This window comes from Lepisosteus oculatus, unplaced genomic scaffold, assembly GCF_040954835.1.
Source record: "Lepisosteus oculatus isolate fLepOcu1 unplaced genomic scaffold, fLepOcu1.hap2 HAP2_SCAFFOLD_37, whole genome shotgun sequence".
Taxonomy (NCBI): domain Eukaryota; kingdom Metazoa; phylum Chordata; class Actinopteri; order Semionotiformes; family Lepisosteidae; genus Lepisosteus; species Lepisosteus oculatus.
This window is the reverse complement of record NW_027167902.1, coordinates 2,314,739-2,386,827: the sequence shown is the minus strand read 5'-3', so window position 1 is coordinate 2,386,827 and position 72,089 is coordinate 2,314,739.

Below are 72,089 nucleotides of genomic sequence, written 5' to 3'. Positions count from 1 at the left end.
TCCGACTGGAGTCTCAGTCCGTCGTCGCGATGAATTAGGAGCTCAGATGTAGGCTAAGTGATTGCAATTTACTTATTTAAAAGAACCACTTCAAATCAAAAGGGAGACATTTTGTAATGGTAGTTATCGTATTATAGTATACGATAACTGTATACGTAGTATACGTAATTGTAGATATACAGTACATAAAGGGTATGAATAGGTGTGAGCTTTTACTGTATATTTAATATTTTATCTGACCCACTTGTAGAAACCGCCTACTCAGATTTATTTAAGTGGTCTGCCACCATAAAGACAGAAAAATATAATGACACCCTGTTACATTAACTGTAAAATAAACGCCGTAACTGCGGCCATATGAAAATTTGGATAAAGATTATACAAACATCCTAAGGAGCTCTATGACATATGAGCGTCGTAATAATGGTTGGTGACCTGACGTAACAGTGCTCCCTGAATTACGTGATCTGTATATACCCAAATACAGATATATCACATAGGGAGATGCAGTCAAACATTGCATTGCTATCGTCGTGGTGAACTATTTCTCCGCTGTTTAAAACTTGTTTGGTAAGTGTCATCAAATATGCTTGTCAATTTGTAGCGAAATCGATATACTGTATCATAATCCTTCAGCTATCTATAATGTAGTGAAACGGCTAATTAATATTGATAAATTCCCTTATTCACAGTGACTTTTGCTCAAACCCCTGTTGCATAATGGGTTAATTTTATATAAAAAAACATTTATATCATAGATATAATACAAGCTTTGAAATGAAATAGCACATTTCCAGGTTTCAGTTAAACATTTTTAAAAAAGCTCATGACTTTAAGCATTCTGAACATTGAGAATGTTATTTGGGAAACAAATGTTTATTATAATGTTTATGTTTAGGATCTGTCTCCTACTGAGTCAGCATGCAGCATTCAACACCATTAGGTTTAATATTAAAAAGTTGTGTATTTCCCGAATTGTTTTTTTTTATTCTTTTCTATTAGACCATACTAGACTGTGCAGGATATCATTTATTTGCCATTTTTGCCTTTTCCAGATACCTGGGAAACAAAGCTCATATCTCATTTGCCAATGGAGCCCAGTCCTAAGCCTGGTGCTCTGTCCCCCTCCCCGAAGGACACAGACTCGAATCGACCCGCGCCCTCAAGGCAACAGGATCTGATCTCCACGTACTGCCCGCCTCCCAAGATACAGCTTTTGAAGGACACCTTCCAAGAGAAACTGATGCAGGAAAAGGAGAAAAAAATGATCGCCATGTACAATCGGCGGCAGGAGGCAGCTCTACAGAAGATGAGAAAATGTTTCCAATATGTCAAATACGCTGCGGAGAAGAAGATGGGGAACAGCTATCGCTTCCAAGCCCAACAGGGCCCCGAGAAGAACATTGTGGGGTATGATCGGTCTTACCCCCTGAAGCCTATGGGTAACAGGAAAGTCTCCGGCCCTGGTGAGGTTCGGGCTGTGGACCGCCCGGACGCACAGAGTGATTCCTTGTTTGCCCCCACCCCGCCTCAGGATGGTCATGAGAGGCCCTGCGAGAGGCCGGGCAGGAGGGGCTCAAGAGTACGCAAACCTAAGGACAGGACTGTCCTCCCCATGGTGGCGACCCCTCCAGGGCAATGCCCTTCTCATGCCAATGGAAGGGAGCACTTTCAGTTGCAAGAGGAGCTACGAAAAGTGGCCGAGGCAGAGGCCGCGCTGAAGGAGGAGCATCGCCGGAGGGAGGCCAGCCTGCAGGATGAGATGCGCCGGAAGGAGGCCATGATGAAGGACGAGATTCGCCAGAAGGAGGCCATGATGCAGGCGAAGCTCTTCAGAGCTCAGGAGGAGCTGAGGATGGTTCCGAGAGAGATGGAAGACTCCAGAGAGGTGGCCGGAAGGGAAAATAGAGGTGAGGCAGAGCGAGCTTTGCCCCAGAGGACCATGGGCCAACCACCGCTCTAAGGCCGTGCCTCTTCTGACCTGCAGAATGGAGAAGCAAAAAGCCTTCACTCCAAGGAAAGCCCTTCCTATCAGAGGAGACAACCTTGATTATGGTTCTCCAATGGAAGATGGCGGATGCGCAGAATCGCGCTTTCCCATCAGGAGAGACGTCAAGTGAGCCCTTGCAGCCGTGGGCTAGAAGACGTCCCCTGTGGAAGGAGAAAGTATCTCAAGAAAGCAAGGCTCCCTGAAAGCGACGTGTCAGCGGCACAGGCCGCGCAGGGCCACTTCAGAAATAACACCACATGTCTGGATGAACAAACTCTGTCAGTGGAAAACAGATATTTGTCCCCTACAAGTCTGATCTGCCCTACCGCTGAGCAATTTCCATATGAGAATAGCCAGAGTGGAAACCCTCAGCTGGTGCCCTGTGAACTGTGTCACGGGAAGTTTGCTGTAGAGAGGCTGGAGAAACACAGCAAGATCTGCAAGAAGCTTCAGAATTCAAAGAGGAAGGTTTTTGACTCTTTCAAGCACAGGGCCAAGGGAACAGAACTGGAGACATACATCCATAAGAAGAAGGTTAAACCGCCAATCGTGGTAAGGGCTATCCTTAAACTCTTTCCAAGCTTCCCTTTTTTTCTCCTAGAGTCAGACTCAGCTTATAAATCAATGTAAACAATAAATAAGTGTTTTATGAAGTACTCTTCTGAAAAACTGCCGCAAAGGCACATTTGCCAGACAGAATAAATGTGTCTTAGTGACTTCTGAATTCTGTTGTAAAAATCTACATATCAAGCAAATAGCACTCACAGGAAACAAAACCATAACTACGTAAATTGTACTCTCTACCCAATGACCTGAAAGGTAGCCCCAGAAAGCTACGTTATTACTGTATTGATATTTTCTTGCCTTGTGAATGGTTTGCGACCAGACTGTGTACGCAGTGCTAGTCTGGACTTTTTCTGGAAGCTGTTTTATTGGTTTCATTTCCTGTTCCCAGCTGAGAAAGAACAACTGGAGGCAGAAGCACGAGGATTTCATTCGGAGCATCAAACAGGCCAGGGAGGTGCAGCAGGTGATCACGCAAGGAGGGAAAGTTGTGAACCTGCCCCAGCCCCCCGCGAATCCAAACCCCGACTACGTGCCCTGCCCTCACTGCGGCCGGCGCTTTGCCCCCAGGCCGGCACAGAGGCACTTCCCCAAGTGTCAGCACATCAGGAGCCGCCCTCCTCCTCCTCCTCGCAGATGAAAACTGATGTGAAGAAGAGCAAAAGAGTCATGATCTTGGCTCACGACTCACGTCCTGCTTTTTCTTTTTAGAAACACATTTAGCACAGTTCATCCGTATGATGATGAAAAAAAAATGTTACCTTATTTTAATTAAATGATTTTTTTTTGGTGGACTGGTGTTTGCGTAGCTGTGGTTATTTCAGTTTTTCTCTTATCATTCATACACCTTGACCTCCTAAAAATAATTTTTCAACCTGGAACGTACAATTAGCAGGCAATAGAACAGGTCACATTGGTCTTGGAACCATCAAAAAGCAGTATTCACACATTCTCGGCATCAATTTTCCTTAAAAACAACTGAAAAAGCAAGGTAAAGAGTGATTGATTTTTTTAATGAAAGTTATTTGATTTAATTTATTTAATTTTCATAATATTTGAAATATGTTGGGATTAATGTGACTCAATATTATCTGCAGCTCTTACACTCCAGGCACCTGATAAAGTGGAACGCAGTGTCTTTGCCTTACATGGCGCTCAGCTCTTCCTCAATCCCAGCAGAAGCACCAGCAGAAGCAGCAGCCTCCGGGTCCTGCCTCATGCACAGCTTAAAATGCAACACCAAGTAATACAACAAGCAACAGGGAAAACCATTCACGATCAGACACATCCGTTGATTGCTGGCTCTCAGTAAAGGGACATTGCATCATTACATCACAAAATAGACTACATTTCAAGGTTAAAGAATTACCATGTTCTGCGATTCAGAACGAGGCAGCAAAACTTCCTATAATCTGTTGTGGCCCTATGACATTGTAAAGGAGCAGGCTTGTGAATACATCTCGTTTAATCCAATGGAAATATAAAATTCATGATTTTGTGCTCAATTTTGAGTTTGTAAAGTTTTTCTATAATGTCAATGATTTTATTTTGTGACTGAAATTAAATAATTTTGTGTCTGCAAAATTGGGACTGTAGTTCCACCTTAACCTACTAGTACTGTATGTCTTTGGACTGTGGGAAGAAACTGGAGCACCTGGAAGAAATCCACACAAATGAAGGGAGAACATACAATTCCATCCAGACTGCACCCCAGGAATTGAACCCAGGACCCCAGCTCTGTGAACCACAGTGCCACCTCATTGCTATAGTCACTATAATTAATGTCAAAACTCATTTGCAAATGAGCAGCCTGGGATCCAAAAGGATCAAGACAAGGATCCAAACAAAGCACTATCCCAAAGCTTGGCTTTGTACCGTATATAATACAGGGCTTGATGCAGAAGGCAGATAATCAAAGTCCATGCAATAATTGCTAAGGGAAAGTGACTTTGTGTTCTTGGAGGGAAGTCACTCAACACGGAGCTGTGTTAGTGAAATGATTGTTCTGATGTACGGCTGATGTCCAAACACTGAAAACATGATTGTGTATGCAATCGCACTCCTGAGCTCCATTGGGTATGGTTAAAATAACTTTTTATAGTTCATCACATTCAAAGTGTGTGTACTTGATGAAAGTGTAACACGCATTTGGAGGAGTTATTCAGGATTTTCTTTCATTCAACTATTTCAAGACCCATTATTTTCAGATGTTGTAGTATACGTGAATAATGAAAGGCCTTCATATTACACAATGTAGGAATGACTTCGCAGGTGTGAAGAATGAAAGATTAATTCAGCTCACTTTGGGGAGTTTCACAATGGCCCTCCTTATAGAAATGTGGGTTTGATTAAAGGAGTGAAGAAAAAGCACTGAATAATATTTGCTTCTGTAAACGTAATCATCTCAAAATATGGTTGAAGAAATTGAAGAAGGTTAAACATAATCCAAAACGTATAAGGTCAATTTAAGTACAACCAGAATTCTAGTGTTTATGCAATGCATCTGTGGGTTGATATGAAATATGGCCGTACTTAAACTAAACGAGGTTATCGAGAGCATATTCCGAATACGGCTTTGGCCAGTTGTACTGTGAACTGCGAGGACCGTATCTTATCCTGAACTGGCTGTGCGAATACCGTCCTCTGCTGGCAGAAGGAATAGATTACAACGGCACTGTATTGGCGATTAGTCCTATTGCTAGAATATTGAAACAACAAGGAGTCCGCGGAGTCAAGCAATGCTGAATAAACAAGTACCTGAAATTCAATAGGATTTTGTGTATTGATTACAAATAGGTGTGGAATTCTCATGTACAGTGGTATTCATGGATTCCTTACACAAGCAGCAGTTGTTATGATGCTTTCGTAATCTGAATATAAATCTGTTATCTACTTAAAACTGTAATTATTGAATAGATTAATGTCTTTGAAATGCTTCATTAACTGGGCAGTTTCCATGTTTGGAAATGTTTTTATTTTGATTGCTGATTGCTAGATACTGTATGTTTAATAGGCATGCTGTTAATATTTTCTACAAGAGCCAAATAAGACAGTTATGCTGTAGTAAGTTCTATATAAGTTATATAACATAAGTTATATTTTGTTCTGAGGTCAATTTGAATCTCATACTAAATAACTGGTGTCCTTTTATCTGAGAAACACTACCTGATTGATCACCTGATGCCTAGAAATTAGCATGCACAGTAGCCCAGCGTTTAGCATTGCTAGCTCACAGTGCTGAGGCCCTGGGTACACTTCTGGATCTGGGGTGCTATCTGTATGGAGCTTGTATGTTCTCCCCCTGTTTGCATGAGTTTGCTTTGAGTGCTCCGGCTTCCTCCCACAGTTCAAAGAACTACTGGTAGGTTAATTGGCTTCTGGGATAATTGGTGAGTGTCTGTGTCTTCCCTGCATTGGACTACCATCCAGTCCCAGGTATCTCCTGCTTATTACTTTCTGAGGCTCTGGCTCCCCCGTGCCCCGCGACCCCCTGACCCCCTGACCCTGAATTGGATGAAGCGGTTAGAAAATGGGTGGTTTCTGTTATGCTCTGGTCATGCTCTGCCATAGCAACAACTTGTAAAAAATGCAGATGCTAGGATTTAACTCAAAGAAGGAGCTCAGATCACTGTGTTGGCATCACTGTACAGGTGTCCGGTGTGTTTTAGAACATGTGCTAAAATCTTATTTACTAACTTCTAGACTTTTTACCCCCCATATCAGTCTGCAGGTGCACAGTGGTCTGTGGACACCCTCCTTGCTCTGTCGTAAAACAGGAAATAAAAAGCAACTGGTTTTGACTTTAATGCACTGAGACTGTGGAACTCACAGAACTCTCTTGTCAGAAAGGCAGCTTCTAACAGCTTTTAAGTGAAGACTAAGAACACTTTTCTATTTTATTAAAATAGATTATATATGTTTTGTTTAAATATATGTTATAAATGTTAAAACGACAGCTCGTATAAGCTTGTATTTTTACCTTTCGATCATTTTTAGAATTGCTTTGAGTTGCTTTTACCATGATAAACAGTACAAAATATGAGGTGTTGAACTTGTCTAAAGTTTTAAAGCGCTTTATGACGTAAAGTGTGATGACAGTCCTTGGCGGTCTATGTAACAATTCTTCTTGAAGTAGGTCATCGGGCCAACAGTATACAAACATTACAGCTCAAGTGCTTTTGTATCTGAACGCTTTTAGGTAAGTTATTTAGCAGCTGCGGTATTAATAATGATTTTAATGGCAAATTCAATTGCAGGTAAAATAAAAATGGCGGATAACTTTCTTTCTAGCTTCGTGAAGCGGTCGCGCTATATTATACATATATACCATAATAAGAAACATAATATGTACAGTAGAATTTTTCACTTTAAGCTGGCATTATCCAGAACCGGGTCAGGGAACGGACCCGGACCGTGCAGTGTGGTCCGTCGGCCTTCTAAAGATGTTTAGGAGATCGAGGCGCCCTTGGATTTGATTAGAAACTTGCATAATTTCTTAACTTGACCCCATTATCTTAAAAAAAACGGCCAGGCCAAGACCAAAGCATGAAGGCTGCGAGGATCGGGGGACTCTCATTTTTGGTCACAGCGTACAGTAGTAGATCAGTAACCTCTGTTTATCGTGATAACCTTTAATTATTTTCCAGTACTTTTTTAAATGATAAAACACATTGTCTCGCCAGTTTTGCTAAAGATACGGTTTTAGTGTTTACGCATAAATTTGTAAGCCGTAGGTTTAAATCTCGTGGTCTTATTTTCTGCATTTTCATCGTAAGGGAAGGCGCTCGTTTGCGATTTACGCGCTGAATATTGTAAGCAGAGGAGCCTTAAGGCACAGCCTCGCCTTAACACCATCGTTTGCATTGTCATTGTCATCCAGAAAAGCAGTCGTAAGAAAATGAATCTGTGGCGGCTCCGAACATTAAAAAAACTATATCTAGACTGCAAATACATCCCAATCTTACTATCAACACGTTTTAAGACCCCTCTCCTTTCCACCGGTATACAAGCTAAGAGAGAAATATTGGAAATCCCATCTGAAGTAGCCCTCGTCTCACCTTCGGAGCTGTGAGCGATGGGGATCATAATTAAAAGGGGTACAGTTACTTTGAAAATGTGTATGTGATACTTAAATTTAAATAAAATAAAAAGATAAATTATATAACACAGACTGCTATCTATGTCCATGTGTTTAAGACGTATGAATCGGTTTTAAAACAGGCACACCCCTTCTCACAAATCCGACTGGAGTCTCAGTCCGTCGTCGCGATGAATTAGGAGCTCAGATGTAGGCTAAGTGATTGCAATTTACTTATTTAAAAGAACCACTTCAAATCAAAAGGGAGACATTTTGTAATGGTAGTTATCGTTTATAGTATACGATAACTGTATACGTAGTATACGTAATTGTAGATATACAGTACATAAAGGGTATGAATAGGTGTGAGCTTTTACTGTATATTTAATATTTTATCTGACCCACTTGTAGAAACCGCCTACTCAGATTTATTTAAGTGGTCTGCCACCATAAAGACAGAAAAATATAATGACACCCTGTTACATTAACTGTAAAATAAACGCCGTAACTGCGGCCATATGAAAATTTGGATAAAGATTATACAAACATCCTAAGGAGCTCTATGACATATGAGCGTCGTAATAATGGTTGGTGACCTGACGTAACAGTGCTCCCTGAATTACGTGATCTGTATATACCCAAATACAGATATATCACGTAGGGAGATGCAGTCAAACATTGCATTGCTATCGTCGTGGTGAACTATTTCTCCGCTGTTTAAAACTTGTTTGGTAAGTGTCATCAAATATGCTTGTCAATTTGTAGCGAAATCGATATACTGTATCATAATCCTTCAGCTATCTATAATGTAGTGAAACGGCTAATTAATATTGATAAATTCCCTTATTCACAGTGACTTTTGCTCAAACCCCTGTTGCATAATGGGTTAATTTTATATAAAAAAACATTTATATCATAGATATAATACAAGCTTTGAAATGAAATAGCACATTTCCAGGTTTCAGTTAAACATTTTTAAAAAAGCTCATGACTTTAAGCATTCTGAACATTGAGAATGTTATTTGGGAAACAAATGTTTATTATAATGTTTATGTTTAGGATCTGTCTCCTACTGAGTCAGCATGCAGCATTCAACACCATTAGGTTTAATATTAAAAAGTTGTGTATTTCCTGAATTGTTTTTTTTTATTCTTTTCTATTAGACCATACTAGACTGTGCAGGATATCATTTATTTGCCATTTTTGCCTTTTCCAGATACCTGGGAAACAAAGCTCATATCTCATTTGCCAATGGAGCCCAGTCCTAAGCCTGGTGCTCTGTCCCCCTCCCCGAAGGACACAGACTCGAATCGACCCGCGCCCTCAAGGCAACAGGATCTGATCTCCACGTACTGCCCGCCTCCCAAGATACAGCTTTTGAAGGACACCTTCCAAGAGAAACTGATGCAGGAAAAGGAGAAAAAAATGATCGCCATGTACAATCGGCGGCAGGAGGCAGCTCTACAGAAGATGAGAAAATGTTTCCAATATGTCAAATACGCTGCGGAGAAGAAGATGGGGAACAGCTATCGCTTCCAAGCCCAACAGGGCCCCGAGAAGAACATTGTGGGGTATGATCGGTCTTACCCCCTGAAGCCTATGGGTAACAGGAAAGTCTCCGGCCCTGGTGAGGTTCGGGCTGTGGACCGCCCGGACGCACAGAGTGATTCCTTGTTTGCCCCCACCCCGCCTCAGGATGGTCATGAGAGGCCCTGCGAGAGGCCGGGCAGGAGGGGCTCAAGAGTACGCAAACCTAAGGACAGGACTGTCCTCCCCATGGTGGCGACCCCTCCAGGGCAATGCCCTTCTCATGCCAATGGGAAGGAGCACTTTCAGTTGCAAGAGGAGCTACGAAAAGTGGCCGAGGCAGAGGCCGCGCTGAAGGAGGAGCATCGCCGGAGGGAGGCCAGCCTGCAGGATGAGATGCGCCGGAAGGAGGCCATGATGAAGGACGAGATTCGCCAGAAGGAGGCCATGATGCAGGCGAAGCTCTTCAGAGCTCAGGAGGAGCTGAGGATGGTTCCGAGAGAGATGGAAGACTCCAGAGAGGTGGCCGGAAGGGAAAATAGAGGCGAGGCAGAGCGAGCTTTGCCCCAGAGGACCATGGGCCAACCACCGCTCTAAGGCCGTGCCTCTTCTGACCTGCAGAATGGAGAAGCAAAAAGCCTTCACTCCAAGGAAAGCCCTTCCTATCAGAGGAGACAACCTTGATTATGGTTCTCCAATGGAAGATGGCGGATGCGCAGAATCGCACTTTCCCTCTGCGCTTTCCCATCAGGAGAGACGTCAAGTGAGCCCTTGCAGCCGTGGGCTAGAAGACGTCCCCTGTGGAAGGAGAAAGTATCTCAAGAAAGCAAGGTTCCCTGAAAGCGACGTGTCAGCGGCACAGGCCGCGCAGGGCCACTTCAGAAATAACACCACATGTCTGGATGAACAAACTCTGTCAGTGGAAAACAGATATTTGTCCCCTACAAGTCTGATCTGCCCTACCGCTGAGCAATTTCCATATGAGAATAGCCAGAGTGGAAACCCTCAGCTGGTGCCCTGTCAACTGTGTCACAGGAAGTTTGCTGTAGAGAGGCTGGAGAAACACAGCAAGATCTGCAAGAAGCTTCAGAATTCAAAGAGGAAGGTTTTTGACTCTTTCAAGCACAGGGCCAAGGGAACAGAACTGGAGACATACATCCATAAGAAGAAGGTTAAACCGCCAATCGTGGTAAGGGCTATCCTTAAACTCTTTCCAAGCTTCCCTTTTTTTCTCCAAGAGTCAGACTCAGCTTATAAATCAATGTAAACAATAAATAAGTGTTTTATGAAGTACTCTTCTGAAAAACTGCCGCAAAGGCACATTTGCCAGACAGAATAAATGTGTCTTAGTGACTTCTGAATTCTGTTGTAAAAATCTACATATCAAGCAAATAGCACTCACAGGAAACAAAACCATAACTACGTAAATTGTACTCTCTACCCAATGACCTGAAAGGTGGCCCCAGAAAGCTACGTTATTACTGTATTGATATTTTCTTGCCTTGTGAATGGTTTGCGACCAGACTGTGTACGCAGTGCTAGTCTGGACTTTTTCTGGAAGCTGTTTTATTGGTTTCATTTCCTGTTCCCAGCTGAGAAAGAACAACTGGAGGCAGAAGCACGAGGATTTCATTCGGAGCATCAAACAGGCCAGGGAGGTGCAGCAGGTGATCACGCAAGGAGGGAAAGTTGTGAACCTGCCCCAGCCCCCCGCGAATCCAAACCCCGACTACGTGCCCTGCCCTCACTGCGGCCGGCGCTTTGCCCCCAGGCCGGCACAGAGGCACTTCCCCAAGTGTCAGCACATCAGGAGCCTCCCTCCTCCTCCTCCTCGCAGATGAAAACTGATGTGAAGAAGAGCAAAAGAGTCATGATCTTGGCTCACGACTCACGTCCTGCTTTTTCTTTTTAGAAACACATTTAGCACAGTTCATCCGTATGATGATGAAAAAAAAATGTTACCTTATTTTAATTAAATGATTTTTTTTTGGTGGACTGGTGTTTGCGTAGCTGTGGTTATTTCAGATTTTCTCTTATCATTCATACACCTTGACCTCCTAAAAATAATTTTTCAACCTGGAATGTACCATTAGCAGGCAATAGAACAGGTCACATTGGTCTTGGAACCATCAAAAAGCAGTATTCACACATTCTCGGCATCAATTTTCCTTAAAAACAACTGAAAAAGCAAGGTAAAGAGTGATTGTTTTTTTTAATGAAAGTTATTTGATTTAATTTATTTAATTTTCATAATATTTGAAATATGTTGGGATTAATGTGACTCAATATTATCTGCAGCTCTTACACTCCAGGCACCTGATAAAGTGGAACGCAGTGTCTTTGCCTTACATGGCGCTCAGCTCTTCCTCAATCCCAGCAGAAGCACCAGCAGAAGCAGCAGCCTCCGGGTCCTGCCTCATGCACAGCTTAAAATGCAACACCAAGTAATACAACAAACAACAGGGAAAACCATTCACGATCAGACACATCCGTTGATTGCTGGCTCTCAGTAAAGGGACATTGCATCATTACATCACAAAATAGACTACATTTCAAGGTTAAAGAATTACCATGTTCTGCGATTCAGAACGAGGCAGCAAAACTTCCTATAATCTGTTGTGGCCCTATGACATTGTAAAGGAGCAGGCTTGTGAATACATCTCGTTTAATCCAATGGAAATATAGCTCTCAACTTTTTTACGTTTTTGCCAATAAATAATACTACATTGTTAACTCTGCATAAAGAACCTTGGAATGGAACGTTTTTTGCAGTGAAATGTTTGCTGCATAACCTATACCCTTTCTCTCCTACATCACATTGCATTAGTCATTACAGTGATTAGTGAGCAGGAAGGGCTGCATCACATCGCAATTTGTGTGGAACTTGAATGCGAATTTGTTACAACATGGCGTAACTTACAGTCCTTTCACAAAATTCATGATTTTGTGCTCAATTTTGAGTTTGTAAAGTTTTTCTATAATGTCAATGATTTTATTTTGTGACTGAAATTAAATAATTTTGTGTCTGCAAAATTGGGACTGTAGTTCCACCTTAACCTACTAGTACTGTATGTCTTTGGACTGTGGGAAGAAACTGGAGCACCTGGAAGAAATCCACACAAATGAAGGGAGAACATACAATTCCATCCAGACTGCACCCCAGGAATTGAACCGAGGACCCCAGCTCTGTGAACCACAGTGCCAGCTCATTGCTATAGTCACTATAATTAATGTCAAAACTCATTTGCAAATGAGCAGCCTGGGATCCAAAAGGATCAAGACAAGGATCCAAACAAAGCACTATCCCAAAGCTTGGCTTTGTACCGTATATAATACAGGGCTTGATGCAGAAGGCAGATAATCAAAGTCCATGCAATAATTGCTAAGGGAAAGTGACTTTGTGTTCTTGGAGGGAAGTCACTCAACACGGAGCTGTGTTAGTGAAATGATTGTTCTGATGTACGGCTGATGTCCAAACACTGAAAACATGATTGTGTATGCAATCGCACTCCTGAGCTCCATTGGGTATGGTTAAAATAACTTTTTATAGTTCATCACATTCAAAGTGTGTGTACTTGATGAAAGTGTAACACGCATTTGGAGGAGTTATTCAGGATTTTCTTTCATTCAACTATTTCAAGACCCATTATTTTCAGATGTTGTAGTATACGTGAATAATGAAAGGCCTTCATATTACACAATGTAGGAATGACTTCGCAGGTGTGAAGAATAAAAGATTAATTCAGCTCACTTTGGGGAGTTTCACAATGGCCCTCCTTATAGAAATGTGGGTTTGATTAAAGGAGTGAAGAAAAAGCACTGAATAATATTTGCTTCTGTAAACGTAATCATCTCAAAATATGGTTGAAGAAATTGAAGAAGGTTAAACATAATCCAAAACGTATAAGGTCAATTTAAGTACAACCAGAATTCTAGTGTTTATGCAATGCATCTGTGGGTTGATATGAAATATGGCCGTACTTAAACTAAACGAGGTTATCGAGAGCATATTCCGAGTACGGCTTTGGCCAGTTGTACTGTGAACTGCGAGGACCGTATCTTATCCTGAACTGGCTGTGCGAATACCGTCCTCTGCTGGCAGAAGGAATAGATTACAACGGCACTGTATTGGCGATTAGTCCTATTGCTAGAATATTGAAACAACAAGGAGTCCGCGGAGTCAAGCAATGCTGAATAAACAAGTACCTGAAATTCAATAGGATTTTGTGTATTGATTACAAATAGGTGTGGAATTCTCATGTACAGTGGTATTCATGGATTCCTTACACAAGCAGCAGTTGTTATGATGCTTTCGTAATCTGAATATAAATCTGTTATCTACTTAAAACTGTAATTATTGAATAGATTAATGTCTTTGAAATGCTTCATTAACTGGGCAGTTTCCATGTTTGGAAATGTTTTTATTTTGATTGCTGATTGCTAGATACTGTATGTTTAATAGGCATGCTGTTAATATTTTCTACAAGAGCCAAATAAGACAGTTATGCTGTAGTAAGTTCTATATAAGTTATATAACATAAGTTATATTTTGTTCTGAGGTCAATTTGAATCTCATACTAAATTACTGGTGTCCTTTTATCTGAGAAACACTACCTGATTGATCACCTGATGCCTAGAAATTAGCATGCACAGTAGCCCAGCGTTTAGCATTGCTAGCTCACAGTGCTGAGGCCCTGGGTACACTTCTGGACCTGGGGTGCTATCTGTATGGAGCTTGTATGTTCTCCCCATGTTTGCATGAGTTTGCTTTGGGTGCTCCGGCTTCCTCCCACAGTTCAAAGAACTACTGGTAGGTTAATTGGCTTCTGGGATAATTGGTGAGTGTCTGTGTCTTCCCTGCATTGGACTACCATCCAGTCCCAGGTATCTCCTGCTTATTACTTTCTGAGGCTGTGGCTCCCCCGTGCCCCGCGACCCCCTGACCACCTGACCCTGAATTGGATGAAGCGGTTAGAAAATGGGTGGTTTCTGTTATGCTCTGGTCATGCTCTGCCATAGCAACAACTTGTAAAAAATGCAGATGCTAGGATTTAACTCAAAGAAGGAGCTCAGATCACTGTGTTGGCATCACTGTACAGGTGTCCGGTGTGTTTTAGAACATATGTTAAAATCTTATTTACTAACTTCTAGACTTTTTACCCCCCATATCAGCCTGCAGGTGCACAGTGGTCTGTGGACACCCTACTTGCTCTGTCGTAAAACAGGAAATAAAAAGCAACTGGTTTTGACTTTAATGCACTGAGACTGTGGAACTCACAGAACTCTCTTGTCAGAAAGGCAGCTTCTAACAGCTTTTAAGTGAAGACTAAGAACACTTTTCTATTTTATTAAAATAGATTATATATGTTTTGTTTAAATATATGTTATAAATGTTAAAACGACAGCTCGTATAAGCTTGTATTTTTACCTTTCGATCATTTTTATAATTGCTTTGAGTTGCTTTTACCATGATAAACAGTACAAAATATGAGGTGTTGAACTTGTCTAAAGTTTTAAAGCGCTTTATGACGTAAAGTGTGATGACAGTCCTTGGCGGTCTATGTAACAATTCTTCTTGAAGTAGGTCATCGGGCCAACAGTATACAAACATTACAGCTCAAGTGCTTTTGTATCTGAACGCTTTTAGGTAAGTTATTTAGCAGCTGCGGTATTAATAATGATTTTAATGGCAAATTCAATTGCAGGTAAAATAAAAATGGCGGATAACTTTCTTTCTAGCTTCGTGAAGCGGTCGCGCTATATTATACATATATACCATAATAAGAAACATAATATGTACAGTAGAATTTTTCACTTTAAGCTGGCATTATCCAGAACCGGGTCAGGGCCCGGACCCGGACCGTGCAGTGTGGTCCGCCGGCCTTCTAAAGATGTTTAGGAGATCGAGGCGCCCTTGGATTTGATTAGAAACTTGCATAATTTCTTAACTTGACCCCATTATCTTAAAAAAAACGGCCAGGCCAAGACCAAAGCATGAAGGCTGCGAGGATCGGGGGACTCTCATTTTTGGTCACAGCGTACAGTAGTAGATCAGTAACCTCTGTTTATCGTGATAACCTTTAATTATTTTCCAGTACTTTTTTAAATGATAAAACACATTGTCTCGCCAGTTTTGCTAAAGATACGGTTTTAGTGTTTACGCATAAATTTGTAAGCCGTAGGTTTAAATCTCGTGGTCTTATTTTCTGCATTTTCATCGTAAGGGAAGGCGCTCGTTTGCGATTTACGCGCTGAATATTGTAAGCAGAGGAGCCTTAAGGCACAGCCTCGCCTTAACACCATCGTTTGCATTGTCATTGTCATCCAGAAAAGCAGTCGTAAGAAAATGAATCTGTGGCGGCTCCGAACATTAAAAAAACTATCAACACGTTTTAAGACCCCTCTCCTTTCCACCGGTATACAAGCTAAGAGAGAAATATTGGAAATCCCATCTGAAGTAGCCCTCGTCTCACCTTCGGAGCTGTGAGCGATGGGGATCATAATTAAAAGGGGTACAGTTACTTTGAAAATGTGTATGTGATACTTAAATTTAAATAAAATAAAAAGATAAATTATATAACAAAGACTGCTATCTATGTCCATGTGTTTAAGACGTATGAATCGGTTTTAAAACAGGCACACCCCTTTACTTCTCACAAATCCAACTGGAGTCTCAGTCCGTCGTCGCGATGAATTAGGAGCTCAGATGTAGGCTAAGTGATTGCAATTTACTTATTTAAAAGAACCACTTCAAATCAAAAGGGATACATTTTGTAATGGTAGTTATCGTATTATAGTATACGATAACTGTATACGTAGTATACGTAATTGTAGATATACAGTACATAAAGGGTATGAATAGGTGTGAGCTTTTACTGTATATTTAATATTTTATCTGACCCACTTGTAGAAACCGCCTACTCAGATTTATTTAAGTGGTCTGCCACCATAAAGACAGAAAAATATAATGACACCCTGTTACATTAACTGTAAAATAAACGCCGTAACTGCGGCCATATGAAAATTTGGATAAAGATTATACAAACATCCTAAGGAGCTCTATGACATATGAGCGTCGTAATAATGGTTGGTGACCTGACGTAACAGTGCTCCCTGAATTACGTGATCTGTATATACCCAAATACAGATATATCACATAGGGAGATGCAGTCAAACATTGCATTGCTATCGTCGTGGTGAACTATTTCTCCGCTGTTTAAAACTTGTTTGGTAAGTGTCATCAAATATGCTTGTCAATTTGTAGCGAAATCGATATACTGTATCATAATCCTTCAGCTATCTATAATGTAGTGAAACGGCTAATTAATATTGATAAATTCCCTTATTCACAGTGACTTTTGCTCAAACCCCTGTTGCATAATGGGTTAATTTTATATAAAAAAACATTTATATCATAGATATAATACAAGCTTTGAAATGAAATAGCACATTTCCAGGTTTCAGTTAAACATTTTTAAAAAAGCTCATGACTTTAAGCATTCTGAACATTGAGAATGTTATTTGGGAAACAAATGTTTATTATAATGTTTATGTTTAGGATCTGTCTCCTACTGAGTCAGCATGCAGCATTCAACACCATTAGGTTTAATATTAAAAAGTTGTGTATTTCCTGAATTGTTTTTTTTTTATTCTTTTCTATTAGACCATACTAGACTGTGCAGGATATCATTTATTTGCCATTTTTGCCTTTTCCAGATACCTGGGAAACAAAGCTCATATCTCATTTGCCAATGGAGCCCAGTCCTAAGCCTGGTGCTCTGTCCCCCTCCCCGAAGGACACAGACTCGAATCGACCCGCGCCCTTAAGGCAACAGGATCTGATCTCCACGTACTGCCCGCCTCCCAAGATACAGCTTCTGAAGGACACCTTCCAAGAGAAACTGATGCAGGAAAAGGAGAAAAAAATGATCGCCATGTACAATCGGCGGCAGGAGGCAGCTCTACAGAAGATGAGAAAATGTTTCCAATATGTCAAATACGCTGCGGAGAAGAAGATGGGGAACAGCTATCGCTTCCAAGCCCAACAGGGCCCCGAGAAGAACATTGTGGGGTATGATCGGTCTTACCCCCTGAAGCCTATGGGTAACAGGAAAGTCTCCGGCCCTGGTGAGGTTCGGGCTGTGGACCGCCCGGACGCACAGAGTGATTCCTTGTTTGCCCCCACCCCGCCTCAGGATGGTCATGAGAGGCCCTGCGAGAGGCCGGGCAGGAGGGGCTCAAGAGTACGCAAACCTAAGGACAGGACTGTCCTCCCCATGGTGGCGACCCCTCCAGGGCAATGCCCTTCTCATGCCAATGGGAAGGAGCACTTTCAGTTGCAAGAGGAGCTACGAAAAGTGGCCGAGGCAGAGGCCGCGCTGAAGGAGGAGCATCGCCGGAGGGAGGCCAGCCTGCAGGATGAGATGCGCCGGAAGGAGGCATTGATGAAGGACGAGATTCGCCAGAAGGAGGCCATGATGCAGGCGAAGCTCTTCAGAGCTCAGGAGGAGCTGAGGATGGTTCCGAGAGAGATGGAAGACTCCAGAGAGGTGGCCGGAAGGGAAAATAGAGGCGAGGCAGAGCGAGCTTTGCCCCAGAGGACCATGGGCCAACCACCGCTCTAAGGCCGTGCCTCTTCTGACCTGCAGAATGGAGAAGCAAAAAGCCTTCACTCCAAGGAAAGCCCTTCCTATCAGAGGAGACAACCTTGATTATGGTTCTCCAATGGAAGATGGCGGATGCGCAGAATCGCACTTTCCCTCTGCGCTTTCCCATCAGGAGAGACGTCAAGTGAGCCCTTGCAGCCGTGGGCTAGAAGACGTCCCCTGTGGAAGGAGAAAGTATCTCAAGAAAGCAAGGCTCCCTGAAAGCGACGTGTCAGCGGCACAGGCCGCGCAGGGCCACTTCGGAAATAACACCACATGTCTGGATGAACAAACTCTGTCAGTGGAAAACAGATATTTGTCCCCTACAAGTCTGATGTGCCCTACCGCTGAGCAATTTCCATATGAGAATAGCCAGAGTGGAAACCCTCAGCTGGTGCCCTGTGAACTGTGTCACGGGAAGTTTGCTGTAGAGAGGCTGGAGAAACACAGCAAGATCTGCAAGAAGCTTCAGAATTCAAAGAGGAAGGTTTTTGACTCTTTCAAGCACAGGGCCAAGGGAACAGAACTGGAGACATACATCCATAAGAAGAAGGTTAGACCGCCAATCGTGGTAAGGGCTATCCTTAAACTCTTTCCAAGCTTCCCTTTTTTTTTCCTAGAGTCAGACTCAGCTTATAAATCAATGTAGACAATAAATAAGTGTTTTATGAAGTACTCTTCTGAAAAACTGCCGCAAAGGCACATTTGCCAGACAGAATAAATGTGTCTTAGTGACTTCTGAATTCTGTTGTAAAAATCTACATATCAAGCAAATAGCACTCACAGGAAACAAAACCATAACTACGTAAATTGTACTCTCTACCCAATGACCTGAAAGGTGGCCCCAGAAAGCTACGTTATTACTGTATTGATATTTTCTTGCCTTGTGAATGGTTTGCGACCAGACTGTGTACGCAGTGCTAGTCTGGACTTTTTCTGGAAGCTGTTTTTTTGGTTTCATTTCCTGTTCCCAGCTGAGAAAGAACAACTGGAGGCAGAAGCACGAGGATTTCATTCGGAGCATCAAACAGGCCAGGGAGGTGCAGCAGGTGATCACGCAAGGAGGGAAAGTTGTGAACGTACAATTAGCAGGCAATAGAACAGGTCACATTGGTCTTGGAACCATCAAAAAGCAGTATTCACACATTCTCGGCATCAATTTTCCTTAAAAACAACTGAAAAAGCAAGGTAAAGAGTGATTGATTTTTTTAATGAAAGTTATTTGATTTAATTTATTTAATTTTCATAATATTTGAAATATGTTGGGATTAATGTGACTCAATATTATCTGCAGCTCTTACACTCCAGGCACCTGATAAAGTGGAACGCAGTGTCTTTGCCTTACATGGCGCTCAGCTCTTCCTCAATCCCAGCAGAAGCACCAGCAGAAGTAGCAGCCTCCGGGTCCTGCCTCATGCACAGCTTAAAATGCAACACCAAGTAATACAACAAACAACAGGGAAAACCATTCACGATCAGAAACATCCGTTGATTGCTGGCTCTCAGTAAAGGGACATTGCATCATTACATCACAAAATAGACTACATTTCAAGGTTAAAGAATTACCATGTTCTGCGATTCAGAACGAGGCAGCAAAACTTCCTATAATCTGTTGTGGCCCTATGACATTGTAAAGGAGCAGGCTTGTGAATACATCTCGTTTAATCCAATGGAAATATAGCTCTCAACTTTTTTACGTTTTTGCCAATAAATAATACTACATTGTTAACTCTGCATAAAGAACCTTGGAATGGAACGTTTTTTGCAGTGAAATGTTTGCTGCATAACCTATACCCTTTCTCTCCTACATCACATTGCATTAGTCATTACAGTGATTAGTGAGCAGGAAGGGCTGCATCACATCGCAATTTGTGTGGAACTTGAATGCGAATTTGTTACAACATGGCGTAACTTACAGTCCTTTCACAAAATTCATGATTTTGTGCTCAATTTTGAGTTTGTAAAGTTTTTCTATAATGTCAATGATTTTATTTTGTGACTGAAATTAAATACTTTTGTGTCTGCAAAATTGGGACTGTAGTTCCACCTTAACCTACTAGTACTGTATGTCTTTGGACTGTGGGAAGAAACTGGAGCACCTGGAAGAAATCCACACAAATGAAGGGAGAACATACAATTCCATCCAGACTGCACCCCAGGAATTGAACCCAGGACCCCAGCTCTGTGAACCACAGTGCCACCTCATTGCTATAGTCACTATAATTAATGTCAAAACTCATTTGCAAATGAGCAGCCTGGGATCCAAAAGGATCAAGACAAGGATCCAAACAAAGCACTATCCCAAAGCTTGGCTTTGTACAGTATATCATACAGGGCTTGATGCAGAAGGCAGATAATCTAAGTCCATGCAATAATTGCTAAGGGAAAGTGACTTTGTGTTTTTGGAGGAAAGTCACTCAACTGTGTTAGTGAAATGATTGTTCTGATGTACGGCTGATGTCCAAACACTGAAAACATGATTGTGTATGCAATCGCACTCCCGAGCTCCATTGGGTATGGTTAAAATAACTTTTTATAGTTCATCACATTCAAAGTGTGTGTACCTGATGAAAGTGTAACACGCATTTGGAGGAGTTATTCAGGATTTTCTTTCATTCAACTATTTCAAGACCCATTATTTTCAGATGTTGTAGTATACGTGAATAATGAAAGGCCTTCATATTACACAATGAAGGAATGACTTCGCAGGTGTGAAGAATAAAAGATTAATTCAGCTCACTTTGGGGAGTTTCACAATGGCCCTCCTTAAAGAAATGTGGGTTTGATTAAAGGAGTGAAGAAAAAGCACTGAATAATATTTGCTTCTGTAAACGTAATCATCTCAAAATATGGTTGAAGAAATTGAAGAAGGTTAAACATAATCCAAAACGTATAAGGTCAATTTAAATACAACCAGAATTCTAGTGTTTATGCAATGCATCTGTGGGTTGATATGAAATACGGCCGTTCTTAAACTAAACGAGGTTATCGAGAGCATATTCCGAGTACGGCTGTGGCCAGTTGTACTGTGAACTGCGAGGACCGTATCTTATCCTGAACTGACTGTGCGAATACCGTCCTCTGCTGGCAGAAGGAATAGATTACAACGGCACTGTATTGGCGATTAGTCCTATTGCTAGAATATTGAAACAACAAGGAGTCCGCGGAGTCAAGCAATGCTGAATAAACAAGTACCTGAAATTCAATAGGATTTTGTGTATTGATTACAAATAGGTGTGAATTTCTCATGTACAGTGGTATTCATGGATTCCTTGCACAAGCAGCCGTTGTTATGATACTTTCGTAATCTGAATATAAATCTGTTATCTACTTGAAACTGTAATTATTGAATAGATTAATGTCTTTGAAATGCTTCATTAACTGGGCAGTTTCCCATGCTGTTAATATTTTCTACAAATAAGACAGTTATGCTGTAGTAAGTTCTATATAAGTTATATAACATAAGTTATATTTTGTTCTGAGGTCAATTTGAATCTCATACTAAATTACTGGTGTCCTTTTATCTGAGAAACACTACCTGATTGATCACCTGATGCCTAGAAATTAGCATGCACAGTAGCCCAGTGTTTAGCATTGCTAGCTCACAGTGCTGAGGCCCTGGGTACACTTCTGGACCTGGGGTGCTATCTGTATGGAGCTTGTATGTTCTCCCCATGTTTGCATGAGTTTGCTTTGGGTGCTCCGGCTTCCTCCCACAGTTCAAAGAACTACTGGTAGGTTAATTGGCTTCTGGGATAATTGGTGAGTGTCTGTGTCTTCCCTGCATTGGACTACCATCCAGTCCCAGGTATCTCCTGCTTATTACTTTCTGAGGCTCTGGCTCCCCCGTGCCCCGCGACCCCCTGACCCCCTGACCCTGAATTGGATGAAGCGGTTAGAAAATGGGTGGTTTCTGTTATGCTCTGGTCATGCTCTGCCATAGCAACAACTTGTAAAAAATGCAGATGCTAGGATTTAACTCAAAGAAGGAGCTCAGATCACTGTGTTGGCATCACTGTACAGGTGTCCGGTGTGTTTTAGAACATGTGCTAAAATCTTATTTACTAACTTCTAGACTTTTTACCCCCCATATCACTCTGCAGGTGCACAGTGGTCTGTGGACACCCTCCTTGCTCTGTCGTAAAACAGGAAATAAAAAGCAACTGGTTTTGACTTTAATGCACTGAGACTGTGGAACTCACAGAACTCTCTTGTCAGAAAGGCAGCTTCTAACAGCTTTTAAGTGAAGACTAAGAACACTTTTCTATTTTATGAAAATAGATTATATATGTTTTGTTTAAATATATGTTATAAATGTTAAAACGACAGCTCGTATAAGCTTGTATTTTTACCTTTCGATCATTTTTAGAATTGCTTTGAGTTGCTTTTACCATGATAAACAGTACAAAATATGAGGTGTTGAACTTGTCAAAAGTTTTAAAGCGCTTTATGACGTAAAGTGTGATGACAGTCCTTGGCGGTCTATGTAACAATTCTTCTTGAAGTAGGTCATCGGGCCAACAGTATATAAACATTACAGCTCAAGTGCTTTTGTATCTGAACGCTTTTAGGTAAGTAATTTAGCAGCTGCGGTATTAATCGTGATTTTAATGGCAAATTCAATTGCAGGTAAAATAAAAATGGCGGATAACTTTCTTTCTAGCTTCGTGAAGCGGTCGCGCCACATTATACATATATACCATAATAAGAAACATAATATGTACAGTAGAATTTTTCACTTTAAGCTGGCATTATCCAGAACCGGGTCAGGGCCCGGACCCGGACCGTGCAGTGTGGTCCGTCGGCCTTCTAAAGATGTTTAGGAGATCGGGGCGCCCTTGGATTTGATTAGAAACTTGCATAATTTCTTAACTTGACCCCATTATCTTAAAAAAAACGGCCAGGCCAAGACCAAAGCATGAAGGCTGCGAGGATCGGGGGACTCTCATTTTTGGTCACAGCGTACAGTAGTAGATCAGTAACCTCTGTTTATCGTGATAACCTTTAATTATTTTCCAGTACTTTTTTAAATGATAAAACACATTGTCTCGCCAGTTTTGCTAAAGATACGGTTTTAGTGTTTACGCATAAATTTGTAAGCCGTAGGTTTAAATCTCGTGGTCTTATTTTCTGCATTTTCATCGTAAGGGAAGGCGCTCGTTTGCGATTTACGCACTGAATATTGTAAGCAGAGGAGCCTTAAGGCACAGCCTCGCCTTAACACCATCGTTTGCATTGTCATTGTCATCCAGAAAAGCAGTCATAAGAAAATGAATCTGTGGCGGCTCCGAACATTAAAAAAACTATATCTAGACTGCAAATACATCCCAATCTTACTATCAACACGTTTTAAGACCCCTCTCCTTTCCACCGGTATACAAGCTAAGAGAGAAATATTGGAAATCCCATCTGAAGTAGCCCTCGTCTCACCTTCGGAGCTGTGAGCGATGGGGATCATAATTAAAAGGGGTACAGTTACTTTGAAAATGTGTATGTGATACTTAAATTTAAATAAAATAAAAAGATAAATTATATAACACAGACTGCTATCTATGTCCATGTGTTTAAGACGTATGAATCGGTTTTAAAACAGGCACACCCCTTTACCTCTCACAAATCCAACTGGAGTCTCAGTCCGTCGTCGCGATGAATTAGGAGCTCAGATGTAGGCTAAGTGATTGCAATTTACTTATTTAAAAGAACCACTTCAAATCAAAAGGGATACATTTTGTAATGGTAGTTATCGTATTATAGTATACGATAACTGTATACGTAGTATACGTAATTGTAGATATACAGTACATAAAGGGTATGAATAGGTGTGAGCTTTTACTGTATATTTAATATTTTATCTGACCCACTTGTAGAAACCGCCTACTCAGATTTATTTAAGTGGTCTGCCACCATAAAGACAGAAAAATATAATGACACCCTGTTACATTAACTGTAAAATAAACGCCGTAACTGCGGCCATATGAAAATTTGGATAAAGATTATACAAACATCCTAAGGAGCTCTATGACATATGAGCGTCGTAATAATGGTTGGTGACCTGACGTAACAGTGCTCCCTGAATTACGTGATCTGTATATACCCAAATACAGATATATCACATAGGGAGATGCAGTCAAACATTGCATTGCTATCGTCGTGGTGAACTATTTCTCCGCTGTTTAAAACTTGTTTGGTAAGTGTCATCAAATATGCTTGTCAATTTGTAGCGAAATCGATATACTGTATCATAATCCTTCAGCTATCTATAATGTAGTGAAACGGCTAATTAATATTGATAAATTCCCTTATTCACAGTGACTTTTGCTCAAACCCCTGTTGCATAATGGGTTAATTTTATATAAAAAAACATTTATATCATAGATATAATACAAGCTTTGAAATGAAATAGCACATTTCCAGGTTTCAGTTAAACATTTTTAAAAAAGCTCATGACTTTAAGCATTCTGAACATTGAGAATGTTATTTGGGAAACAAATGTTTATTATAATGTTTATGTTTAGGATCTGTCTCCTACTGAGTCAGCATGCAGCATTCAACACCATTAGGTTTAATATTAAAAAGTTGTGTATTTCCTGAATTGTTTTTTTTTATTCTTTTCTATTAGACCATACTAGACTGTGCAGGATATCATTTATTTGCCATTTTTGCCTTTTCCAGATACCTGGGAAACAAAGCTCATATCTCATTTGCCAATGGAGCCCAGTCCTAAGCCTGGTGCTCTGTCCCCCTCCCCGAAGGACACAGACTCGAATCGACCCGCGCCCTTAAGGCAACAGGATCTGATCTCCACGTACTGCCCGCCTCCCAAGATACAGCTTCTGAAGGACACCTTCCAAGAGAAACTGATGCTGGAAAAGGAGAAAAAAATGATCGCCATGTACAATCGGCGGCAGGAGGCAGCTCTACAGAAGATGAGAAAATGTTTCCAATATGTCAAATACGCTGCGGAGAAGAAGATGGGGAACAGCTATCGCTTCCAAGCCCAACAGGGCCCCGAGAAGAACATTGTGGGGTATGATCGGTCTTACCCCCTGAAGCCTATGGGTAACAGGAAAGTCTCCGGCCCTGGTGAGGTTCGGGCTGTGGACCGCCCGGATGCACAGAGTGATTCCTTGTTTGCCCCCACCCCGCCTCAGGATGGTCATGAGAGGCCCTGCGAGAGGCCGGGCAGGAGGGGCTCAAGAGTACGCAAACCTAAGGACAGGACTGTCCTCCCCATGGTGGCGACCCCTCCAGGGCAATGCCCTTCTCATGCCAATGGGAAGGAGCACTTTCAGTTGCAAGAGGAGCTACGAAAAGTGGCCGAGGCAGAGGCCGCGCTGAAGGAGGAGCATCGCCGGAGGGAGGCCAGCCTGCAGGATGAGATGCGCCGGAAGGAGGCCATGATGAAGGACGAGATTCGCCAGAAGGAGGCCATGATGCAGGCGAAGCTCTTCAGAGCTCAGGAGGAGCTGAGGATGGTTCCGAGAGAGATGGAAGACTCCAGAGAGGTGGCCGGAAGGGAAAATAGAGGCGAGGCAGAGCGAGCTTTGCCCCAGAGGACCATGGGCCAACCACCGCTCTAAGGCCGTGCCTCTTCTGACCTGCAGAATGGAGAAGCAAAAAGCCTTCACTCCAAGGAAAGCCCTTCCTATCAGAGGAGACAACCTTGATTATGGTTCTCCAATGGAAGATGGCGGATGCGCAGAATCGCACTTTCCCTCTGCGCTTTCCCATCAGGAGAGACGTCAAGTGAGCCCTTGCAGCCGTGGGCTAGAAGACGTCCCCTGTGGAAGGAGAAAGTATCTCAAGAAAGCAAGGCTCCCTGAAAGCGACGTGTCAGCGGCACAGGCCGCGCAGGGCCACTTCAGAAATAACACCACATGTCTGGATGAACAAACTCTGTCAGTGGAAAACAGATATTTGTCCCCTACAAGTCTGATCTGCCCTACCGCTGAGCAATTTCCATATGAGAATAGCCAGAGTGGAAACCCTCAGCTGGTGCCCTGTGAACTGTGTCACGGGAAGTTTGCTGTAGAGAGGCTGGAGAAACACAGCAAGATCTGCAAGAAGCTTCAGAATTCAAAGAGGAAGGTTTTTGACTCTTTCAAGCACAGGGCCAAGGGAACAGAACTGGAGACATACATCCATAAGAAGAAGGTTAGACCGCCAATCGTGGTAAGGGCTATCCTTAAACTCTTTCCAAGCTTCCCTTTTTTTCTCCTAGAGTCAGACTCAGCTTATAAATCAATGTAAACAATAAATAAGTGTTTTATGAAGTACTCTTCTGAAAAACTGCCGCAAAGGCACATTTGCCAGACAGAATAAATGTGTCTTAGTGACTTCTGAATTCTGTTGTAAAAATCTACATATCAAGCAAATAGCACTCACAGGAAACAAAACCATAACTACGTAAATTGTACTCTCTACCCAATGACCTGAAAGGTAGCCCCAGAAAGCTACGTTATTACTGTATTGATATTTTCTTGCCTTGTGAATGGTTTGCGACCAGACTGTGTACGCAGTGCTAGTCTGGACTTTTTCTGGAAGCTGTTTTATTGGTTTCATTTCCTGTTCCCAGCTGAGAAAGAACAACTGGAGGCAGAAGCACGAGGATTTCATTCGGAGCATCAAACAGGCCAGGGAGGTGCAGCAGGTGATCACGCAAGGAGGGAAAGTTGTGAACCTGCCCCAGCCCCCCGCGAATCCAAACCCCGACTACGTGCCCTGCCCTCACTGCGGCCGGCGCTTTGCCCCCAGGCCGGCACAGAGGCACTTCCCCAAGTGTCAGCACATCAGGAGCCGCCCTCCTCCTCCTCCTCGCAGATGAAAACTGATGTGAAGAAGAGCAAAAGAGTCATGATCTTGGCTCACGACTCACGTCCTGCTTTTTCTTTTTAGAAACACATTTAGCACAGTTCATCCGTATGATGATGAAAAAAAAATGTTACCTTATTTTAATTAAATGATTTTTTTTTGGTGGACTGGTGTTTGCGTAGCTGTGGTTATTTCAGTTTTTCTCTTATCATTCATACACCTTGACCTCCTAAAAATAATTTTTCAACCTGGAACGTACAATTAGCAGGCAATAGAACAGGTCACATTGGTCTTGGAACCATCAAAAAGCAGTATTCACACATTCTCGGCATCAATTTTCCTTAAAAACAACTGAAAAAGCAAGGTAAAGAGTGATTGATTTTTTTAATGAAAGTTATTTGATTTAATTTATTTAATTTTCATAATATTTGAAATATGTTGGGATTAATGTGACTCAATATTATCTGCAGCTCTTACACTCCAGGCACCTGATAAAGTGGAACGCAGTGTCTTTGCCTTACATGGCGCTCAGCTCTTCCTCAATCCCAGCAGAAGCACCAGCAGAAGCAGCAGCCTCCGGGTCCTGCCTCATGCACAGCTTAAAATGCAACACCAAGTAATACAACAAACAACAGGGAAAACCATTCACGATCAGACACATCCGTTGATTGCTGGCTCTCAGTAAAGGGACATTGCATCATTACATCACAAAATAGACTACATTTCAAGGTTAAAGAATTACCATGTTCTGCGATTCAGAACGAGGCAGCAAAACTTCCTATAATCTGTTGTGGCCCTATGACATTGTAAAGGAGCAGGCTTGTGAATACATCTCGTTTAATCCAATGGAAATATAGCTCTCAACTTTTTTACGTTTTTGCCAATAAATAATACTACATTGTTAACTCTGCATAAAGAACCTTGGAATGGAACGTTTTTTGCAGTGAAATGTTTGCTGCATAACCTATACCCTTTCTCTCCTACATCACATTGCATTAGTCATTACAGTGATTAGTGAGCAGGAAGGGCTGCATCACATCGCAATTTGTGTGGAACTTGAATGCGAATTTGTTACAACATGGCGTAACTTACAGTCCTTTCACAAAATTCATGATTTTGTGCTCAATTTTGAGTTTGTAAAGTTTTTCTATAATGTCAATGATTTTATTTTGTGACTGAAATTAAATACTTTTGTGTCTGCAAAATTGGGACTGTAGTTCCACCTTAACCTACTAGTACTGTATGTCTTTGGACTGTGGGAAGAAACTGGAGCACCTGGAAGAAATCCACACAAATGAAGGGAGAACATACAATTCCATCCAGACTGCACCCCAGGAATTGAACCCAGGACCCCAGCTCTGTGAACCACAGTGCCACCTCATTGCTATAGTCACTATAATTAATGTCAAAACTCATTTGCAAATGAGCAGCCTGGGATCCAAAAGGATCAAGACAAGGATCCAAACAAAGCACTATCCCAAAGCTTGGCTTTGTACAGTATATCATACAGGGCTTGATGCAGAAGGCAGATAATCTAAGTCCATGCAATAATTGCTAAGGGAAAGTGACTTTGTGTTTTTGGAGGAAAGTCACTCAACTGTGTTAGTGAAATGATTGTTCTGATGTACGGCTGATGTCCAAACACTGAAAACATGATTGTGTATGCAATCGCACTCCCGAGCTCCATTGGGTATGGTTAAAATAACTTTTTATAGTTCATCACATTCAAAGTGTGTGTACCTGATGAAAGTGTAACACGCATTTGGAGGAGTTATTCAGGATTTTCTTTCATTCAACTATTTCAAGACCCATTATTTTCAGATGTTGTAGTATACGTGAATAATGAAAGGCCTTCATATTACACAATGAAGGAATGACTTCGCAGGTGTGAAGAATAAAAGATTAATTCAGCTCACTTTGGGGAGTTTCACAATGGCCCTCCTTAAAGAAATGTGGGTTTGATTAAAGGAGTGAAGAAAAAGCACTGAATAATATTTGCTTCTGTAAACGTAATCATCTCAAAATATGGTTGAAGAAATTGAAGAAGGTTAAACATAATCCAAAACGTATAAGGTCAATTTAAATACAACCAGAATTCTAGTGTTTATGCAATGCATCTGTGGGTTGATATGAAATACGGCCGTTCTTAAACTAAACGAGGTTATCGAGAGCATATTCCGAGTACGGCTGTGGCCAGTTGTACTGTGAACTGCGAGGACCGTATCTTATCCTGAACTGACTGTGCGAATACCGTCCTCTGCTGGCAGAAGGAATAGATTACAACGGCACTGTATTGGCGATTAGTCCTATTGCTAGAATATTGAAACAACAAGGAGTCCGCGGAGTCAAGCTATGCTGAATAAACAAGTACCTGAAATTCAATAGGATTTTGTGTATTGATTACAAATAGGTGTGAATTTCTCATGTACAGTGGTATTCATGGATTCCTTGCACAAGCAGCCGTTGTTATGATACTTTCGTAATCTGAATATAAATCTGTTATCTACTTGAAACTGTAATTATTGAATAGATTAATGTCTTTGAAATGCTTCATTAACTGGGCAGTTTCCATGTTTGGAAATGTTTTTATTTTGATTGCTGATTGCTAGATACTGTATGTTTAATAGGCATGCTGTTAATATTTTCTACAAATAAGACAGTTATGCTGTAGTAAGTTCTATATAAGTTATATAACATAAGTTATATTTTGTTCTGAGGTCAATTTGAATCTCATACTAAATTACTGGTGTCCTTTTATCTGAGAAACACTACCTGATTGATCACCTGATGCCTAGAAATTAGCATGCACAGTAGCCCAGTGTTTAGCATTGCTAGCTCACAGTGCTGAGGCCCTGGGTACACTTCTGGACCTGGGGTGCTATCTGTATGGAGCTTGTATGTTCTCCCCATGTTTGCATGAGTTTGCTTTGGGTGCTCCGGCTTCCTCCCACAGTTCAAAGAACTACTGGTAGGTTAATTGGCTTCTGGGATAATTGGTGAGTGTCTGTGTCTTCCCTGCATTGGACTACCATCCAGTCCCAGGTATCTCCTGCTTATTACTTTCTGAGGCTCTGGCTCCCCCGTGCCCCGCGACCCCCTGACCCCCTGACCCTGAATTGGATGAAGCGGTTAGAAAATGGGTGGTTTCTGTTATGCTCTGGTCATGCTCTGCCATAGCAACAACTTGTAAAAAATGCAGATGCTAGGATTTAACTCAAAGAAGGAGCTCAGATCACTGTGTTGGCATCACTGTACAGGTGTCCGGTGTGTTTTAGAACATGTGCTAAAATCTTATTTACTAACTTCTAGACTTTTTACCCCCCATATCACTCTGCAGGTGCACAGTGGTCTGTGGACACCCTCCTTGCTCTGTCGTAAAACAGGAAATAAAAAGCAACTGGTTTTGACTTTAATGCACTGAGACTGTGGAACTCACAGAACTCTCTTGTCAGAAAGGCAGCTTCTAACAGCTTTTAAGTGAAGACTAAGAACACTTTTCTATTTTATGAAAATAGATTATATATGTTTTGTTTAAATATATGTTATAAATGTTAAAACGACAGCTCGTATAAGCTTGTATTTTTACCTTTCGATCATTTTTAGAATTGCTTTGAGTTGCTTTTACCATGATAAACAGTACAAAATATGAGGTGTTGAACTTGTCAAAAGTTTTAAAGCGCTTTATGACGTAAAGTGTGATGACAGTCCTTGGCGGTCTATGTAACAATTCTTCTTGAAGTAGGTCATCGGGCCAACAGTATATAAACATTACAGCTCAAGTGCTTTTGTATCTGAACGCTTTTAGGTAAGTAATTTAGCAGCTGCGGTATTAATCGTGATTTTAATGGCAAATTCAATTGCAGGTAAAATAAAAATGGCGGATAACTTTCTTTCTAGCTTCGTGAAGCGGTCGCGCCACATTATACATATATACCATAATAAGAAACATAATATGTACAGTAGAATTTTTCACTTTAAGCTGGCATTATCCAGAACCGGGTCAGGGCCCGGACCCGGACCGTGCAGTGTGGTCCGTCGGCCTTCTAAAGATGTTTAGGAGATCGGGGCGCCCTTGGATTTGATTAGAAACTTGCATAATTTCTTAACTTGACCCCATTATCTTAAAAAAAACGGCCAGGCCAAGACCAAAGCATGAAGGCTGCGAGGATCGGGGGACTCTCATTTTTGGTCACAGCGTACAGTAGTAGATCAGTAACCTCTGTTTATCGTGATAACCTTTAATTATTTTCCAGTACTTTTTTAAATGATAAAACACATTGTCTCGCCAGTTTTGCTAAAGATACGGTTTTAGTGTTTACGCATAAATTTGTAAGCCGTAGGTTTAAATCTCGTGGTCTTATTTTCTGCATTTTCATCGTAAGGGAAGGCGCTCGTTTGCGATTTACGCACTGAATATTGTAAGCAGAGGAGCCTTAAGGCACAGCCTCGCCTTAACACCATCGTTTGCATTGTCATTGTCATCCAGAAAAGCAGTCGTAAGAAAATGAATCTGTGGCGGCTCCGAACATTAAAAAAACTATATCTAGACTGCAAATACATCCCAATCTTACTATCAACACGTTTTAAGACCCCTCTCCTTTCCACCGGTATACAAGCTAAGAGAGAAATATTGGAAATCCCATCTGAAGTAGCCCTCGTCTCACCTTCGGAGCTGTGAGCGATGGGGATCATAATTAAAAGGGGTACAGTTACTTTGAAAATGTGTATGTGATACTTAAATTTAAATAAAATAAAAAGATAAATTATATAACACAGACTGCTATCTATGTCCATGTGTTTAAGACGTATGAATCGGTTTTAAAACAGGCACACCCCTTCTCACAAATCCGACTGGAGTCTCAGTCCGTCGTCGCGATGAATTAGGAGCTCAGATGTAGGCTAAGTGATTGCAATTTACTTATTTAAAAGAACCACTTCAAATCAAAAGGGAGACATTTTGTAATGGTAGTTATCGTATTATAGTATACGATAACTGTATACGTAGTATACGTAATTGTAGATATACAGTACATAAAGGGTATGAATAGGTGTGAGCTTTTACTGTATATTTAATATTTTATCTGACCCACTTGTAGAAACCGCCTACTCAGATTTATTTAAGTGGTCTGCTACCATAAAGACAGAAAAATATAATGACACCCTGTTACATTAACTGTAAAATAAACGCCGTAACTGCGGCCATATGAAAATTTGGATAAAGATTATACAAACATCCTAAGGAGCTCTATGACATATGAGCGTCGTAATAATGGTTGGTGACCTGACGTAACAGTGCTCCCTGAATTACGTGATCTGTATATACCCAAATACAGATATATCACATAGGGAGATGCAGTCAAACATTGCATTGCTATCGTCGTGGTGAACTATTTCTCCGCTGTTTAAAACTTGTTTGGTAAGTGTCATCAAATATGCTTGTCAATTTGTAGCGAAATCGATATACTGTATCATAATCCTTCAGCTATCTATAATGTAGTGAAACGGCTAATTAATATTGATAAATTCCCTTATTCACAGTGACTTTTGCTCAAACCCCTGTTGCATAATGGGTTAATTTTATATAAAAAAACATTTATATCATAGATATAATACAAGCTTTGAAATGAAATAGCACATTTCCAGGTTTCAGTTAAACATTTTTAAAAAAGCTCATGACTTTAAGCATTCTGAACATTGAGAATGTTATTTGGGAAACAAATGTTTATTATAATGTTTATGTTTAGGATCTGTCTCCTACTGAGTCAGCATGCAGCATTCAACACCATTAGGTTTAATATTAAAAAGTTGTGTATTTCCTGAATTGTTTTTTTTTATTCTTTTCTATTAGACCATACTAGACTGTGCAGGATATCATTTATTTGCCATTTTTGCCTTTTCCAGATACCTGGGAAACAAAGCTCATATCTCATTTGCCAATGGAGCCCAGTCCTAAGCCTGGTGCTCTGTCCCCCTCCCCGAAGGACACAGACTCGAATCGACCCGCGCCCTTAAGGCAACAGGATCTGATCTCCACGTACTGCCCGCCTCCCAAGATACAGCTTCTGAAGGACACCTTCCAAGAGAAACTGATGCTGGAAAAGGAGAAAAAAATGATCGCCATGTACAATCGGCGGCAGGAGGCAGCTCTACAGAAGATGAGAAAATGTTTCCAATATGTCAAATACGCTGCGGAGAAGAAGATGGGGAACAGCTATCGCTTCCAAGCCCAACAGGGCCCCGAGAAGAACATTGTGGGGTATGATCGGTGTTAGGAATCCCTGGTGAGAAGATACACGGATCCTGTGCAGACGCAGGCACGGGTGATAGATGAGGCAGGCGAACAAACCAGAACGAGAGGCAAGGTCGTAGTCAAAAGGCAAAAGGCAAGTCGTTATCCAGGAAGTTCACCGGTAGCAGACAGTCCGAGTCAAGAGGCGAGGAGCAAAGTCGAAAAGGCAGAAGGGGAATCCAAAAACCGGAATAAACGAGGTACGGGGAAAAACGCCAGGTAGAGCTCTCAAGGAGTAGACTCAATACCGAGCAGTGGGAAGCAGGTGCAGATGGTTTAAATAACAGTGCGCACCGCAATGAGTGTGCGCAGGTGGTTTAACTCGTGCGGCGGCGTTTGTTGATAATCACCCGCTGCTGGGTCTGATTAGCTCGCTTACGCTTTGTCTTTGACTGCCTGGTTGTCGTGACAGTACCCCCCCCTTCACGGGCGGCTCCCGACGCCCGAGACGGCCGATCGGGATAGTCCCTGTGGAAGTCTCCGATTAGCGCAGGGTCCAAAATATCCCTCTCCGGAACCCAGGATCTTTCTTCAGGGCCATAACCCTCCCAGTCAACCAGATACTGAAGGGTACCGCGGTTCCATCTAGAGTCGAGGATCTTGTGGACTGTATATGCCTGGTGCCCCCGAATGCGACGCGGGGGTGGCGGGCGACGTTGGGGAGCCGCCAGGGGTGAGCGGTAGAAGGGTTTCAGGAGGGAGACGTGGAAAGACGGGTGGATTTTAAGGGTGGGGGGAAGTGCAAGACGGAAGGTAACTGGGGTGATCCGGGAGAGAATCCTGAAGGGGCCGATATACCTAGGCCCGAGCTTCTTGGAAGGCAGGTGTAGAGGTAGGTTCCTTGTAGAAAGCCAAACAAACTGGCCTCTGCGAAAACGGGGGGCTGGTCTGCGGTGTCGGTTTGCGAATTTGGCCTGGCGCTGGGATGACTTGGTGAGAGCTGTCCTCGCCATTCTCCAGGTCCTGCGCAGCTTGGAAATATATTGACGCACCGACGGCACCGCCGTGTCCGGAGGGTTGGCAGGAATGAGAGTGGGTTGATAACCTAGTGAGCAGAGGAAGGGAGAGAGACCTGTGGAGGAGGAGGTAAGAGAATTATGGGCATATTCTGCCCAGGGAAGTAGCGATGACCAGTCATCCTGCGAGTTGGAGGTGAAGGCTCTCAAAAAGGTAAGGAGGCTTTGGTTGGTCCGCTCCACCTGACCATTGGCCTCAGGATGATAACCCGAAGTCAGAGATACATGGGTCCCTAAAGCTTGGCAGAACGCTTTCCAAAAGGCCGAGACAAATTGAGGTCCCCTGTCTGAGACCACATCGTTGGGCAACCCATGTATCCGAACAACCTGTTGCACAAACAGTGATGCCATTTCCTGGGCTGTGGGCAATGCTGGGAGGGGGACGAAATGGGCTGCCTTGGAAAAACGATCAGATATCACCAAGATTACTGTATGACCTTGACTGCAAGGAAGGTCCGTAATGAAGTCCACAGCTATGTGGGACCAAGGGCGGTGTGGGATCGGAAGAGGGTGAAGGAGACCGGTCTTCTTGGCACGCGGAGTCTTGATCCTGGCACAGACCGGGCAAGCTCGGACGTACTCTGCAACATCTGATCGCATGGAAGGCCACCAGAAATCTCTGGTGAGTAGGTCCAGAGTGCGTCTGCACCCGGGATGGCCTGCAAACCGAGAGTCATGCCCCCATTGCAGGACAGCAGAACGCAAGTTGTCCGGTACAAAAAGCTTATCCGGGGGGCAGCACACAGGAACTATAGCTCCCTTGAGGGCACGTCTGATCTGATCTTCAATAGAGCAGTGGATCGCCCCGAGGATTCTGTTAGGTGAAATGATTGGTTCCGGTGTGTAGTCCAGATCCTGGGGATCATGGAGCCGAGAGAGAGCATCAGCCCTCCCATTCTTCGAGCCAGGTGTATAGGTGATCACAAAATTAAATCGAGAAAAGAAAAGAGACCAACGGGCCTGACGGGAATTGAGGCGTTTGGCCGACTGAATGTAGGCCAGGTTCTTATGGTCCGTGATAATGACAAAGGGGTGATGAGCCCCCTCCAACCAGTGTCTCCATTCCTCCAGGGCCAGCTTGATAGCCAAGAGTTCACGATTACCAACATCATAATTAACCTCAGCAGGGGAGAGTTTCCTCGAAAAGAAGGCACAGGGATGTGGAATCTGCTTATCCCCGTGGCGCTGGGAGAGGACCGCCCCAACCCCATAGGCTGAGGCGTCCACCTCCACTATGAATGGCTTAGAGGGATCCGGGTGTCGTAGAAAAGGTGCCGAACTGAAGAGTTGTTTTAAGCGTAAAAATGCCTGGTTAGCCTCCGGGTTCCATTTACCCAAGCCTGGTCGATTGCGGGTTAGAGCGATGATAGGCGCCACGACGGAGCTAAAGTTCCGGATGAAACGTCTATAAAAGTTGGCAAAACCTAGAAAACGTTGAATTTGCTTTAAGTTACGAGGGGCTGGCCAGTCATTGATGGCCGCCACCTTAGCAGAGTCCATTTCTACACCAACTGAGGAAATGATGTAACCCAGGAAGTGAATTTTAGAAGCATGGAAAACGCACTTCTCAAGCTTGGCGTAGAGTTTGTTGTTAATGAGTCTAGTCAGGACCTCCTGGACGTGGTGGACATGATCCCTAGGGTTGGCAGAAAAGATGAGGATATCATCCAGGTAAACCAAAACAAAATTCCCAATAATGTCCTTAAAGATGTCATTCATGAATGACTGGAAGACAGCCGGGGCATTAACAAGACCAAAAGGCATCACCTGATATTCATAATGTCCATGGGTGGTCATAAAGGCCGTCTTCCACTCGTCCCCTTCCCGTATCCTGATTAGGTTGTAAGCCCCCCGTAGATCTAATTTCGAGAAGATGGAGGCTCCCCGTACGGACTCCAAAGCGGCTGGAATTAAAGGCAGGGGGTAACGATGTTTGACCGTAATGGAGTTCAGTCCTCTGTAATCAATACACGGTCGCAAGGAGCCGTCCTTCTTTCCAATAAAGAAAAAGCCCGCACAGGCTGGAGAAGAGGAGGGACGAATGAATCCTGACTCCAAAGCCTCCTTAATATAATCTTGTAAAGCCTGGTTCTCTGCCTGAGTGAGAGGGTAGATCCGTCCTTTGGGTGGAAGGGTTCCCGGAAGCAACTCTATAGCACAGTCACAGGTACGGTGAGGTGGAAGCGAAAGAGCCTTCTGCTTATCAAAGGCCTGTTTCAGATGCCTGTATTGGGGCGGGATGGTAGAGTGCTCCTCCATAAAGGTTACTGCAGCAGCAACCTTAACCGGCTGACGACAACAGTTGACATGACAGGAGTGGCTCCAGGCAATGAGCTCGTTCTTGTCCCAGGAGATGTGGGGATCGTGCTTCTTGAGCCAGGGAAGACCCAGGATTACCGGGTAGGCAGGCGAGTCCAGGAGAAGGAGTGAGATTTCTTCAACATGAGTTGCACCAACTGATAGAGAGAGAGGGACGGTCTGCCATGTAATCCGTCCAGGTGCAATCGGGGATCCATCCAGAGCTTGAATACAGATTGGGGGTGAGACCGGAGCCAGGGGAATATCCCACTTCTTAGCAAAAGTGACATCTATAAAGTTCCCCGCTGCCCCTGAGTCAACAAAAACCAAAAGGGGAAGTTGTGCGTCAGCCCAAGAAATTTCAGCTGGGAATAAAGGGCCTGATGAGGTTTGAGAAAAAACAGCACTACTGACTCTAACAGTAGGCTGTGGAAGGGTTCGAGAGGGATAAGGGGGTCTCAAGGGACAAGCAGAGAGAAGGTGATCAGGTGCAGAGCAATAGAGACACAGTCCCTCCCGACGGCGCCTTTCCTTTTCTTCCGAGGAAAGGGGTGCATGATGCCGAGTGGGCACCGTGGGGGTAGTACTTTCAGGACGGCCAGGACTGCTTCCATCATGACTCTCTGCTCTCCGCAGCCGAATGCGGGTGTCCAGTTCAACCACCTGAGCGATTGCCGATTCGAGAGAGCGGTTGCGAAGTGGCGAGAGCACCAGGTGGTCCTTTAGATCTTCAGAGAGACCCTTACAAAAAAGGCAAATCAGGGCTTCAGGGTTCCAGTCAGACTCCGTGGCGAGGGCTTGGAAGTCAGCCACATAATCATTCAGAGATCCACCACCCTGACGAAGCGAGGCGAGCCGGAGATGAGTCAGGTCCGGGTTGACTGGAGAAAAACGTGCCTGGAGCTGGTCAGCAAAAAGCTGGAAATCAGCAAACTGAAAGTCTCCCCTAGCAAGCAACACAGCTGCCCAGTCCAGAGCCTTGCCAGTGAGCAAGGAAAGGGCGAAACCGATCTGCTCCCGGGGAGAAAAAAAAAACTCAGGATGCAACTGGAAAGTCAAGGAGCATTGCGCAATAAAACCCCTACAGCCCGCGGTGTTGCCGTCATATCTTTCCGGGAGAACAAACGGTGAGGCTACGGGAGAGGTGGGCGGGGTTACAGGGATTGGAGCAGTGGTCTGTGCTGGAGGCGAAGGGACAGGGGAGGGCGGAAGGCTAGCGACGTGATTGGAGAGAATGTGAAGCGAAGATTGAAGCTGGGTGAGAGCTTGGGAATGGCGATTAAAAAGTGAGCCAAAAGCTTGTGCGTCCGCGGGATCCATCTTTAGGCTCGGTATTCTGTTAGGAATCCCTGGTGAGAAGATACACGGATCCTGTGCAGACGCAGGCACGGGTGATAGATGAGGCAGGCGAACAAACCAGAACGAGAGGCAAGGTCGTAGTCAAAAGGCGAAAGGCAAGTCGTTATCCAGGAAGTTCACCGGTAGCAGACAGTCCGAGTCGAGAGGCGAGGAGCAAAGTCGAAAAGGCAGAAGGGGAATCCAAAAACCGGAATAAACGAGGTACGGGGAAAAACGCCAGGTAGAGCTCTCAAGGAGTAGACTCAATACCGAGCAGTGGGAAGCAGGTGCAGATGGTTTAAATAACAGTGCGCACCGCAATGAGTGTGCGCAGGTGGTTTAACTCGTGCGGCGGCGTTTGTTGATAATCACCCGCTGCTGGGTCTGATTAGCTCGCTTACGCTTTGTCTTTGACTGCCTGGTTGTCGTGACAATCGGTCTTACCCCCTGAAGCCTATGGGTAACAGGAAAGTCTCCGGCCCTGGTGAGGTTCGGGCTGTGGACCGCCCGGACGCACAGAGTGATTCCTTGTTTGCCCCCACCCCGCCTCAGGATGGTCATGAGAGGCCCTGCGAGAGGCCGGGCAGGAGGGGCTCAAGAGTACGCAAACCTAAGGACAGGACTGTCCTCCCCATGGTGGCGACCCCTCCAGGGCAATGCCCTTCTCATGCCAATGGGAAGGAGCACTTTCAGTTGCAAGAGGAGCTACGAAAAGTGGCTGAGGCAGAGGCCGCGCTGAAGGAGGAGCATCGCCGGAGGGAGGCCAGCCTGCAGGATGAGATGCGCCGGAAGGAGGCCATGATGAAGGACGAGATTCGCCAGAAGGAGGCCATGATGCAGGCGAAGCTCTTCAGAGCTCAGGAGGAGCTGAGGATGGTTCCGAGAGAGATGGAAGACTCCAGAGAGGTGGCCGGAAGGGAAAATAGAGGCGAGGCAGAGCGAGCTTTGCCCCAGAGGACCATGGGCCAACCACCGCTCTAAGGCCGTGCCTCTTCTGACCTGCAGAATGGAGAAGCAAAAAGCCTTCACTCCAAGGAAAGCCCTTCCTATCAGAGGAGACAACCTTGATTATGGTTCTCCAATGGAAGATGGCGGATGCGCAGAATCGCACTTTCCCTCTGCGCTTTCCCATCAGGAGAGACGTCAAGTGAGCCCTTGCAGCCGTGGGCTAGAAGACGTCCCCTGTGGAAGGAGAAAGTATCTCAAGAAAGCAAGGCTCCCTGAAAGCGACGTGTCAGCGGCACAGGCCGCGCAGGGCCACTTCAGAAATAACACCACATGTCTGGATGAACAAACTCTGTCAGTGGAAAACAGATATTTGTCCCCTACAAGTCTGATCTGCCCTACCGCTGAGCAATTTCCATATGAGAATAGCCAGAGTGGAAACCCTCAGCTGGTGCCCTGTGCACTGTGTCAAGGGAAGTTTGCTGTAGAGAGGCTGGAGAAACACAGCAAGATCTGCAAGAAGCTTCAGAATTCAAAGAGGAAGGTTTTTGACTCTTTCAAGCACAGGGCCAAGGGAACAGAACTGGAGACATACATCCATAAGAAGAAGGTTAGACCGCCAATCGTGGTAAGGGCTATCCTTAAACTCTTTCCAAGCTTCCCTTTTTTTCTCCTAGAGTCAGACTCAGCTTATAAATCAATGTAAACAATAAATAAGTGTTTTATGAAGTACTCTTCTGAAAAACTGCCGCAAAGGCACATTTGCCAGACAGAATAAATGTGTCTTAGTGACTTCTGAATTCTGTTGTAAAAATCTACATATCAAGCAAATAGCACTCACAGGAAACAAAACCATAACTACGTAAATTGTACTCTCTACCCAATGACCTGAAAGGTAGCCCCAGAAAGCTACGTTATTACTGTATTGATATTTTCTTGCCTTGTGAATGGTTTGCGACCAGACTGTGTACGCAGTGCTAGTCTGGACTTTTTCTGGAAGCTGTTTTATTGGTTTCATTTCCTGTTCCCAGCTGAGAAAGAACAACTGGAGGCAGAAGCACGAGGATTTCATTCGGAGCATCAAACAGGCCAGGGAGGTGCAGCAGGTGATCACGCAAGGAGGGAAAGTTGTGAACCTGCCCCAGCCCCCCGCGAATCCAAACCCCGACTACGTGCCCTGCCCTCACTGCGGCCGGCGCTTTGCCCCCAGGCCGGCACAGAGGCACTTCCCCAAGTGTCAGCACATCAGGAGCCGCCCTCCTCCTCCTCCTCGCAGATGAAAACTGATGTGAAGAAGAGCAAAAGAGTCATGATCTTGGCTCACGACTCACGTCCTGCTTTTTCTTTTTAGAAACACATTTAGCACAGTTCATCCGTATGATGATGAAAAAAAAATGTTACCTTATTTTAATTAAATGATTTTTTTTTGGTGGACTGGTGTTTGCGTAGCTGTGGTTATTTCAGTTTTTCTCTTATCATTCATACACCTTGACCTCCTAAAAATAATTTTTCAACCTGGAACGTACAATTAGCAGGCAATAGAACAGGTCACATTGGTCTTGGAACCATCAAAAAGCAGTATTCACACATTCTCGGCATCAATTTTCCTTAAAAACAACTGAAAAAGCAAGGTAAAGAGTGATTGATTTTTTTAATGAAAGTTATTTGATTTAATTTATTTAATTTTCATAATATTTGAAATATGTTGGGATTAATGTGACTCAATATTATCTGCAGCTCTTACACTCCAGGCACCTGATAAAGTGGAACGCAGTGTCTTTGCCTTACATGGCGCTCAGCTCTTCCTCAATCCCAGCAGAAGCACCAGCAGAAGCAGCAGCCTCCGGGTCCTGCCTCATGCACAGCTTAAAATGCAACACCAAGTAATACAACAAACAACAGGGAAAACCATTCACGATCAGACACATCCGTTGATTGCTGGCTCTCAGTAAAGGGACATTGCATCATTACATCACAAAATAGACTACATTTCAAGGTTAAAGAATTACCATGTTCTGCGATTCAGAACGAGGCAGCAAAACTTCCTATAATCTGTTGTGGCCCTATGACATTGTAAAGGAGCAGGCTTGTGAATACATCTCGTTTAATCCAATGGAAATATAGCTCTCAACTTTTTTACGTTTTTGCCAATAAATAATACTACATTGTTAACTCTGCATAAAGAACCTTGGAATGGAACGTTTTTTGCAGTGAAATGTTTGCTGCATAACCTATACCCTTTCTCTCCTACATCACATTGCATTAGTCATTACAGTGATTAGTGAGCAGGAAGGGCTGCATCACATCGCAATTTGTGTGGAACTTGAATGCGAATTTGTTACAACATGGCGTAACTTACAGTCCTTTCACAAAATTCATGATTTTGTGCTCAATTTTGAGTTTGTAAAGTTTTTCTATAATGTCAATGATTTTATTTTGTGACTGAAATTAAATACTTTTGTGTCTGCAAAATTGGGACTGTAGTTCCACCTTAACCTACTAGTACTGTATGTCTTTGGACTGTGGGAAGAAACTGGAGCACCTGGAAGAAATCCACACAAATGAAGGGAGAACATACAATTCCATCCAGACTGCACCCCAGGAATTGAACCCAGGACCCCAGCTCTGTGAACCACAGTGCCACCTCATTGCTATAGTCACTATAATTAATGTCAAAACTCATTTGCAAATGAGCAGCCTGGGATCCAAAAGGATCAAGACAAGGATCCAAACAAAGCACTATCCCAAAGCTTGGCTTTGTACAGTATATCATACAGGGCTTGATGCAGAAGGCAGATAATCTAAGTCCATGCAATAATTGCTAAGGGAAAGTGACTTTGTGTTTTTGGAGGAAAGTCACTCAACTGTGTTAGTGAAATGATTGTTCTGATGTACGGCTGATGTCCAAACACTGAAAACATGATTGTGTATGCAATCGCACTCCCGAGCTCCATTGGGTATGGTTAAAATAACTTTTTATAGTTCATCACATTCAAAGTGTGTGTACCTGATGAAAGTGTAACACGCATTTGGAGGAGTTATTCAGGATTTTCTTTCATTCAACTATTTCAAGACCCATTATTTTCAGATGTTGTAGTATACGTGAATAATGAAAGGCCTTCATATTACACAATGAAGGAATGACTTCGCAGGTGTGAAGAATAAAAGATTAATTCAGCTCACTTTGGGGAGTTTCACAATGGCCCTCCTTAAAGAAATGTGGGTTTGATTAAAGGAGTGAAGAAAAAGCACTGAATAATATTTGCTTCTGTAAACGTAATCATCTCAAAATATGGTTAAAGAAATTGAAGAAGGTTAAACATAATCCAAAACGTATAAGGTCAATTTAAATACAACCAGAATTCTAGTGTTTATGCAATGCATCTGTGGGTTGATATGAAATACGGCCGTTCTTAAACTAAACGAGGTTATCGAGAGCATATTCCGAGTACGGCTGTGGCCAGTTGTACTGTGAACTGCGAGGACCGTATCTTATCCTGAACTGACTGTGCGAATACCGTCCTCTGCTGGCAGAAGGAATAGATTACAACGGCACTGTATTGGCGATTAGTCCTATTGCTAGAATATTGAAACAACAAGGAGTCCGCGGAGTCAAGCAATGCTGAATAAACAAGTACCTGAAATTCAATAGGATTTTGTGTATTGATTACAAATAGGTGTGAATTTCTCATGTACAGTGGTATTCATGGATTCCTTGCACAAGCAGCCGTTGTTATGATACTTTCGTAATCTGAATATAAATCTGTTATCTACTTGAAACTGTAATTATTGAATAGATTAATGTCTTTGAAATGGTTCATTAACTGGGCAGTTTCCATGTTTGGAAATGTTTTTATTTTGATTGCTGATTGCTAGATACTGTATGTTTAATAGGCATGCTGTTAATATTTTCTACAAATAAGACAGTTATGCTGTAGTAAGTTCTATATAAGTTATATAACATAAGTTATATTTTGTTCTGAGGTCAATTTGAATCTCATACTAAATAACTGGTGTCCTTTTATCTGAGAAACACTACCTGATTGATCACCTGATGCCTAGAAATTAGCATGCACAGTAGCCCAGCGTTTAGCATTGCTAGCTCACAGTGCTGAGGCCCTGGGTACACTTCTGGGCCTGGGGTGCTATCTGTATGGAGCTTGTATGTTCTCCCCATGTTTGCATGAGTTTGCTTTGGGTGCTCCGGCTTCCTCCCACAGTTCAAAGAACTACTGGTAGGTTAATTGGCTTCTGGGATAATTGGTGAGTGTCTGTGTCTTCCCTGCATTGGACTACCATCCAGTCCCAGGTATCTCCTGCTTATTACTTTCTGAGGCTCTGGCTCCCCCGTGCCCCGCGACCCCCTGACCCCCTGACCCTGAATTGGATGAAGCGGTTAGAAAATGGGTGGTTTCTGTTATGCTCTGGTCATGCTCTGCCATAGCAACAACTTGTAAAAAATGCAGATGCTAGGATTTAACTCAAAGAAGGAGCTCAGATCACTGTGTTGGCATCACTGTACAGGTGTCCGGTGTGTTTTAGAACATATGTTAAAATCTTATTTACTAACTTCTAGACTTTTTACCCCCCATATCAGTCTGCAGGTGCACAGTGGTCTGTGGACACCCTCCTTGCTCTGTCGTAAAACAGGAAATAAAAAGCAACTGGTTTTGACTTTAATGCACTGAGACTGTGGAACTCACAGAACTCTCTTGTCAGAAAGGCAGCTTCTAACAGCTTTTAAGTGAAGACTAAGAACACTTTTCTATTTTATTAAAATAGATTATATATGTTTTGTTTAAATATATGTTATAAATGTTAAAACGACAGCTCGTATAAGCTTGTATTTTTACCTTTTGATCATTTTTAGAATTGCTTTGAGTTGCTTTTACCATGATAAACAGTACAAAATATGAGGTGTTGAACTTGTCTAAAGTTTTAAAGCGCTTTATGACGTAAAGTGTGATGACAGTCCTTGGCGGTCTATGTAACAATTCTTCTTGAAGTAGGTCATCGGGCCAACAGTATACAAACATTACAGCTCAAGTGCTTTTGTATCTGAACGCTTTTAGGTAAGTTATTTAGCAGCTGCGGTATTAATAATGATTTTAATGGCAAATTCAATTGCAGGTAAAATAAAAATGGCGGATAACTTTCTTTCTAGCTTCGTGAAGCGGTCGCGCTATATTATACATATATACCATAATAAGAAACATAATATGTACAGTAGAATTTTTCACTTTAAGCTGGCATTATCCAGAACCGGGTCAGGGAACGGACCCGGACCGTGCAGTGTGGTCCGTCGGCCTTCTAAAGATGTTTAGGAGATCGAGGCGCCCTTGGATTTGATTAGAAACTTGCATAATTTCTTAACTTGACCCCATTATCTTAAAAAAAACGGCCAGGCCAAGACCAAAGCATGAAGGCTGCGAGGATCGGGGGACTCTCATTTTTGGTCACAGCGTACAGTAGTAGATCAGTAACCTCTGTTTATCGTGATAACCTTTAATTATTTTCCAGTACTTTTTTAAATGATAAAACACATTGTCTCGCCAGTTTTGCTAAAGATACGGTTTTAGTGTTTACGCATAAATTTGTAAGCCGTAGGTTTAAATCTCGTGGTCTTATTTTCTGCATTTTCATCGTAAGGGAAGGCGCTCGTTTGCGATTTACGCGCTGAATATTGTAAGCAGAGGAGCCTTAAGGCACAGCCTCGCCTTAACACCATCGTTTGCATTGTCATTGTCATCCAGAAAAGCAGTCGTAAGAAAATGAATCTGTGGCGGCTCCGAACATTAAAAAAACTATATCTAGACTGCAAATACATCCCAATCTTACTATCAACACGTTTTAAGACCCCTCTCCTTTCCACCGGTATACAAGCTAAGAGAGAAATATTGGAAATCCCATCTGAAGTAGCCCTCGTCTCACCTTCGGAGCTGTGAGCGATGGGGATCATAATTAAAAGGGGTACAGTTACTTTGAAAATGTGTATGTGATACTTAAATTTAAATAAAATAAAAAGATAAATTATATAACACAGACTGCTATCTATGTCCATGTGTTTAAGACGTATGAATCGGTTTTAAAACAGGCACACCCCTTCTCACAAATCCGACTGGAGTCTCAGTCCGTCGTCGCGATGAATTAGGAGCTCAGATGTAGGCTAAGTGATTGCAATTTACTTATTTAAAAGAACCACTTCAAATCAAAAGGGAGACATTTTGTAATGGTAGTTATCGTATTATAGTATACGATAACTGTATACGTAGTATACGTAATTGTAGATATACAGTACATAAAGGGTATGAATAGGTGTGAGCTTTTACTGTATATTTAATATTTTATCTGACCCACTTGTAGAAACCGCCTACTCAGATTTATTTAAGTGGTCTGCCACCATAAAGACAGAAAAATATAATGACACCCTGTTACATTAACTGTAAAATAAACGCCATAACTGCGGCCATATGAAAATTTGGATAAAGATTATACAAACATCCTAAGGAGCTCTATGACATATGAGCGTCGTAATAATGGTTGGTGACCTGACGTAACAGTGCTCCCTGAATTACGTGATCTGTATATACCCAAATACAGATATATCACATAGGGAGATGCAGTCAAACATTGCATTGCTATCGTCGTGGTGAACTATTTCTCCGCTGTTTAAAACTTGTTTGGTAAGTGTCATCAAATATGCTTGTCAATTTGTAGCGAAATCGATATACTGTATCATAATCCTTCAGCTATCTATAATGTAGTGAAACGGCTAATTAATATTGATAAATTCCCTTATTCACAGTGACTTTTGCTCAAACCCCTGTTGCATAATGGGTTAATTTTATATAAAAAAACATTTATATCATAGATATAATACAAGCTTTGAAATGAAATAGCACATTTCCAGGTTTCAGTTAAACATTTTTAAAAAAGCTCATGACTTTAAGCATTCTGAACATTGAGAATGTTATTTGGGAAACAAATGTTTATTATAATGTTTATGTTTAGGATCTGTCTCCTACTGAGTCAGCATGCAGCATTCAACACCATTAGGTTTAATATTAAAAAGTTGTGTATTTCCTGAATTGTTTTTTTTTATTCTTTTCTATTAGACCATACTAGACTGTGCAGGATATCATTTATTTGCCATTTTTGCCTTTTCCAGATACCTGGGAAACAAAGCTCATATCTCATTTGCCAATGGAGCCCAGTCCTAAGCCTGGTGCTCTGTCCCCCTCCCCGAAGGACACAGACTCGAATCGACCCGCGCCCTTAAGGCAACAGGATCTGATCTCCACGTACTGCCCGCCTCCCAAGATACAGCTTCTGAAGGACACCTTCCAAGAGAAACTGATGCTGGAAAAGGAGAAAAAAATGATCGCCATGTACAATCGGCGGCAGGAGGCAGCTCTACAGAAGATGAGAAAATGTTTCCAATATGTCAAATACGCTGCGGAGAAGAAGATGGGGAACAGCTATCGCTTCCAAGCCCAACAGGGCCCCGAGAAGAACATTGTGGGGTATGATCGGTCTTACCCCCTGAAGCCTATGGGTAACAGGAAAGTCTCCGGCCCTGGTGAGGTTCGGGCTGTGGACCGCCCGGACGCACAGAGTGATTCCTTGTTTGCCCCCACCCCGCCTCAGGATGGTCATGAGAGGCCCTGCGAGAGGCCGGGCAGGAGGGGCTCAAGAGTACGCAAACCTAAGGACAGGACTGTCCTCCCCATGGTGGCGACCCCTCCAGGGCAATGCCCTTCTCATGCCAATGGGAAGGAGCACTTTCAGTTGCAAGAGGAGCTACGAAAAGTGGCCGAGGCAGAGGCCGCGCTGAAGGAGGAGCATCGCCGGAGGGAGGCCAGCCTGCAGGATGAGATGCGCCGGAAGGAGGCCATGATGAAGGCGAAGCTCTTCAGAGCTCAGGAGGAGCTGAGGATGGTTCCGAGAGAGATGGAAGACTCCAGAGAGGTGGCCGGAAGGGAAAATAGAGGCGAGGCAGAGCGAGCTTTGCCCCAGAGGACCATGGGCCAACCACCGCTCTAAGGCCGTGCCTCTTCTGACCTGCAGAATGGAGAAGCAAAAAGCCTTCACTCCAAGGAAAGCCCTTCCTATCAGAGGAGACAACCTTGATTATGGTTCTCCAATGGAAGATGGCGGATGCGCAGAATCGCACTTTCCCTCTGCGCTTTCCCATCAGGAGAGACGTCAAGTGAGCCCTTGCAGCCGTGGGCTAGAAGACGTCCCCTGTGGAAGGAGAAAGTATCTCAAGAAAGCAAGGCTCCCTGAAAGCGACGTGTCAGCGGCACAGGCCGCGCAGGGCCACTTCAGAAATAACACCACATGTCTGGATGAACAAACTCTGTCAGTGGAAAACAGATATTTGTCCCCTACAAGTCTGATGTGCCCTACCGCTGAGCAATTTCCATATGAGAATAGCCAGAGTGGAAACCCTCAGCTGGTGCCCTGTGAACTGTGTCACGGGAAGTTTGCTGTAGAGAGGCTGGAGAAACACAGCAAGATCTGCAAGAAGCTTCAGAATTCAAAGAGGAAGGTTTTTGACTCTTTCAAGCACAGGGCCAAGGGAACAGAACTGGAGACATACATCCATAAGAAGAAGGTTAGACCGCCAATCGTGGTAAGGGCTATCCTTAAACTCTTTCCAAGCTTCCCTTTTTTTCTCCTAGAGTCAGACTCAGCTTATAAATCAATGTAAACAATAAATAAGTGTTTTATGAAGTACTCTTCTGAAAAACTGCCGCAAAGGCACATTTGCCAGACAGAATAAATGTGTCTTAGTGACTTCTGAATTCTGTTGTAAAAATCTACATATCAAGCAAATAGCACTCACAGGAAACAAAACCATAACTACGTAAATTGTACTCTCTACCCAATGACCTGAAAGGTAGCCCCAGAAAGCTACGTTATTACTGTATTGATATTTTCTTGCCTTGTGAATGGTTTGCGACCAGACTGTGTACGCAGTGCTAGTCTGGACTTTTTCTGGAAGCTGTTTTATTGGTTTCATTTCCTGTTCCCAGCTGAGAAAGAACAACTGGAGGCAGAAGCACGAGGATTTCATTCGGAGCATCAAACAGGCCAGGGAGGTGCAGCAGGTGATCACGCAAGGAGGGAAAGTTGTGAACCTGCCCCAGCCCCCCGCGAATCCAAACCCCGACTACGTGCCCTGCCCTCACTGCGGCCGGCGCTTTGCCCCCAGGCCGGCACAGAGGCACATCCCCAAGTGTCAGCACATCAGGAGCCGCCCTCCTCCTCCTCCTCGCAGATGAAAACTGATGTGAAGAAGAGCAAAAGAGTCATGATCTTGGCTCACGACTCACGTCCTGCTTTTTCTTTTTAGAAACACATTTAGCACAGTTCACCCGTATGATGATGAAAAAAAAATGTTACCTTATTTTAATTAAATGATTTTTTTTTGGTGGACTGGTGTTTGCTTAGCTGTGGTTATTTCAGTTTTTCTCTTATCATTCATACATCTTGACCTCCTAAAAATAATTTTTCAACCTGGAACGTACAATTAGCAGGCAATAGAACAGGTCACATTGGTCTTGGAACCATCAAAAAGCAGTATTCACACATTCTCGGCATCAATTTTCCTTAAAAACAACTGAAAAAGCAAGGTAAAGAGTGATTGATTTTTTTAATGAAAGTTATTTGATTTAATTTATTTAATTTTCATAATATTTGAAATATGTTGGGATTAATGTGACTCAATATTATCTGCAGCTCTTACACTCCAGGCACCTGATAAAGTGGAACGCAGTGTCTTTGCCTTACATGGCGCTCAGCTCTTCCTCAATCCCAGCAGAAGCACCAGCAGAAGCAGCAGCCTCCGGGTCCTGCCTCATGCACAGCTTAAAATGCAACACCAAGTAATACAACAAACAACAGGGAAAACCATTCACAATCAGACACATCCGTTGATTGCTGGCTCTCAGTAAAGGGACATTGCATCATTACATCACAAAATAGATTACATTTCAAGGTTAAAGAATTACCATGTTCTGCGATTCAGAACGAGGCAGCAAAACTTCCTATAATCTGTTGTGGCCCTATGACATTGTAAAGGAGCAGGCTTGTGAATACATCTCGTTTAATCCAATGGAAATATAGCTCTCAACTTTTTTACGTTTTTGCCAATAAATAATACTACATTGTTAACTCTGCATAAAGAACCTTGGAATGGAACGTTTTTTGCAGTGAAATGTTTGCTGCATAACCTATACCCTTTCTCTCCTACATCACATTGCATTAGTCATTACAGTGATTAGTGAGCAGGAAGGGCTGCATCACATCGCAATTTGTGTGGAACTTGAAAGCGAATTTGTTACAACATGGCGTAACTTACAGTCCTTTCACAAAATTCATGATTTTGTGCTCAATTTTGAGTTTGTAAAGTTTTTCTATAATGTCAATGATTTTATTTTGTGACTGAAATTAAATAATTTTGTGTCTGCAAAATTGGGACTGTAGTTCCACCTTAACCTACTAGTACTGTATGTCTTTGGACTGTGGGAAGAAACTGGAGCACCTGGAAGAAATCCACACAAATGAAGGGAGAACATACAATTCCATCCAGACTGCACCCCAGGAATTGAACCCAGGACCCCAGCTCTGTGAACCACAGTGCCACCTCATTGCTATAGTCACTATAATTAATGTCAAAACTCATTTGCAAATGAGCAGCCTGGGATCCAAAAGGATCAAGACAAGGATCCAAACAAAGCACTATCCCAAAGCTTGGCTTTGTACCGTATATAATACAGGGCTTGATGCAGAAGGCAGATAATCAAAGTCCATGCAATAATTGCTAAGGGAAAGTGACTTTGTGTTCTTGGAGGGAAGTCACTCAACACGGAGCTGTGTTAGTGAAATGATTGTTCTGATGTACGGCTGATGTCCAAACACTGAAAACATGATTGTGTATGCAATCGCACTCCTGAGCTCCATTGGGTATGGTTAAAATAACTTTTTATAGTTCATCACATTCAAAGTGTGTGTACTTGATGAAAGTGTAACACGCATTTGGAGGAGTTATTCAGGATTTTCTTTCATTCAACTATTTCAAGACCCATTATTTTCAGATGTTGTAGTATACGTGAATAATGAAAGGCCTTCATATTACACAATGTAGGAATGACTTCGCAGGTGTGAAGAATGAAAGATTAATTCAGCTCACTTTGGGGAGTTTCACAATGGCCCTCCTTATAGAAATGTGGGTTTGATTAAAGGAGTGAAGAAAAAGCACTGAATAATATTTGCTTCTGTAAACGTAATCATCTCAAAATATGGTTGAAGAAATTGAAGAAGGTTAAACATAATCCAAAACGTATAAGGTCAATTTAAGTACAACCAGAATTCTAGTGTTTATGCAATGCATCTGTGGGTTGATATGAAATATGGCCGTACTTAAACTAAACGAGGTTATCGAGAGCATATTCCGAATACGGCTTTGGCCAGTTGTACTGTGAACTGCGAGGACCGTATCTTATCCTGAACTGGCTGTGCGAATACCGTCCTCTGCTGGCAGAAGGAATAGATTACAACGGCACTGTATTGGCGATTAGTCCTATTGCTAGAATATTGAAACAACAAGGAGTCCGCGGAGTCAAGCAATGCTGAATAAACAAGTACCTGAAATTCAATAGGATTTTGTGTATTGATTACAAATAGGTGTGGAATTCTCATGTACAGTGGTATTCATGGATTCCTTACACAAGCAGCAGTTGTTATGATGCTTTCGTAATCTGAATATAAATCTGTTATCTACTTAAAACTGTAATTATTGAATAGATTAATGTCTTTGAAATGCTTCATTAACTGGGCAGTTTCCATGTTTGGAAATGTTTTTATTTTGATTGCTGATTGCTAGATACTGTATGTTTAATAGGCATGCTGTTAATATTTTCTACAAGAGCCAAATAAGACAGTTATGCTGTAGTAAGTTCTATATAAGTTATATAACATAAGTTATATTTTGTTCTGAGGTCAATTTGAATCTCATACTAAATAACTGGTGTCCTTTTATCTGAGAAACACTACCTGATTGATCACCTGATGCCTAGAAATTAGCATGCACAGTAGCCCAGCGTTTAGCATTGCTAGCTCACAGTGCTGAGGCCCTGGGTACACTTCTGGACCTGGGGTGCTATCTGTATGGAGCTTGTATGTTCTCCCCATGTTTGCATGAGTTTGCTTTGGGTGCTCCGGCTTCCTCCCACAGTTCAAAGAACTACTGGTAGGTTAATTGGCTTCTGGGATAATTGGTGAGTGTCTGTGTCTTCCCTGCATTGGACTACCATCCAGTCCCAGGTATCTCCTGCTTATTACTTTCTGAGGCTCTGGCTCCCCTGTGCCCCGCGACCCCCTGACCCCCTGACCCTGAATTGGATGAAGCGGTTAGAAAATGGGTGGTTTCTGTTATGCTCTGGTCATGCTCTGCCATAGCAACAACTTGTAAAAAATGCAGATGCTAGGATTTAACTCAAAGAAGGAGCTCAGATCACTGTGTTGGCATCACTGTACAGGTGTCCGGTTTGTTTTAGAACATGTGCTAAAATCTTATTTACTAACTTCTAGACTTTTTACCCCCCATATCAGTCTGCAGGTGCACAGTGGTCTGTGGACACCCTCCTTGCTCTGTCGTAAAAGAGGAAATAAAAAGCAACTGGTTTTGACTTTAATGCACTGAGACTGTGGAACTCACAGAACTCTCTTGTCAGAAAGGCAGCTTCTAACAGCTTTTAAGTGAAGACTAAGAACACTTTTCTATTTTATTAAAATAGATTATATATGTTTTGTTTAAATATATGTTATAAATGTTAAAACGACAGCTCGTATAAGCTTGTATTTTTACCTTTCGATCATTTTTAGAATTGCTTTGAGTTGCTTTTACCATGATAAACAGTACAAAATATGAGGTGTTGAACTTGTCTAAAGTTTTAAAGCGCTTTATGACGTAAAGTGTGATGACAGTCCTTGGCGGTCTATGTAACAATTCTTCTTGAAGTAGGTCATCGGGCCAACAGTATACAAACATTACAGCTCAAGTGCTTTTGTATCTGAACGTTTTTAGGTAAGTTATTTAGCAGCTGCGGTATTAATAATGATTTTAATGGCAAATTCAATTGCAGGTAAAATAAAAATGGCGGATAACTTTCTTTCTAGCTTCGTGAAGCGGTCGCGCTATATTATACATATATACCATAATAAGAAACATAATATGTACAGTAGAATTTTTCACTTTAAGCTGGCATTATCCAGAACCGGGTCAGGGAACGGACCCGGACCGTGCAGTGTGGTCCGTCGGCCTTCTAAAGATGTTTAGGAGATCGAGGCGCCCTTGGATTTGATTAGAAACTTGCATAATTTCTTAACTTGACCCCATTATCTTAAAAAAAACGGCCAGGCCAAGACCAAAGCATGAAGGCTGCGAGGATCGGGGGACTCTCATTTTTGGTCACAGCGTACAGTAGTAGATCAGTAACCTCTGTTTATCGTGATAACCTTTAATTATTTTCCAGTACTTTTTTAAATGATAAAACACATTGTCTCGCCAGTTTTGCTAAAGATACGGTTTTAGTGTTTACGCATAAATTTGTAAGCCGTAGGTTTAAATCTCGTGGTCTTATTTTCTGCATTTTCATCGTAAGGGAAGGCGCTCGTTTGCGATTTACGCGCTGAATATTGTAAGCAGAGGAGCCTTAAGGCACAGCCTCGCCTTAACACCATCGTTTGCATTGTCATTGTCATCCAGAAAAGCAGTCGTAAGAAAATGAATCTGTGGCGGCTCCGAACATTAAAAAAACTATATCTAGACTGCAAATACATCCCAATCTTACTATCAACACGTTTTAAGACCCCTCTCCTTTCCACCGGTATACAAGCTAAGAGAGAAATATTGGAAATCCCATCTGAAGTAGCCCTCGTCTCACCTTCGGAGCTGTGAGCGATGGGGATCATAATTAAAAGGGGTACAGTTACTTTGAAAATGTGTATGTGATACTTAAATTTAAATAAAATAAAAAGATAAATTATATAACACAGACTGCTATCTATGTCCATGTGTTTAAGACGTATGAATCGGTTTTAAAACAGGCACACCCCTTCTCACAAATCCGACTGGAGTCTCAGTCCGTCGTCGCGATGAATTAGGAGCTCAGATGTAGGCTAAGTGATTGCAATTTACTTATTTAAAAGAACCACTTCAAATCAAAAGGGAGACATTTTGTAATGGTAGTTATCGTATTATAGTATACGATAACTGTATACGTAGTATACGTAATTGTAGATATACAGTACATAAAGGGTATGAATAGGTGTGAGCTTTTACTGTATATTTAATATTTTATCTGACCCTCTTGTAGAAACCGCCTACTCAGATTTATTTAAGTGGTCTGCCACCATAAAGACAGAAAAATATAATGACACCCTGTTACATTAACTGTAAAATAAACGCCGTAACTGCGGCCATATGAAAATTTGGATAAAGATTATACAAACATCCTAAGGAGCTCTATGACATATGAGCGTCGTAATAATGGTTGGTGACCTGACGTAACAGTGCTCCCTGAATTACGTGATCTGTATATACCCAAATACAGATATATCACATAGGGAGATGCAGTCAAACATTGCATTGCTATCGTCGTGGTGAACTATTTCTCCGCTGTTTAAAACTTGTTTGGTAAGTGTCATCAAATATGCTTGTCAATTTGTAGCGAAATCGATATACTGTATCATAATCCTTCAGCTATCTATAATGTAGTGAAACGGCTAATTAATATTGATAAATTCCCTTATTCACAGTGACTTTTGCTCAAACCCCTGTTGCATAATGGGTTAATTTTATATAAAAAAACATTTATATCATAGATATAATACAAGCTTTGAAATGAAATAGCACATTTCCAGGTTTCAGTTAAACATTTTTAAAAAAGCTCATGACTTTAAGCATTCTGAACATTGAGAATGTTATTTGGGAAACAAATGTTTATTATAATGTTTATGTTTAGGATCTGTCTCCTACTGAGTCAGCATGCAGCATTCAACACCATTAGGTTTAATATTAAAAAGTTGTGTATTTCCTGAATTGTTTTTTTTTTATTCTTTTCTATTAGACCATACTAGACTGTGCAGGATATCATTTATTTGCCATTTTTGCCTTTTCCAGATACCTGGGAAACAAAGCTCATATCTCATTTGCCAATGGAGCCCAGTCCTAAGCCTGGTGCTCTGTCCCCCTCCCCGAAGGACACAGACTCGAATCGACCCGCCCCCTTAAGGCAACAGGATCTGATCTCCACGTACTGCCCGCCTCCCAAGATACAGCTTCTGAAGGACACCTTCCAAGAGAAACTGATGCTGGAAAAGGAGAAAAAAATGATCGCCATGTACAATCGGCGGCAGGAGGCAGCTCTACAGAAGATGAGAAAATGTTTCCAATATGTCAAATACGCTGCGGAGAAGAAGATGGGGAACAGCTATCGCTTCCAAGCCCAACAGGGCCCCGAGAAGAACATTGTGGGGTATGATCGGTCTTACCCCCTGAAGCCTATGGGTAACAGGAAAGTCTCCGGCCCTGGTGAGGTTCGGGCTGTGGACCGCCCGGACGCACAGAGTGATTCCTTGTTTGCCCCCACCCCGCCTCAGGATGGTCATGAGAGGCCCTGCGAGAGGCCGGGCAGGAGGGGCTCAAGAGTACGCAAACCTAAGGACAGGACTGTCCTCCCCATGGTGGCGACCCCTCCAGGGCAATGCCCTTCTCATGCCAATGGGAAGGAGCACTTTCAGTTGCAAGAGGAGCTACGAAAAGTGGCCGAGGCAGAGGCCGCGCTGAAGGAGGAGCATCGCCGGAGGGAGGCCAGCCTGCAGGATGAGATGCGCCGGAAGGAGGCCATGATGAAGGACGAGATTCGCCAGAAGGAGGCCATGATGCAGGCGAAGCTCTTCAGAGCTCAGGAGGAGCTGAGGATTGTTCCGAGAGAGATGGAAGACTCCAGAGAGGTGGCCGGAAGGGAAAATAGAGGCGAGGCAGAGCGAGCTTTGCCCCAGAGGACCATGGGCCAACCACCGCTCTAAGGCCGTGCCTCTTCTGACCTGCAGAATGGAGAAGCAAAAAGCCTTCACTCCAAGGAAAGCCCTTCCTATCAGAGGAGACAACCTTGATTATGGTTCTCCAATGGAAGATGGCGGATGCGCAGAATCGCACTTTCCCTCTGCGCTTTCCCATCAGGAGAGACGTCAAGTGAGCCCTTGCAGCCGTGGGCTAGAAGACGTCCCCTGTGGAAGGAGAAAGTATCTCAAGAAAGCAAGGCTCCCTGAAAGCGACGTGTCAGCGGCACAGGCCGCGCAGGGCCACTTCAGAAATAACACCACATGTCTGGATGAACAAACTCTTTCAGTGGAAAACAGATATTTGTCCCCTACAAGTCTGATGTGCCCTACCGCTGAGCAATTTCCATATGAGAATAGCCAGAGTGGAAACCCTCAGCTGGTGCCCTGTGCACTGTGTCAAGGGAAGTTTGCTGTAGAGAGGCTGGAGAAACACAGCAAGATCTGCAAGAAGCTTCAGAATTCAAAGAGGAAGGTTTTTGACTCTTTCAAGCACAGGGCCAAGGGAACAGAACTAGAGACATACATCCATAAGAAGAAGGTTAGACCGCCAATCGTGGTAAGGGCTATCCTTAAACTCTTTCCAAGCTTCCCTTTTTTTCTCCTAGAGTCAGACTCAGCTTATAAATCAATGTAGACAATAAATAAGTGTTTTATGAAGTACTCTTCTGAAAAACTGCCGCAAAGGCACATTTGCCAGACAGAATAAATGTGTCTTAGTGACTTCTGAATTCTGTTGTAAAAATCTACATATCAAGCAAATAGCACTCACAGGAAACAAAACCATAACTACGTAAATTGTACTCTCTACCCAATGACCTGAAAGGTGGCCCCAGAAAGCTACGTTATTACTGTATTGATATTTTCTTGCCTTGTGAATGGTTTGCGACCAGACTGTGTACGCAGTGCTAGTCTGGACTTTTTCTGGAAGCTGTTTTATTGGTTTCATTTCCTGTTCCCAGCTGAGAAAGAACAACTGGAGGCAGAAGCACGAGGATTTCATTCGGAGCATCAAACAGGCCAGGGAGGTGCAGCAGGTGATCACGCAAGGAGGGAAAGTTGTGAACCTGCCCCAGCCCCCCGCGAATCCAAACCCCGACTACGTGCCCTGCCCTCACTGCGGCCGGCGCTTTGCCCCCAGGCCGGCACAGAGGCACTTCCCCAAGTGTCAGCACATCAGGAGCCGCCCTCCTCCTCCTCCTCGCAGATGAAAACTGATGTGAAGAAGAGCAAAAGAGTCATGATCTTGGCTCACGACTCACGTCCTGCTTTTTCTTTTTAGAAACACATTTAGCACAGTTCATCCGTATGATGATGAAAAAAAAATGTTACCTTATTTTAATTAAATGATTTTTTTTTGGTGGACTGGTGTTTGCGTAGCTGTGGTTATTTCAGTTTTTCTCTTATCATTCATACACCTTGACCTCCTAAAAATAATTTTTCAACCTGGAACGTACAATTAGCAGGCAATAGAACAGGTCACATTGGTCTTGGAACCATCAAAAAGCAGTATTCACACATTCTCGGCATCAATTTTCCTTAAAAACAACTGAAAAAGCAAGGTAAAGAGTGATTGATTTTTTTAATGAAAGTTATTTGATTTAATTTATTTAATTTTCATAATATTTGAAATATGTTGGGATTAATGTGACTCAATATTATCTGCAGCTCTTACACTCCAGGCACCTGATAAAGTGGAACGCAGTGTCTTTGCCTTACATGGCGCTCAGCTCTTCCTCAATCCCAGCAGAAGCACCAGCAGAAGCAGCAGCCTCCGGGTCCTGCCTCATGCACAGCTTAAAATGCAACACCAAGTAATACAACAAACAACAGGGAAAACCATTCACGATCAGACACATCCGTTGATTGCTGGCTCTCAGTAAAGGGACATTGCATCATTACATCACAAAATAGACTACATTTCAAGGTTAAAGAATTACCATGTTCTGCGATTCAGAACGAGGCAGCAAAACTTCCTATAATCTGTTGTGGCCCTATGACATTGTAAAGGAGCAGGCTTGTGAATACATCTCGTTTAATCCAATGGAAATATAGCTCTCAACTTTTTTACGTTTTTGCCAATAAATAATACTACATTGTTAACTCTGCATAAAGAACCTTGGAATGGAACGTTTTTTGCAGTGAAATGTTTGCTGCATAACCTATACCCTTTCTCTCCTACATCACATTGCATTAGTCATTACAGTGATTAGTGAGCAGGAAGGGCTGCATCACATCGCAATTTGTGTGGAACTTGAATGCGAATTTGTTACAACATGGCGTAACTTACAGTCCTTTCACAAAATTCATGATTTTGTGCTCAATTTTGAGTTTGTAAAGTTTTTCTATAATGTCAATGATTTTATTTTGTGACTGAAATTAAATACTTTTGTGTCTGCAAAATTGGGACTGTAGTTCCACCTTAACCTACTAGTACTGTATGTCTTTGGACTGTGGGAAGAAACTGGAGCACCTGGAAGAAATCCACACAAATGAAGGGAGAACATACAATTCCATCCAGACTGCACCCCAGGAATTGAACCCAGGACCCCAGCTCTGTGAACCACAGTGCCAGCTCATTGCTATAGTCACTATAATTAATGTCAAAACTCATTTGCAAATGAGCAGCCTGGGATCCAAAAGGATCAAGACAAGGATCCAAACAAAGCACTATCCCAAAGCTTGGCTTTGTACCGTATATAATACAGGGCTTGATGCAGAAGGCAGATAATCAAAGTCCATGCAATAATTGCTAAGGGAAAGTGACTTTGTGTTCTTGGAGGGAAGTCACTCAACACGGAGCTGTGTTAGTGAAATGATTGTTCTGATGTACGGCTGATGTCCAAACACTGAAAACATGATTGTGTATGCAATCGCACTCCTGAGCTCCATTGGGTATGGTTAAAATAACTTTTTATAGTTCATCACATTCAAAGTGTGTGTACTTGATGAAAGTGTAACACGCATTTGGAGGAGTTATTCAGGATTTTCTTTCATTCAACTATTTCAAGACCCATTATTTTCAGATGTTGTAGTATACGTGAATAATGAAAGGCCTTCATATTACACAATGAAGGAATGACTTCACAGGTGTGAAGAATAAAAGATTAATTCAGCTCACTTTGGGGAGTTTCACAATGGCCCTCCTTATAGAAATGTGGGTTTGATTAAAGGAGTGAAGAAAAAGCACTGAATAATATTTGCTTCTGTAAACGTAATCATCTCAAAATATGGTTGAAGAAATTGAAGAAGGTTAAACATAATCCAAAACGTATAAGGTCAATTTAAGTACAACCAGAATTCTAGTGTTTATGCAATGCATCTGTGGGTTGATATGAAATAAACTTAAAACTTAAACTAAACGAGGTTATCGAGAGCATATTCCGAGTACGGCTTTGGCCAGTTGTACTGTGAACTGCGAGGACCGTATCTTATCCTGAACTGGCTGTGCGAATACCGTCCTCTGCTGGCAGAAGGAATAGATTACAACGGCACTGTATTGGCGATTAGTCCTATTGCTAGAATATTGAAACAACAAGGAGTCCGCGGAGTCAAGCAATGCTGAATAAACAAGTACCTGAAATTCAATAGGATTTTGTGTATTGATTACAAATAGGTGTGGAATTCTCATGTACAGTGGTATTCATGGATTCCTTACACAAGCAGCAGTTGTTATGATGCTTTCGTAATCTGAATATAAATCTGTTATCTACTTAAAACTGTAATTATTGAATAGATTAATGTCTTTGAAATGCTTCATTAACTGGGCAGTTTCCATGTTTGGAAATGTTTTTATTTTGATTGCTGATTGCTAGATACTGTATGTTTAATAGGCATGCTGTTAATATTTTCTACAAGAGCCAAATAAGACAGTTATGCTGTAGTAAGTTCTATATAAGTTATATAACATAAGTTATATTTTGTTCTGAGGTCAATTTGAATCTCATACTAAATTACTGGTGTCCTTTTATCTGAGAAACACTACCTGATTGATCACCTGATGCCTAGAAATTAGCATGCACAGTAGCCCAGCGTTTAGCATTGCTAGCTCACAGTGCTGAGGCCCTGGGTACACTTCTGGACCTGGGGTGCTATCTGTATGGAGCTTGTATGTTCTCCCCATGTTTGCATGAGTTTGCTTTGGGTGCTCCGGCTTCCTCCCACAGTTCAAAGAACTACTGGTAGGTTAATTGGCTTCTGGGATAATTGGTGAGTGTCTGTGTCTTCCCTGCATTGGACTACCATCCAGTCCCAGGTATCTCCTGCTTATTACTTTCTGAGGCTCTGGCTCCCCCGTGCCCCGCGACCCCCTGACCACCTGACCCTGAATTGGATGAAGCGGTTAGAAAATGGGTGGTTTCTGTTATGCTCTGGTCATGCTCTGCCATAGCAACAACTTGTAAAAAATGCAGATGCTAGGATTTAACTCAAAGAAGGAGCTCAGATCACTGTGTTGGCATCACTGTACAGGTGTCCGGTTTGTTTTAGAACATGTGCTAAAATCTTATTTACTAACTTCTAGACTTTTTACCCCCCATATCAGTCTGCAGGTGCACAGTGGTCTGTGGACACCCTCCTTGCTCTGTCGTAAAACAGGAAATAAAAAGCAACTGGTTTTGACTTTAATGCACTGAGACTGTGGAACTCACAGAACTCTCTTGTCAGAAAGGCAGCTTCTAACAGCTTTTAAGTGAAGACTAAGAACACTTTTCTATTTTATTAAAATAGATTATATATGTTTTGTTTAAATATATGTTATAAATGTTAAAACGACAGCTCGTATAAGCTTGTATTTTTACCTTTCGATCATTTTTAGAATTGCTTTGAGTTGCTTTTACCATGATAAACAGTACAAAATATGAGGTGTTGAACTTGTCTAAAGTTTTAAAGCGCTTTATGACGTAAAGTGTGATGACAGTCCTTGGCGGTCTATGTAACAATTCTTCTTGAAGTAGGTCATCGGGCCAACAGTATACAAACATTACAGCTCAAGTGCTTTTGTATCTGAACGCTTTTAGGTAAGTTATTTAGCAGCTGCGGTATTAATAATGATTTTAATGGCAAATTCAATTGCAGGTAAAATAAAAATGGCGGATAACTTTCTTTCTAGCTTCGTGAAGCGGTCGCGCTATATTATACATATATACCATAATAAGAAACATAATATGTACAGTAGAATTTTTCACTTTAAGCTGGCATTATCCAGAACCGGGTCAGGGCCCGGACCCGGACCGTGCAGTGTGGTCCGTCGGCCTTCTAAAGATGTTTAGGAGATCGAGGCGCCCTTGGATTTGATTAGAAACTTGCATAATTTCTTAACTTGACCCCATTACAGTATCTTAAAAAAAACGGCCAGGCCAAGACCAAAGCATGAAGGCTGCGAGGATCGGGGGACTCTCATTTTTGGTCACAGCGTACAGTAGTAGATCAGTAACCTCTGTTTATCGTGATAACCTTTAATTATTTTCCAGTACTTTTTTAAATGATAAAACACATTGTCTCGCCAGTTTTGCTAAAGATACGGTTTTAGTGTTTACGCATAAATTTGTAAGCCGTAGGTTTAAATCTCGTGGTCTTATTTTCTGCATTTTCATCGTAAGGGAAGGCGCTCGTTTGCGATTTACGCGCTGAATATTGTAAGCAGAGGAGCCTTAAGGCACAGCCTCGCCTTAACACCATCGTTTGCATTGTCATTGTCATCCAGAAAAGCAGTCGTAAGAAAATGAATCTGTGGCGGCTCCGAACATTAAAAAAACTATATCTAGACTGCAAATACATCCCAATCTTACTATCAACACGTTTTAAGACCCCTCTCCTTTCCACCGGTATACAAGCTAAGAGAGAAATATTGGAAATCCCATCTGAAGTAGCCCTCGTCTCACCTTCGGAGCTGTGAGCGATGGGGATCATAATTAAAAGGGGTACAGTTACTTTGAAAATGTGTATGTGATACTTAAATTTAAATAAAATAAAAAGATAAATTATATAACACAGACTGCTATCTATGTCCATGTGTTTAAGACGTATGAATCAGTTTTAAAACAGGCACACCCCTTCTCACAAATCCGACTGGAGTCTCAGTCCGTCGTCGCGATGAATTAGGAGCTCAGATGTAGGCTAAGTGATTGCAATTTACTTATTTAAAAGAACCACTTCAAATCAAAAGGGAGACATTTTGTAATGGTAGTTATCGTATTATAGTATACGATAACTGTATACGTAGTATACGTAATTGTAGATATACAGTACATAAAGGGTATGAATAGGTGTGAGCTTTTACTGTATATTTAATATTTTATCTGACCCACTTGTAGAAACCGCCTACTCAGATTTATTTAAGTGGTCTGCCACCATAAAGACAGAAAAATATAATGACACCCTGTTACATTAACTGTAAAATAAACGCCGTAACTGCGGCCATATGAAAATTTGGATAAAGATTATACAAACATCCTAAGGAGCTCTATGACATATGAGCGTCGTAATAATGGTTGGTGACCTGACGTAACAGTGCTCCCTGAATTACGTGATCTGTATATACCCAAATACAGATATATCACATAGGGAGATGCAGTCAAACATTGCATTGCTATCGTCGTGGTGAACTATTTCTCCGCTGTTTAAAACTTGTTTGGTAAGTGTCATCAAATATGCTTGTCAATTTGTAGCGAAATCGATATACTGTATCATAATCCTTCAGCTATCTATAATGTAGTGAAACGGCTAATTAATATTGATAAATTCCCTTATTCGCAGTGACTTTTGCTCAAACCCCTGTTGCATAATGGGTTAATTTTATATAAAAAAACATTTATATCATAGATATAATACAAGCTTTGAAATGAAATAGCACATTTCCAGGTTTCAGTTAAACATTTTTAAAAAAGCTCATGACTTTAAGCATTCTGAACATTGAGAATGTTATTTGGGAAACAAATGTTTATTATAATGTTTATGTTTAGGATCTGTCTCCTACTGAGTCAGCATGCAGCATTCAACACCATTAGGTTTAATATTAAAAAGTTGTGTATTTCCTGAATTGTTTTTTTTTATTCTTTTCTATTAGACCATACTAGACTGTGCAGGATATCATTTATTTGCCATTTTTGCCTTTTCCAGATACCTGGGAAACAAAGCTCATATCTCATTTGCCAATGGAGCCCAGTCCTAAGCCTGGTGCTCTGTCCCCCTCCCCGAAGGACACAGACTCGAATCGACCCGCGCCCTTAAGGCAACAGGATCTGATCTCCACGTACTGCCCGCCTCCCAAGATACAGCTTCTGAAGGACACCTTCCAAGAGAAACTGATGCTGGAAAAGGAGAAAAAAATGATCGCCATGTACAATCGGCGGCAGGAGGCAGCTCTACAGAAGATGAGAAAATGTTTCCAATATGTCAAATACGCTGCGGAGAAGAAGATGGGGAACAGCTATCGCTTCCAAGCCCAACAGGGCCCCGAGAAGAACATTGTGGGGTATGATCGGTCTTACCCCCTGAAGCCTATGGGTAACAGGAAAGTCTCCGGCCCTGGTGAGGTTCGGGCTGTGGACCGCCCGGACGCACAGAGTGATTCCTTGTTTGCCCCCACCCCGCCTCAGGATGGTCATGAGAGGCCCTGTGAGAGGCCGGGCAGGAGGGGCTCAAGAGTACGCAAACCTAAGGACAGGACTGTCCTCCCCATGGTGGCGACCCCTCCAGGGCAATGCCCTTCTCATGCCAATGGGAAGGAGCACTTTCAGTTGCAAGAGGAGCTACGAAAAGTGGCCGAGGCAGAGGCCGCGCTGAAGGAGGAGCATCGCCGGAGGGAGGCCAGCCTGCAGGATGAGATGCGCCGGAAGGAGGCATTGATGAAGGACGAGATTCGCCAGAAGGAGGCCATGATGCAGGCGAAGCTCTTCAGAGCTCAGGAGGAGCTGAGGATGGTTCCGAGAGAGATGGAAGACTCCAGAGAGGTGGCCGGAAGGGAAAATAGAGGCGAGGCAGAGCGAGCTTTGCCCCAGAGGACCATGGGCCAACCACCGCTCTAAGGCCGTGCCTCTTCTGACCTGCAGAATGGAGAAGCAAAAAGCCTTCACTCCAAGGAAAGCCCTTCCTATCAGAGGAGACAACCTTGATTATGGTTCTCCAATGGAAGATGGCGGATGCGCAGAATCGCACTTTCCCTCTGCGCTTTCCCATCAGGAGAGACGTCAAGTGAGCCCTTGCAGCCGTGGGCTAGAAGACGTCCCCTGTGGAAGGAGAAAGTATCTCAAGAAAGCAAGGCTCCCTGAAAGCGACGTGTCAGCGGCACAGGCCGCGCAGGGCCACTTCAGAAATAACACCACATGTCTGGATGAACAAACTCTGTCAGTGGAAAACAGATATTTGTCCCCTACAAGTCTGATGTGCCCTACCGCTGAGCAATTTCCATATGAGAATAGCCAGAGTGGAAACCCTCAGCTGGTGCCCTGTGAACTGTGTCACGGGAAGTTTGCTGTAGAGAGGCTGGAGAAACACAGCAAGATCTGCAAGAAGCTTCAGAATTCAAAGAGGAAGGTTTTTGACTCTTTCAAGCACAGGGCCAAGGGAACAGAACTGGAGACATACATCCATAAGAAGAAGGTTAGACCGCCAATCGTGGTAAGGGCTATCCTTAAACTCTTTCCAAGCTTCCCTTTTTTTTTCCTAGAGTCAGACTCAGCTTATAAATCAATGTAGACAATAAATAAGTGTTTTATGAAGTACTCTTCTGAAAAACTGCCGCAAAGGCACATTTGCCAGACAGAATAAATGTGTCTTAGTGACTTCTGAATTCTGTTGTAAAAATCTACATATCAAGCAAATAGCACTCACAGGAAACAAAACCATAACTACGTAAATTGTACTCTCTACCCAATGACCTGAAAGGTGGCCCCAGAAAGCTACGTTATTACTGTATTGATATTTTCTTGCCTTGTGAATGGTTTGCGACCAGACTGTGTACGCAGTGCTAGTCTGGACTTTTTCTGGAAGCTGTTTTTTTGGTTTCATTTCCTGTTCCCAGCTGAGAAAGAACAACTGGAGGCAGAAGCACGAGGATTTCATTCGGAGCATCAAACAGGCCAGGGAGGTGCAGCAGGTGATCACGCAAGGAGGGAAAGTTGTGAACCTGCCCCAGCCCCCCGCGAATCCAAACCCCGACTACGTGCCCTGACCTCACTGCGGCCGGCGCTTTGCCCCCAGGCCGGCACAGAGGCACATCCCCAAGTGTCAGCACATCAGGAGCCGCCCTCCTCCTCCTCCTCGCAGATGAAAATTGATGTGAAGAAGAGCAAAAGAGTCATGATCTTGGCTCACGACTCACGTCCTGCTTTTTCTTTTTAGAAACACATTTAGCACAGTTCACCCGTATGATGATGAAAAAAAAATGTTACCTTATTTTAATTAAATGATTTTTTTTTGGTGGACTGGTGTTTGCTTAGCTGTGGTTATTTCAGTTTTTCTCTTATCATTCATACACCTTGACCTCCTAAAAATAATTTTTCAACCTGGAACGTACAATTAGCAGGCAATAGAACAGGTCACATTGGTCTTGGAACCATCAAAAAGCAGTATTCACACATTCTCGGCATCAATTTTCCTTAAAAACAACTGAAAAAGCAAGGTAAAGAGTGATTGATTTTTTTAATGAAAGTTATTTGATTTAATTTATTTAATTTTCATAATATTTGAAATATGTTGGGATTAATGTGACTCAATATTATCTGCAGCTCTTACACTCCAGGCACCTGATAAAGTGGAACGCAGTGTCTTTGCCTTACATGGCGCTCAGCTCTTCCTCAATCCCAGCAGAAGCACCAGCAGAAGCAGCAGCCTCCGGGTCCTGCCTCATGCACAGCTTAAAATGCAACACCAAGTAATACAACAAACAACAGGGAAAACCATTCACGATCAGACACATCCGTTGATTGCTGGCTCTCAGTAAAGGGACATTGCATCATTACATCACAAAATAGACTACATTTCAAGGTTAAAGAATTACCATGTTCTGCGATTCAGAACGAGGCAGCAAAACTTCCTATAATCTGTTGTGGCCCTGTGACATTGTAAAGGAGCAGGCTTGTGAATACATCTCGTTTAATCCAATGGAAATATTGCTCTCAACTTTTTTACGTTTTTGCCAATAAATAATACTACATTGTTAACTCTGCATAAAGAACCTTGGAATGGAACGTTTTTTGCAGTGAAATGTTTGCTGCATAACCTACAGTGCCTTGCGAAAGTATTCGGCCCCCTTGAACTTTTCAACCTTTTGCCACATTTCAGGCTTCAAACATAAAGATATAAATTTTTTATTTTATGTGAAGAATCACCAACAAGTGGGACACAATTGTGAAGTGGAACGAAATCTATTGGATTTTTGAAACTTTTTTAACTAATAAAAAAATGAAAAGTGGGGCGTGCAAAATTATTCGGCCCCCTTGCGTTAATACTTTGTAGAGCCACCTTTTGCTGCGATTACAGCTGCAAGTCGCTTGGGGTATGTCTCTATCAGTTTTGCACATCGAGAGACTGAAATTCTTGCCCATTCTTCCTTGCAAAACAGCTCGAGCTCAGTGAGGTTGGATGGAGAGCGTTTGTGAACAGCAGTTTTCAGCTCTTTCCACAGATTCTCGATTGGATTCAGGTCTGGACTTTGACTTGGCCATTCAAACACCTGGATACGTTTATTTGTGAACCATTCCTTTGTAGATTTTGCTGTATGTTTGGGATCATTGTCTTGTTGGAAGATAAATCTCCGTCCCAGTTTCAGGTCTTTTGCAGACTCCAACAGGTTTTCATCCAGAATGGTCCTGTATTTGGCTGCATCCATCTTCCCCTCAATTTTAACCATCTTCCCTGTCCCTGCTGAAGAAAAGCAGGCCCAAACCATGATGCTGCCACCACCATGTTTGACAGTGGGGATGGTGTGTTGAGGGTGATGAGCTGTGTTGCTTTTACGCCAAACATATCGTTTTGCATTGTGGCCAAAAAGTTCGATTTTGGTTTCATCTGACCAGAGCACCTTCTTCCACATGTTTGGGGTGTCTCCCAGGTGGCTTGTGGCAAACTTTAGACGAGACTTTTTATGGATATCTTTGAGAAATGGCTTTCTTCTTGCCACTCTTCCATAAAGGCCAGATTTGTGCAGTGTAAGACTGATTGTTGTCCTATGGAAAGACTCTCCCACCTCAGCTGTAGTTCTCTGCAGTTCATCCAGAGTGATCATGGGCCTCTTGGCTGCTTCTCTGATCAGTCTTCTCCTTGTCTGAGCTGAAAGTTTTGAGGGACGGCCAGGTCTTGGTAGATTTGCAGTGGTCTGATACTCCTTCCATTTCAAGATGATCGCTTGCACAGTGCTCCTTGGGATGTTTGAAGCTTGGGAAATCTTTTTGTATCCAAATCCGGCTTTAAACTTCTCCACAACAGTATTACGGACCTGCCTGGTGTGTTCCTTGGTCTTCATGATGCTCTCTGCGCTTTCAACAGAACCTTGAGACTATCACAGAGCAGGTGCATTTATACAGAGACTTGATTACACACAGGTGGATTCTATTTATCACCATCAGTCATTTAGGACAACATTGGATCATTCAGAGATCCTCGCTGAACTTCTGGAGTGAGTTTGCTGCACTGAAAGTAAAGGGGCCGAATAATTTTGCACGCCCCACTTTTCATTTTTTTATTAGTTAAAAAAGTTTCAAAAATCCAATAGATTTCGTTCCACTTCACAATTGTGTCCCACTTGTTGGTGATTCTTCACATAAAATAAAAAAATTATATCTTTATGTTTGAAGCCTGAAATGTGGCAAAAGGTTGAAAAGTTCAAGGGGGCCGAATACTTTCGCAAGGCACTGTATACCCTTTCTCTCCTACATCACATTACAGTGATTAGTGAGCAGGAAGGGCTGCATCACATCGCAATTTGTGTGGAACTTGAATGCGAATTTGTTACAACATGGCGTAACTTACAGTCCTTTCACAAAATTCATGATTTTGTGCTCAATTTTGAGTTTGTAAAGTTTTTCTATAATGTCAATGATTTTATTTTGTGACTGAAATTAAATAATTTTGTGTCTGCAAAATTGGGACTGTAGTTCCACCTTAACCTACTAGTACTGTATGTCTTTGGACTGTGGGAAGAAACTGGAGCACCTGGAAGAAATCCACACAAATGAAGGGAGAACATACAATTCCATCCAGACTGCACCCCAGGAATTGAACCCAGGACCCCAGCTCTGTGAACCACAGTGCCAGTTCATTGCTATAGTCACTATAATTAATGTCAAAACTCATTTGCAAATGAGCAGCCTGGGATCCAAAAGGATCAAGACAAGGATCCAAACAAAGCACTATCCCAAAGCTTGGCTTTGTACCGTATATAATACAGGGCTTGATGCAGAAGGCAGATAATCAAAGTCCATGCAATAATTGCTAAGGGAAAGTGACTTTGTGTTCTTGGAGGGAAGTCACTCAACATGGAGCTGTGTTAGTGAAATGATTGTTCTGATGTACGGCTGATGTCCAAACACTGAAAACATGATTGTGTATGCAATCGCACTCCTGAGCTCCATTGGGTATGGTTAAAATAACTTTTTATAGTTCATCACATTCAAAGTGTGTGTACTTGATGAAAGTGTAACACGCATTTGGAGGAGTTATTCAGGATTTTCTTTCATTCAACTATTTCAAGACCCATTATTTTCAGATGTTGTAGTATACGTGAATAATGAAAGGCCTTCATATTACACAATGAAGGAATGACTTCGCAGGTGTGAAGAATGAAAGATTAATTCAGCTCACTTTGGGGAGTTTCACAATGGCCCTCCTTATAGAAATGTGGGTTTGATTAAAGGAGTGAAGAAAAAGCACTGAATAATATTTGCTTCTGTAAACGTAATCATCTCAAAATATGGTTGAAGAAATTGAAGAAGGTTAAACATAATCCAAAACGTATAAGGTCAATTTAAGTACAACCAGAATTCTAGTGTTTATGCAATGCATCTGTGGGTTGATATGAAATATGGCCGTACTTAAACTAAACGAGGTTATCGAGAGCATATTCCGAATACGGCTTTGGCCAGTTGTACTGTGAACTGCGAGGACCGTATCTTATCCTGAACTGGCTGTGCGAATACCGTCCTCTGCTGGCAGAAGGAATAGATTACAACGGCACTGTATTGGCGATTAGTCCTATTGCTAGAATATTGAAACAACAAGGAGTCCGCGGAGTCAAGCAATGCTGAATAAACAAGTACCTGAAATTCAATAGGATTTTGTGTATTGATTACAAATAGGTGTGGAATTCTCATGTACAGTGGTATTCATGGATTCCTTACACAAGCAGCAGTTGTTATGATGCTTTCGTAATCTGAATATAAATCTGTTATCTACTTAAAACTGTAATTATTGAATAGATTAATGTCTTTGAAATGCTTCATTAACTGGGCAGTTTCCATGTTTGGAAATGTTTTTATTTTGATTGCTGATTGCTAGATACTTTATGTTTAATAGGCATGCTGTTAATATTTTCTACAAGAGCCAAATAAGACAGTTATGCTGTAGTAAGTTCTATATAAGTTATATAACATAAGTTATATTTTGTTCTGAGGTCAATTTGAATCTCATACTAAATAACTGGTGTCCTTTTATCTGAGAAACACTACCTGATTGATCACCTGATGCCTAGAAATTAGCATGCACAGTAGCCCAGCGTTTAGCATTGCTAGCTCACAGTGCTGAGGCCCTGGGTACACTTCTGGACCTGGGGTGCTATCTGTATGGAGCTTGTATGTTCTCCCCATGTTTGCATGAGTTTGCTTTGGGTGCTCCGGCTTCCTCCCACAGTTCAAAGAACTACTGGTAGGTTAATTGGCTTCTGGGATAATTGGTGAGTGTCTGTGTCTTCCCTGCATTGGACTACCATCCAGTCCCAGGTATCTCCTGCTTATTACTTTCTGAGGCTCTGGCTCCCCTGTTCCCCGCGACCCCCTGACCCCCTGACCCTGAATTGGATGAAGCGGTTAGAAAATGGGTGGTTTCTGTTATGCTCTGGTCATGCTCTGCCATAGCAACAACTTGTAAAAAATGCAGATGCTAGGATTTAACTCAAAGAAGGAGCTCAGATCACTGTGTTGGCATCACTGTACAGGTGTCCGGTGTGTTTTAGAACATATGTTAAAATCTTATTTACTAACTTCTAGACTTTTTACCCCCCATATCAGTCTGCAGGTGCACAGTGGTCTGTGGACACCCTCCTTGCTCTGTCGTAAAACAGGAAATAAAAAGCAACTGGTTTTGACTTTAATGCACTGAGACTGTGGAACTCACAGAACTCTCTTGTCAGAAAGGCAGCTTCTAACAGCTTTTAAGTGAAGACTAAGAACACTTTTCTATTTTATTAAAATAGATTATATATGTTTTGTTTAAATATATGTTATAAATGTTAAAACGACAGCTCGTATAAGCTTGTATTTTTACCTTTCGATCATTTTTAGAATTGCTTTGAGTTGCTTTTACCATGATAAACAGTACAAAATATGAGGTGTTGAACTTGTCTAAAGTTTTAAAGCGCTTTATGACGTAAAGTGTGATGACAGTCCTTGGCGGTCTATGTAACAATTCTTCTTGAAGTAGGTCATCGGGCCAACAGTATACAAACATTACAGCTCAAGTGCTTTTGTATCTGAACGCTTTTAGGTAAGTTATTTAGCAGCTGCGGTATTAATAATGATTTTAATGGCAAATTCAATTGCAGGTAAAATAAAAATGGCGGATAACTTTCTTTCTAGCTTCGTGAAGCGGTCGCGCTATATTATACATATATACCATAATAAGAAACATAATATGTACAGTAGAATTTTTCACTTTAAGCTGGCATTATCCAGAACCGGGTCAGGGCCCGGACCCGGACCGTGCAGTGTGGTCCGTCGGCCTTCTAAAGATGTTTAGGAGATCGAGGCGCCCTTGGATTTGATTAGAAACTTGCATAATTTTTTAACTTGACCCCATTATCTTAAAAAAAACGGCCAGGCCAAGACCAAAGCATGAAGGCTGCGAGGATCGGGGGACTCTCATTTTTGGTCACAGCGTACAGTAGTAGATCAGTAACCTCTGTTTATCGTGATAACCTTTAATTATTTTCCAGTACTTTTTTAAATGATAAAACACATTGTCTCGCCAGTTTTGCTAAAGATACGGTTTTAGTGTTTACGCATAAATTTGTAAGCCGTAGGTTTAAATCTCGTGGTCTTATTTTCTGCATTTTCATCGTAAGGGAAGGCGCTCGTTTGCGATTTACGCGCTGAATATTGTAAGCAGAGGAGCCTTAAGGCACAGCCTCGCCTTAACACCATCGTTTGCATTGTCATTGTCATCCAGAAAAGCAGTCGTAAGAAAATGAATCTGTGGCGGCTCCGAACATTAAAAAAACTATATCTAGACTGCAAATACATCCCAATCTTACTATCAACACGTTTTAAGACCCCTCTCCTTTCCACCGGTATACAAGCTAAGAGAGAAATATTGGAAATCCCATCTGAAGTAGCCCTCGTCTCACCTTCGGAGCTGTGAGCGATGGGGATCATAATTAAAAGGGGTACAGTTACTTTGAAAATGTGTATGTGATACTTAAATTTAAATAAAATAAAAAGATAAATTATATAACACAGACTGCTATCTATGTCCATGTGTTTAAGACGTATGAATCGGTTTTAAAACAGGCACACCCCTTCTCACAAATCCGACTGGAGTCTCAGTCCGTCGTCGCGATGAATTAGGAGCTCAGATGTAGGCTAAGTGATTGCAATTTACTTATTTAAAAGAACCACTTCAAATCAAAAGGGAGACATTTTGTAATGGTAGTTATCGTATTATAGTATACGATAACTGTATACGTAGTATACGTAATTGTAGATATACAGTACATAAAGGGTATGAATAGGTGTGAGCTTTTACTGTATATTTAATATTTTATCTGACCCACTTGTAGAAACCGCCTACTCAGATTTATTTAAGTGGTCTGCCACCATAAAGACAGAAAAATATAATGACACCCTGTTACATTAACTGTAAAATAAACGCCGTAACTGCGGCCATATGAAAATTTGGATAAAGATTATACAAACATCCTAAGGAGCTCTATGACATATGAGCGTCGTAATAATGGTTGGTGACCTGACGTAACAGTGCTCCCTGAATTACGTGATCTGTATATACCCAAATACAGATATATCACATAGGGAGATGCAGTCAAACATTGCATTGCTATTGTCGTGGTGAACTATTTCTCCGCTGTTTAAAACTTGTTTGGTAAGTGTCATCAAATATACTTGTCAATTTGTAGCGAAATCGATATACTGTATCATAATCCTTCAGCTATCTATAATGTAGTGAAACGGCTAATTAATATTGATAAATTCCCTTATTCACAGTGACTTTTGCTCAAACCCCTGTTGCATAATGGGTTAATTTTATATAAAAAAACATTTATATCATAGATATAATACAAGCTTTGAAATGAAATAGCACATTTCCAGGTTTCAGTTAAACATTTTTAAAAAAGCTCATGACTTTAAGCATTCTGAACATTGAGAATGTTATTTGGGAAACAAATGTTTATTATAATGTTTATGTTTAGGATCTGTCTCCTACTGAGTCAGCATGCAGCATTCAACACCATTAGGTTTAATATTAAAAAGTTGTGTATTTCCTGAATTGTTTTTTTTTATTCTTTTCTATTAGACCATACTAGACTGTGCAGGATATCATTTATTTGCCATTTTTGCCTTTTCCAGATACCTGGGAAACAAAGCTCATATCTCATTTGCCAATGGAGCCCAGTCCTAAGCTGGTGCTCTGTCCCCCTCCCCGAAGGACACAGACTTGAATCGACCCGCGCCCTTAAGGCAACAGGATCTGATCTCCACGTACTGCCCGCCTCCCAAGATACAGCTTCTGAAGGACACCTTCCAAGAGGAAATGATGCAGGAAAAGGAGAAAAAAATGATCGCCATGTACAATCGGCGGCAGGAGGCAGCTCTACAGAAGATGAGAAAATGTTTCCAATATGTCAAATACGCTGCGGAGAAGAAGATGGGGAACAGCTATCGCTTCCAAGCCCAACAGGGCCCCGAGAAGAACATTGTGGGGTATGATCGGTCTTACCCCCTGAAGCCTATGGGTAACAGGAAAGTCTCCGGCCCTGGTGAGGTTCGGGCTGTGGACCGCCCGGACGCACAGAGTGATTCCTTGTTTGCCCCCACCCCGCCTCAGGATGGTCATGAGAGGCCCTGCGAGAGCCCGGGCAGGAGGGGCTCAAGAGTACGCAAACCTAAGGACAGGACTGTCCTCCCCATGGTGGCGACCCCTCCAGGGCAATGCCCTTCTCATGCCAATGGGAAGGAGCACTTTCAGTTGCAAGAGGAGCTACGAAAAGTGGCCGAGGCAGAGGCCACGCTGA